Here is a 56,738-nt window from a genome sequence, read left to right as displayed (position 1 = left end):
AAACTTCAATCATTTTTTTTGTTCGAAAGGTAAAAAGAAAGGTAATATCTATCCTTAAATATTAATCTATATTGATCATGAATCTCAATGACCGAGAATTGTAAATTGACATAGTAAGGAACTATAGAATATCTTATCCTCAAATTTACAATAAATTTCCAAATTACAAATCAAATAAGTCGTATTTTACTCAGACCAATAAAAAGAGCTAAAGTTATAATTAAAACCGCTAGTAAAAAACCGAAATAACTAGTTATAGTGGACATATAGAAGCTAAATGAAATATGTTCTTTTTATACATATGTTTCTAAAGCACTTCCCTAAATTTCCATTTTTTTTTTTTGAGAAAAAAAAGATAAGCAAAAATACTACTTGAAAGATACAATTGAAAATGGAAGATTCATCAATAAATTATTAAAGACGACTAAAAAGAAGAAATAGAGTGACATAATTAAGAAAAAAATTCATCATCTGTGACATCTACCCATCCTGTGATTCCAAATCAACAGACTTATTAATCACCTCATGAATTGAGTAAACAAATCGAATGAAAATATTTAGTAGAATTCTATTTCGATTAGAAAAAATATTAAAACAAAAACAAAAAATAAGAACTTTGTTGTTTCAATTTATTTAACTTTGAATTAATATTGAATAAAATAGAAAAAAATATCTATTTGAATTTTATCCCTTTCTTTTTTTATTGTATCTAATTTGTTCTATTTTCCTTTATATATATATATATATATATATATATATATATATATATATATATATCAAAATGAAAGTAAAAAGATAAATTTCAATTTTTGACTGTGTAATGATAAAATAAGTATATGATAAATTAATAATTAAAAATAATGAAATCAAAATCTAAAAATCCTAAAATATGAGCTATAAAATAGTGATGATCATAAAATTATTTTTTTTATTTTTATTTATTTATTATTTTTTTATAACGTCAAATTCATTATCAATATAGACAAATACAAAATTGTATGTATCATTCATGCATTCCATATACAATAATAATTTAATGTATTTACTGGTAGGAGATTATACATAATAAATCAATCAAAACCATTTAAAATTACAATTTATCAACCATTAAATTAGTGTTATTGTCACTCATTTCAAATAATATATAATTTTTAAAATTTATAAAAAAAAACAATTATTTAAGATTTAAATGAGTTTTTTTATATATACATTATATATATATATATATATATTAAAAAATTAATGATTATATTTTATAAGAAATATATAATTTCATTATAAGAAAAATCAATTTCCATTTGTGGCTGTTTAATGATAAAATAAGAATATGATAAATTAATAATTAAAAAATGAAAAATGAATTCAAAATCAAAAAATTAAAAATTATAACCTATAAAATGATCATGGCGATAAGACTCTTTTTTTTTTTTAATAATGTGAAATTTATTTGTTTTAATGAATATATTTATTATGGATTTAAAACTATAATAATAAATGCATTTTGATAACGATTGAATAATATATCACAATAAATAAAAAATAATATTTATGCATTAATGCTTTGCTGGAGTGGTTGTATTGAGTATGGCTTTGGTTTTTATAATGTTATTTATTACTCATTACTAATTACTATTTCTAATAATTATCAGTTATAAATATTATTATTACTATTAATAATTACTGATTATTTATTCTAAAATTATTCTTATATATTTAAATATTTCCTATCATAATCGATAGTATAATCCATTATCGATTGAAGTTTTATTTTACACAAATTCCTATTCAACTAATATATTACTATTACTATTTGATTTGATTTAAGAATGGAAAAAAAATTATAGCAGACATCATTCTATGAAAAGTCTATTGAATATTAAATATAGGTATGATTCTTATATGGAATGTATTTGACTTTCATAATAAGAATATCTTATCCTAATGAAAATTCTTCTTGATAAGAATGAAAGAAATTCTTAATATCTATATTTTTAAATATTTTTTCACTTTTATTTTTTATTTAAAAATAACTATTGAAATTTTATTTTCTTCTTTTAAAGGAAAACAAAATTTAAGCCTCTATTAAAAATCATTGATTGATAACTTTGACCAATTATTTAAAAAAAATTGTGTATATCTCATTCGAAATGTGTTGATAATCCAAAATAAAACAATAATCAAATCAACATCACAAGGGCAAGCTGAATATATATATATATATATATATATATATATATATATATATATATATATATATATATATTATTTATATTTAGTAGCAATTTATTTTATACTATTGCATAATTAAATATAAAAATTATTAATAATTATGAAAAACATATTTTTTGCCAAATTTTTTCGTTAATTATATACCATTTTTTTTATATCTTATTGGTCATATTTGCAGTTTATCATCATTATTTATATCTTATTGGTCATATTTTCAGCTTTTGAGATATGTTTAATTTGACATTATCAAAATTTATTAGTTATTAGAATTAATTATTTACGTTTTTTCTAATAAATTGATTATTTTTATATTATTTTATAGCTAAAATTTATATAAAAATATTATACAATTCAATATCTTCAATTTCAATTTCAACAGTTGTCCGTTATTAATTAAGGATTTTATATAAAATTGGTAACAATTGTATAAAAAAATTGTAGGAATTTATAGTCTAATTTTTTAAATTTTGATCTAGTCTAACTTAGGTCAAGTTTGCGCTTTTAAATATTTTATTTATATGAAAATATTAGACTTAGACATATAAAAAAAATCTGTTAGGTTTGATATATCAACTTATTTATTTATATAATATAATAAAAAAAAATTAATATACATATATTATTAAAAATATAAATAAAAAATAAATTTATAAAAGAAAAATAAATTATCAATATTTAAAATATATTTTTTTACAATTATCTTTTTTCATTATACGTTTATAAGGATGAAAATAAGTCAGATCTTAAACAGGGGTTTATGACCCTTTTAAAGTCTGATTTGACCTTTGTAACACCATGAGATTTTTCTAATAATAATAATAATAATAATTAATTAGGGAGATGATAATGATTTGCTTTTATTTTGTGATTAATATTTTTTATTTTATACATTTTAATTAAGATAAGAAGGGATTTAGAGAAAAACAAGAAGGAGTCATCAGAGAGGAGTTAAGGACATAGATCTGATACCTTGTATCACTCCCGATAAGGGGGAGTGAGAACACTCATTTCTGGAGATTGCGGGTATGCATGAAGGGTAAATGGATTGACCCAAGTTTTTTGTTTGATGAAATGTTATGTGCATTTGATGGGATTTGTTGAGTAGATTCTGAATATGTATTTTATTTGATGATCATTAGATGTTTTAGAGTAATTAATTAGGTACTCAAAGGGGTTAGAACCCTAAAGGAGAAGAATTTGAAGAATTTTACGGGTAAAGGTTGTAGAAGCTAAAATTTGTGAATTTTCTAGATGTAAAATTGATTATAACTTGTATGATTGTTTTTGGGTGATGTTTGTTTCAAGATTTTGTTACGTTGTTGATGTGTTTGCGTCCTGGTTCGCACGTGGTGCTAGGGTCAAGTGCTCGATGTCGGGCGTGGTTTGCACGTGGCGTTGAGGTCAGGTGTTCGACGCCAAGCGTGCCTTCATCTGTATGAAACATTGTCTGTGCTAGCATTGGCGGGAAAATGTCCATGTCAGACTCTGAGGATTGTGTTGCTCTCTATTATGGCTTAACATCGGGTGTGAGGTGTGACGCAACGTGCAAGAGGTTTTGGTTGCTCTTTGTTGTGGCTTAAAGTCGGTTATGGCTTGGCGAAGCCGGGAGAGAGAGTGGGTGCTCTCTGCCTTGACTTAAAGTCGGGTGTGGGTTTTCAAGCCTGACGTGGATTATCAAGAGGCTCGCTTTGATGTTTAAAATATGTTATTATGATGTTTATGATTGATTACATGATGAGGAATGTATACACACACACACACACACACACACACACACACACACACACACATATATATATATATATATATATATATATATGTGTGTGTGTGTGTGTGTGTGTGTCTAATGAATGATGATTTTTATCTTGATGGGTGACATTTGACATGGATGAATCATAAGATGTTCATGATGTATTGATATGAAAGCATTTGCATGATGGTGACATACATCCTATTTGCATGATTATGTGATTCTAGTGGGAACCTGTTGATGTTCTGGTGGGAACACTTCTGTTTGGTGGCCTATGGTTAACTCAGGAATTAGGTGCCAATTGTATATTCTTGGTGATGATGGTCGAGTACTCGATGCATTTAGATGTAAGTGCACATCGCATTGCATTTATGTATATGTGATTGTGATGGAATGGTTGATGTTTACAAGAGGAATTGAAGTATGAATGGTTGATATTATAGTTGAAGTATGAATTGTTATTATTATATTTCAAATTATTAATTGTTGTTATTATATTTTTTTTATCATGAAGGGGTGGGACATCGAGGGTTGCAACCCATTTCCTATAGAGTGAGATTTTTCTCACTCCTTGGTTGTTGTTGGTATGTCCTTTGTATGTTTTACAGACAAGGATCTTTAGTCTTGGGAGGAACATGATGAGATCTAGGTGTGTGTGGAACTCTGATGCCATTGTGATACTGGGATTAGAGTAGTTAAAAATTATGTTAACTTTTTTGATTTTAGTTCAAGTACATTAAAGATGTAATTGTTATTTAATCTTCAGATGACCTGTTTACTTTCTTTATGACTTTAAATGAGGATGATTTCATATTTTACGAGTTACATATATATATATTTAATTGGTGTCATTCTTGGGGTAGATGGGTGTAACAGCCCGATTTTCACAGATTGTACGAAGGCCTAAAAGCCCAATATGGGTAATTTAGTAGCCCAGAATAGTCGTTCCCAAACTAGAACGGGTCGTTCTAAACTACTAAAAATACCTATTTTTGGTAGCCCAGAACGGGCCATTTCCCAAATTGGAACGAGCCATTCTAAACCACCAAAATGGCCTATAACCCTAGTTGGGAACGGGTCGTTCTAAAGTTGAGAACGGGTCGTTCCAAACATGATCGTTATGGGTTATAATGTAACCCCAAAATGGGTCGTTCTGGTTTTAGAACGGGTCGTTCTGGATGTGAAATTTTACACATGACAAAGAGTTCAGAACGGGCCGTTCCGGGTTTGAAACGGGTCGTTCCGGCCACTCTTGATGCCTATAAATAGAGCGCTCTGACACTCCCAAAAAGCACACTTTTCAGTTCTGACTTCTTTCATTTCTGACTTCTTTTCCTTCTACATCCTCTAAAGACCGAGGGAAACCCAGAGGAAGAGACCAACCAGATCCTGCTCTAGTTTCAGCTACTGCTTCTTGAGGTACGGGGAAAAATAGGAGATTTATGTGTAGAGTCACATGAGAAAATGGGTGGAGAAGAGTTCTTGTGAAATTTTTAATAATTTTCTAATTATTTCTGTTTGAAGAATTATTGGTATTATGAGATTCCGTATGTGTTTAGGATTATGAATATATGATTAATTTGTAAAAATGATGCTCTGGAAGAGAGAACGAAATCGTAGAAAAGTGTCTGTGAGTTAGGTTTTGGAAAATTGGGGGTTTTACTATTTGAGTTAAGATTTTGCTAAATTGATGATTCTATTAGGTTTTATATTAATTTATAAATATTATTGTTACATTATTTGGTAAAATTGATGATCTAGATATGAAATGTGGTGTTCTGCCTTCGTACAAATGTATACATTATATCTACTATTTTAATATTGAATTGATAAAATGATGTGAGTATGTTGACATGAAATGACATGTTGATGTGATGTGATTGTGGTTCCTCACACATATTACCAGGGATGAGACGACATTGGGTAAGTGATGCTACAGGGATGGCGTGCCCCTGACATAGTGTGAGATGAGTGAGAAAATTAACACGTATCACTTATGTCTAGAGTGACACGACCTTGAGGTGGCGTGACCGTTGGCATAGTGTTAATTGCAAGATTTGTGATAGATTGGTGTGATTGTGAAATTGTGATGTGAATATGATGCATGATTGATAGAATTAGAATGTATGGATATGCTTGTAAAGACTTCATTAATTAATGAGTTATAATGAGATTACATTGTGGTGTGTTTGTATGTGCTTTGCATATAGATGTTTTCTTTTCTCACCGTATAATTTGTGGATGTTTTAGGTGAGGAAGATCCGGCTTTGAGTGACACATCTAGAATGCCAACAATTGAATTGTGAGTGTGCTCTGGTATTGTGACATCAGGGCAGAGGATTCTAGGATATAAATTTTTATATGGATTTGAAATTGTATTTATTATTTTGAAAACAATTTGTAAACTCTTAAGTTTTACTTTCCAAGTTTTATTTTCAATTATTTTAGATATTGAAGAACTATTATGAAGGTTTTATGTGAACCTTTTTACCAACGTTGAAAATTTTATTCTTTAGTTTATTTACATTGTTACAATATATATGTGTTGGAGTAGTAAGGGTGTCACAATCTCTTTAATTAAAATGTCAAGTTTAGGTTTTTTTTTATTTTAAAAATTATTTATTTAAAAAGTTACGTTTAGGCTTATAAAAAAATTTGTTAGGTCTAATAGGTCAATTTATTTATCTATATAATATAATAAAAAAACTAAAATACATATATTATTAATAATATAAATAAACAAATAATCTTTACAAAAAAAATTGTATTAGTATTAAACTAATTGTATTGAATAACCGTGTTGTAACAGCCCAAGCAACCCGCATGTAGATATTGTCCGCTTTGGCCGCAGCCCTCACGGATTTGTTCTTGGCGATGGCACGCATGCCACCCCAAAACGCGTCTACACAAGGAAGGTATCCACACCCATATATATGGCATGCTTCGTTCCCCTTCCTAACCGATGTGGGACTATATCCACCCCCCCTCAAGGGAGTCCAGCGCCCTCGCTGGCACACCGATCCGGGCCCCGGCTCTGATACCAATGTAACAGCCCAAGCAACCCGCATGTAGATATTGTCCGCTTTGGCCGCAGCCCTCACGGATTTGTTCTTGGCGATGGCACGCATGCCACCCCAAAACGCGTCTACACAAGGAAGGTATCCACACCCATATATATGGCATGCCATATATATGGGTGTGGATACCTTCCTTGTGAGGAGGCCTTTTGGGGTGGCATGCGTGTCATCGCCAAGAGCAAAACCGTGCGGCCGTGGGCCAAAGCGGACAATATCCTCATGCGGGTTGCTTGGGCTGTTACATTGGTATCAGAGCCGGGACCCGGGCAGGTGTGCCAGCGAGGGCGCTGGACTCCCTTGAGGGGGGGTGGATATAGTCCCACATCGGTTAGGAAGGCGAACGAAGCATGCCATATATATGGGTGTGGATACCTTCCTTGTGAGGAGGCCTTTTGGGGTGGCATGCGTGTCATCGCCAAGAGCAAAACCGTGCGGCCGTGGGCCAAAGCGGACAATATCCTCATGCGGGTTGCTTGGGCTGTTACACGTGTAATCTTTCTAAATTACTAAATTTTGTTATAGTTAAACTCATAATCTAACCGAGTATTATCATAACTATTTTAACTTTTTAAAATAGGAGTCAATTATTGAAAGTATGTAAAATGAGATAATTAAAATAATTAGAAAGTTTTTCGTTTTAATAAGATTAATCTCTTTTATGATAGCCTTTGTATGAGTGTATGTAAGTGTACATAGATGTACATGTCCCTTTAATAGAAAATAATTTAATCTATTCTCTTTTTATGACATTGTATATGTATTTGATACCTCTAAGATCACCTCATGTACAATAGTTTTTTTTTAGTTTGTAAATTGTTATCATAACTATTTTAGATTGTTAAAATATGAGTCGATTATTTAGAATATACCAAAATAAATATCGGAAACATTTAAAATAGTTTTTTTTTATATGATCATTCATTTTTCTTTAAAGAGTGTATATTAACATACGTGACTGCACATAAATTGTCCCTTTAATAAAAAATGATTCACTTTTTTTTTTCTCTTTATGACATTGTATATACTTAAAATTTTAAATTTTAATAATATTGAGTAAATTATATTTTATCACGTAAATTAAAAAATAACTTGCAATGAAATATTTAAAAATAAATTTGTTTACTTTTAAAAATTAAGTTCATTAGTCTAATTAATTAATATTGTTAATATGAAATAAATTAATAAGTCAGGTCAGACTTTAAAAAGATCAAGTCAAACTTATAATAAAAATCTATGATACTTTGGCTTTAATTTTGTAAAATAGACCTGAACTATATATTCAAAGTCTGACCTGACTTAACTTGTATATTCAAAGTCTGTTTTATTTTTATCTCTATAGGTTTATAAGTTTATAACTTATGTGTGAGTGTGCGTCAACATACATGGTTAAACATGAATTATCTTTTTAATAGAAAATAATTCATTTTTTCTCTTATATTTCTTTTGAAATTTAAATTTTATTAATATTGAGTGAACTATATTTTAAAAATAAATTTATTTATATAATATAATAAAAAAAATTAATATACATAGATTTCTAAAAATATAAATTAAAAATATTTATAAAAAAAATAAATTATCAATATTTAAAATATTAGTTTTACACATTATTATTTTTTTCTTTATAAATTTATAAGTTTACATTTTATACGTGAATATACATCAACATACATAGTTATGTATGAATTGTCTCATAAATAGAAAATGATTCACTCTTTCTCTATATTTCTTTTAGAATTTTAATTTTAATAATATTGAGCAAACTATATTTTAAAATAAATGTTAGATTTTTAAAAATTAAGATTATTGGTGTAATTAACATTATTTATATAAATAGACTAATAAATTATGTCAGACTTTAAAAATGTTAGATCAAACTTATAAAAAAAGTTTATGATAAATCATAGGTCGAATTTTAACTTTAATTTTGTATAACAGGTCAAACCTATATATTTAAAGTCTAATATAACTTTATCTATTTTCATCCTTAATAATATGCATATCATAATTAAATTAAACAAATATTAATAATTTTATATCAAAATTATTTCATAACTGTGGTTAAAAATTACTACTAATAATAAATGAATAACTTAAATAGATGCATGAATAATGAATATTTTTTTACCATTTACAAATGAGACAAGTGTGATAAAAATGATTAAATATTTATATTTTTATCTTGTATTTTTTATATTATTTTTAATATTTAAAAAAATAACATTAATTATAAATTTAAAAGTTAATGTCAAATTTTTATTTTTAATATTTTAATATTAAATACAAATTTAATGTTATTTGTAATATTTATTTATTTATTTTTAAAAAACTCACAAATATCCGAGAGGCATCAGATACCCCTAAAAAAATAATATTTCAATATTATTTCTTGTTGTGCATTTGTTACGTTCAGAAAATGTAAATAACAGATTACATTGTAGTTTTTTGAAGTTATAAATAGCTCTTCTTTTGACTTGAAAAAAAACACACTATAATTCATGGAAAAATCATCCCTTCCTCTTTTAGATTTTTTTTCTTGTACTACTAAATAATATTTTGAAGGGGGCGTTCTTAATTTACTAAAAATGTTTTGCAGATAGTAATACCTAAAAATAATTACTACAAAGTATCATACACAAATATATTATATACCAGTGTGTTATCTTATAAAATGCATTAATTATAATTTTAACATTACAAGAAAATAGGCTTTTAGACCATAATATTTAGCATTATAAATTTAAAAAATCATCCTAGAATAATTTAGCGATGATATTTTGATTTATATCGTCATGATATGTGAGTTATTATTAAATTAGTAATAATATTTTAGATGTCATAAAATGTTATGTTTATTGTGATAAAAATATTGTCATTGACATTTATATATAATAGTGATAAAAATCAAATTATCACAAATATATAGGATTAGTGACTATTTATTCATCATTATTAAGATTTTTTTAATAACAATGATTATCATTATTAGTGTAAAATAATGTTTTTGTCACAACTAAAATTTATTTTTAATTATTAACATTTTATTATTATATTTTCTCAAATAAATATTGTTTATTTATTATTGAATTATTTTTAAATGTCATAATGATGCACCGTGCAATAATTTTTTAAGATTTTAAATTAAATGTCAAATAAAGTGCAATTAAATAATTTAAATATAATCAAAATTTAAGTATAATATTGAATATAAATTAATATTACATCCTTTATGACAAAAACTAAAACATAATAATACACTATGATGTTATATATAAATTTAAAACATAAGACATTTAGTAATTAGTATGTCACTATAAAATCGATGACATTACATAATTCTTGAGTTAAACAAAAAATAATTCTAAAATAACAGTAAAAAGTAGGCATGACAATCTAATTCGTCCCTGTAGGTACTTGCCCGAACCCGTCCCGATTTGGATAGAGAAAACCTGTGTTTATCGGGTTCAAATTTTCCCCGATTGATAAAATTGGGGGCGAGGGCAGGGACGAGGATGTTAATACCCACCTCGTGCCCGCGCCCGCCCCGGCCCTGTCCCGCTTAATAATATAATTAAAAAGTTATTTTTATATATATAAACCAAAATTAGAAATATTTATATGTAAAAATTTATATTATTTTTCTTTTCTTTTATTTTTTTTAAAATTGTTCATATTTATTTAAAAGAAAAAAGAAAAAAAAATAGGAGCGGGGGCGGGGGGCAGGGGGCGGGGAAACCCGAACCTTGCCGAGGGCAGGGATGGAGACCTAGATTTTACTCCTGACGGGTATCGGGGGCGGGAAACATAAAACTCGCCCCAGCTCTCCCCATTGCCATGCCTAGTAAAAAGTAGCATTTGATAGTAATAGCTTTTCTTGGTGAATTTTGGTCTTAAAAAAAACCAAAATTAGTATGTTAATAAAATAAAGTAATTTAAAGTCCATCCATTTCTTTGTCTTAAAATTTAACAATCTTAATACCGTTAACAATTTTGTAAAACTAATGCAATATGAATATAAAGGTTTCTGTGTATCATTATACAAATTACCATAAAATGTGTGCGTTTAAAAGAATTAGTTTCAACATCACGGATCATGTTCTTCAATTGATTCTCCATCTCTAAATTAACTTGTGTTCTTGTGTTTGAAACATTTATACATATGACATGTCTAACAATTCATCATGTTATGTTCATATTGTGCAAATTTTTAGGAACTCATCACACAAAACATGTTATTGTATTGTCTTTATTGAATGCTTTTGCAAATTGAAACAATTCACACAAGAACAATAAGACATCCCATTACTATCTGTAACATTAAAATGAAGCAATTAATTCATAAGGATAGTAGAGTCTTCCTTTACTATCTATAACATTCTTTTGTGCAAACAAAAGAAACTCTTCCAATTTATTATCATATTTGACAATTGAGAGTAAACAATTGATCCAACTCTGATCCATCATTATGTTCATCTGACATAATTCATGTAAACCTCATGTTTTAATACAAGGTGTGATCCAACCCATTTAGGGTGATAATTCTTTATACTTAAAAAGGTCAAGTATCCTATACATTGAATTTGACAAAATTTCGACAACATTTAACATTGGTCTTTAAATATACAAAATGAAAGTGACGTCATCGAATCCACCACAATCAAGTATCTACCGAAAGAATAACAAGAAATACAATAAACTAAAATCTTATCAAATTTAAAATGAAACTCAACATCTACATATATATTAATGAACTATAAAAATATATATTTTCTTAAACTATCCAAATGGGCAATTCAAGACCTAATATAATGATTATACATTAAATGGGTAAACATTATATTAAATCTCAACTGGGAACTAAGGTTCACCTACAATTGATCAATCCTAACAACTATAATACAATTAAAACATATTTATAAATAAACACACCAATTAATTTAAATTTGTTTTTAAATATATTATTGTATAATTAAGAGTACCTAAAATAATATTAGTTTATAGGTGTCTAAAACAAACACTTTAAAGTAAATTTTAAATAAACTCAAATTATCTTATGAATTTATTTAACTATCTACATTATAGATGTAAATCTATGTTAAGTCAGACGAAGCAATTCCAAGAGAAGTTTTGAATATGAAAAATATAATATATACTGTTATTACTAAACTGGGTAACAGTGTTTTAGATATGTATAAGAGCAGGATCAAGCAAAACAAGGATCTGACAAAACAAGCCAAATACAACAAGAATCATGGCGTACGTATTAGTCGATAATGAACACCAAACGAAGATACGCCAAGAATAATCCAGAGCAAAATAGAAGAATTCAAAAACAAGAACAAAATAAAAACCAAGACAAAGTTGGCTTAAGCACCAAATAAACATAAGACGAAGTTCAAGGATCAATCATATATACTTAAGTCAACAAGACAATCATCAATCGCTGGATAACACAAGACGAAGAAACTTCCAGACGGAATAAAAATTATTCACCCTCAAGACTAATCAGACGAGATGAAAAGGTCAAAGTCTAATTCTTAGACGGAGACTCAATCTTCCAGGCGCAAACGAAGCATGATGAAAAGCGTCTAGAGTCCACTAGTCACAACGAGGAAGATCATACATCATCTCCATTTATAAGAAAAGCGCACGAAGTTATCAAAGTTATGAATCGAAAGAAGAAAAATATAAGAGGGTGAATCCGCAAACCAAAGCTATGTGTGTCAGGACAAGTACAACTGCTTTTCAGAAAAAGGTAACCCCTCCGCAGCTACAATGACAGAAAAAGGACAAAAATACCTAGGTCATGATTGAAGTCAGAAAAATAAAAGGAACAATTTATGCAAAAGACTTCACACGAAATACAGATTGAGCAAGCAAAACATTTAACAGAAAATCAAACGCATTAAATGAACAAGATATGAGTAGCCATAAACAAATGTTCATCTGCATCAACGGAAAGCCCCGCCTTAACGGACATATTCAAATTCAAATAATGGGCAGATCCATCACAAGGCTATAAAGAGCAAGCTCCGAGAAGAAAATAAGCAGAAGAGAAAAGCAACAGGCAATAAGCCAAAAACAAGCATAAAAAACAACCTTACTTCTCTTCTTGTGAAAAAGTTGAATATCCGAGTAAAACTAAGATAGCTTATCTTAGGGAGTATAGAAATCAGTTTATCCTCTCTGTGAGAGTTACATACACACTCTAAACACATTCTTGTAAAACTAAGGTTGAAAATCTTAGTGAGTGTAGAAACCAGTTTATCCTCTCTACGAGAGTCATATACACACTCAAAACATCTATCATCTGTAAAGCCTGAAGAGGCTAGCAAAAGAATACTTGTGGAACTAGAAGTGGTTTAAGAATACTAGCATCAACAAGTGAAGTTGACGAACCAGGAGTGGTTAAGAATGCTTGGGCAACCAGAAGTGGTTTAAGAATACTAGCGTCAGCAAATGAGGTTGACGAACCAGAAGTGGTCGAGAATACTTGTAACCCGTTGTGATTAGTGGAACCCTTCAGTTGAAGGAGACTGGATGTATCTCAGAATGAGTGAACCAATATAAAAACTCTTTGCACTTTTGTTTAACTTAGAAATGCAGTTTCACTCATATTGACTCGTCACTTTGAAAAACTTTGTCTTTTACTATCTATCTTCAAAATAATATTTAGACGAACTCATATTTGTTTGACTAAGAAAATATTTTTTGAACAGACGATAGAACTTCGGACGAATAGTTCCTTTTAATCAACCTTGCACTTTCCTTATGCAGCTGAAACATTATTTTCTAACGGAAAGTAGCACCCTTGCGAAAATGTTTGTAAAAATCCTTCGTAAACACATATTCAAGCCCCTTTTCTATGTGTGTTTCACTAAACTTCAATTGGTATTAGAGCTTGACCCCTAGGGTTGAGCATCTAACACTATAGGGGAATGATCATGGAAAACGAAGGACAGACAGTAAATCGCCCACCTCTCTTCAGAGGAACCAACTACGACTACTGCAGACAAAGAATAATCGCATTCTTGGACGCTTGTCATATAGACATGTGGGAGGCAGTAGAACATGGAGACTACACTCCACATGATGATGCTGGCAGGGAGATACCCAAGGGACGTTGGAATGAAAATAAAAAGCAAAGGTTTATGCTAAACTCCAAAGCCAGAAACACACTCATGTGTGCTCTAACCGAGGAAGAATATACCAAAGAACACAAATTCAGGAGCGCCAAACAAATGTGGGATACCCTTGCCATAACCTATGTGGGATCTCTAGAGGTAAAATGCAACAAGTTAAGCTTGTTGGTCCTTAAGTATGAACTCTTCGAGATGGAGGAAAACGAATCTATCCAAGCTATGTTTGGAAGATTTCAAACTATTGTTAATGAACTCTCTTTTCTAGGTAGGACTTATGATAATTTTGATCATATTGACAAATTACTTCGTAGTCTACCCAGGAAATGGAGACCTCAGGTCATGGTTCTGAGAGCATCCAAGGATCTTGAAAAGCTCTCATTGGAAGAACTAGTTGGACTACTCAAAGTCCATAAGATGGAGCTACAATAAGATGAAGCAGGACGAAAATAGAAGTCCATTGCACTAAGTGTACAAAAGAAAAAACCAACTTCATCATCATCTAAAGCATTGAAGGAAAATGAAGCATCTGACAAAAGCTGTGATGAGGAGATGTGTGATTTAGACGATGAGATATCCCTTTTGTCTAGAAAAATATACTCCATGATGAAGAAAAAGGGAGGATTGCTCTGGAAAAAAATACAACAAAAACCCAAGAGAGAAAACACAACCATTGTGTTATGAATGCAAGAAACCTGGACACTACAAAATAGAATGTCCAGAGTTAGAAAAAGAAAGAGAGAAAGAAAAAAAAGAAATCAACCCATCACAAGAAGAAAGCCATGATGGCCAACTGGGAAGATCTGGACATGACATCATTTGAGGATGATGAATAGGTGAACATATGTCTAATGGCAAACATAGACTCATCATCTGAATCTGATGATGAAGAAGTTAGTAAGTATGATTTTGTAGAACTCCAGCATGCTTACAATCAACTTTTAACTGATTCTGCTAAAATCTCTACTGCATATAAAGAACAAAAGAAAAGAATTTCTAAACTGGCTGAAGAAAATCTTTTACTTAAGAATGAGATTACTAAATTATCGAAAGAATCAGAGAAAAGACTTGAAGAAATTAATATACTAAAATCTTATCTATCAAAGTTTACTTGAGGAGCTAAGAATCTTGAAGATCTTTTGAAATATTCTAAGAGTAAAAATGACAAGTCTAGGTTAGGGTATGTTAATTCTGAATCTGAAAAAACAAGTAAATTTGCATATGCTATATACAATGGGCATTTCACGCCTAAGTGTAGTCACATGCACAAGAAGGGGTATTCCAAAACCTCAAACACTAACATTTATGGACCCAAATCCATTTGGGTACCAAAGACTGAGATAATACCTGTTGTAGATTTGTTCAACAAGAAAAAGAAGTGTCCAGTCATGGTACCTGGATAGTGGCTACTCGTGACACATGACGGGCGAAATGTTTATGTTCTTAGACCTCAGGTCTAAGAAAGGAGGCCTAGTCACATTCGGAGGAGGACAGAAAGGAAAAATCATAGGAATAGGTAAAATAGGTATAAATTCCTCTATCATCATTAATAACGTCCTATACGTTAAAGGATTAACACATAACCTACTGAGTATAAGTCAATTATGCGACAATGGTTACAAAATTTCCTTCAACAAAAATAAATGTACTGTTAGTCAAACTGATTCTTCTATTTTGTTTACTGCTAACATATGCAATAACTTATACAAAATAATGCCTAATGAACTAGAAGATCAAAATATTGATTGTCTAGTATCTTATGAAAACTAGTGGTTGTGGCACAAGAAGCTTGGTCATGCAAGCCTGAGATTAATCTCAAAGATGAAAAAGCATAACCTCGTAAGAGGTCTGCTGAGTCTTGTGTACCAATCAAATAGCATATGTGAAGCATGTCAAAAGGGGAAAAAAGTTAAAAGTTTGTTTGAAAGTAAAAATCATGTTTCAACCTCAAGACCTCTAGAACTACTCCACATAGATCTATTTGATCCCACTAGAACTGCATCCGTTAGTGGTAAAAGATACGGACTAGTCATTGTTGATGACTATACTAAATGGACATGGGTGCTGTTTATAACCCATAAGGATGATTCCTTCAAAGTATTCCATGTATTCTGTAAAAGAGTTCAAAATAAAAAAGGAATATCAATTGCGTCTATAAGAAGTGATCATGGAGGAGAATTTGAAAATGAGCAATTTCAAAATTTTTGTGAAGAAAATGGAATTAAACACAATTTTTCAACTCCTAAAACTCCCCAACAAAATGGAGTTGTAGAAAGAAAGAATCGCTCTTTACAAGAAATTGCAAGAACCTAACTAAACGATTTTTCAACTCCCAATCATTTCTGGGCAGAAGTAGTTAATACTTCCTGCTATATACAAAACAGAATATATCTTAGACCCATTTTGAAGAAAACTCCATATGAATTGTGGAAGGGACGAGAACCCAACATATCATACTTTCATCCATTCGGATGCAAATGCTTTATTTTAAATACTAAAGATAACTTAGGAAAATTTGACTCAAAAACCGATGAAGGTATCCTACTTGGATACTCTGAAAGGTCAAGAGCCTATAGAGTCTTCAACAATAGAACCAAAACTGTTGAAGAAGCCATTCACGTTAAGTTTGAAGAAAATAAGCCTAATAAAGAAATATCAGAGCTAGGAACCTTCTTTGAAAATATGCAAGTAAATAAAAATCAGTCAAAGGAAGATGAGTCTGGAAGAATTGAAGCTCAACAGGACGATAAAGAGGAAATAGAGCCCGTAAATAGAAACTGGAAGGTGAAGGCACATCATCCTCAAGAGCAAATCATTGGCGAAGAAAAAGATGTAGTAAGGACGAGAAGCTCATTCAAAACCCAAGCACAAATCGCTCTACTGTCTCAAATTGAACCAAAAACCACGGATGAAGCCCTATCAGACGAAAGCTGGGTCCAAGCCATGCAGGAAGAACTTACTCAGTTCCAAAAGAATGACGTCTAGAAGCTTGTGCAAGCACCAAAAGACAGGTCAATCATCGAAACAAAATGGGTATACAGAAACAAGCTAGACGAATCCGGAAATGTGGTAAGAAACAAAGTAAGGTTAGTTGCAAAAGGATATTCACAACAGGAAGGTATAGACTTCACTAAAACTTTTGCACCTGTTGCTAGAATAGAAGCTATTAGAATATTGCTTGCCTTTGCTGCTTGCACTAGTATGAAATTGTATCAAATGGATGTTAAAAGCATTTTAAATGGAACAATTTCAGAAAAAGTGTACGTAAACAAGCCCTTTGGTTTTGAAAACGACCTGCTTCTGTTTCATGTCTTCAAATTAAACAAAGCTCTGTATGGACTTAAACAAGCACCACGTGCGTGGTACGATAAATTGAGCTCTTTTCTAACAAGCAATAATTTCATAAGGGGAAATATTGGCAACACACTTTTTAGGAAAGAAACAAAAGAAGATTCCATAATAGTTCAAATTTATGTAGATGACATAATATTTGGAGCTACTAATGATAACCTCTGTCAAGAGTTTTCTAAGCTGATGAAGGATGAATTTGAGATGAGCATGATGGGAGAACTGAAGTTCTTTCTAGGACTTCAAATCGTTTAGTCAGACAAAGGAATCAAGATTCATCAAACGAAGTATACAAAAAAACTACTAAAGAAATATAAGATGGATGATGCAAAACCAATGAAGACACCAATGCATCCATCCTCAACTCTGGGTCTGGACGAAGACTCACCAGATGTAGATAGAACCATGTACCGAGGAATGGTAGGCTAACTCCTATTCCTAACAACATCCAGACCTGACATTATATTTAGCATCTACGTCTGTGCCAGATTTCAAGTAAAACTTAAGGAGGTGCATTTACAAGTTGTTAAACATATTTTGAGATATCTTAAAGGAATAGCCAACCTAGGAATTAACTTCTATAGAAGCCAGAATTTTTCCCTGTTAGGTTATTGTGATGCAGATTACGTAGGGGACAAATGGGAGAGAAAAAGAACTAATGGAGGGTGTCATTTTCTTGGTCACTGCTTGGTCTCATGGACTCGTAAAGGCAAAGCACGATTACCTTATCAACTTGCGAAGCAGAGTATGTAGCCGCAGGACACTGCCTCATGCAGCTGTTTTGGATCAAACATCTACTGGAAGACTACGACATCTATGAAAGTAGTATCCCTGTACTTTGTGATAACACTGCTGCTATTAACATTTCTAAAAATCCTGTTTTGCATTCTAGGACTAAACATATTAAGATTAAACATCATTTCATTAGAGATCATGTGCAAAAAGGAACCTTCGATCTAGTATATGTTAAAACAGAGGAACAACTAGCTGATATCTTACCAAACCTCTTCAATAAGATAGATATATTTGGCTAAGAGATAGGCTAGGCATGGAGCTGATAGGCGAGTAACAACTTACTGCTAATCAACCCTATTTTTTTTATGATTACAAAGGGGGAGAAATCGAAATAAATTTATCAACCCTATCTATATTGGAGTAATCTAGTAAGGGGGAGAGCACATACTAAGGGGGAGAAGCCTTAGGTATTAGCACCTTAATCATGAATATTTAGAAATCAAACTGATGTATGAATTGCATGAACTGATTGAAACCATTTTATATCTAAAATGATCTGATAGATTATATTGGTCATCATCTGATAGATTATATTTGTCATCATCAAAAAGAGGGAGATTGTTAAGTCAGACGAAGCAATTCCCAGAAAAGTTTTGAATATGACAAATATAATACATATTGTTATTACTAATCTGGGTAGTAGTGTTTCAGATATGTATAAGAGTAGGATCAAGCAAAACAAGGATCCGACAAAACAAGCCAAATATAACAAGACTCATGGCATACGTATCAGTCGATAATGAACACCAAACGAAGATACGCCAAGAATAATCCAGAGCAAAATAGAAGAATTCAAAAACAAGAGCAAAATAAGAACCAAGATAAAGTTGGCTCAAGCACCAAATAAACATCAGACAAAGGTCATGGATCAATCATATATACTTAAGTCAAGAAGACAATCATCAGTCGCTGAATAACACAAGACGAAGAAACATTCAAGACGAAATAAAAATTATTCATCCTCAAGACTGATCAGACGAGATGAAAAGGTCAAAGTCTAATTCTTAGACAGAGACTCAATCTTCCAAACGCAAATGAAGCATGATGAAAAGCGTCTAGAGTCTACTAGTCACAACGAGGAAGATTATACATCATCTCTCATCTCCATTTATAAGAAAAGCGCACGAAGTTATCAATGTTATGAATTGAAAGAAGAAAAATACAAGAGGGTGAGTCCGCAAGTCAAAGCTGTGTGTATCAGGAGAAGTACAACTGCTTTCCAAAAAAAGGCAACCCCTCCGTAGCTACAATGACAGAAAAAGGACAAACATACCTAGGTCATGATTGAAGTCAGAAACAAAAGGGAACAATTTATGCAAAAGACTTCACATGAAATACAGATTGAGCAAGCAAAGCATTTAATGCAAAATCAAACGCATTAAATGAACAAGATATGAGTAGCCATAAACGAATGTTCATCTGCACCAACGGAAAGCCCCGCCTCAACGGACATATTCAAATTCAAATAACAGGCAAATCCATCACAAGGCTATAAAGAGCAAGCTCCGATAAGAAAAGAAGCAGAAGAGAACAACAAGCAATAAGCCAAAAACAAGCATAAAAAACAACCTTACCTCTCTTCTTGTGAAAAAGTTGAATATCCGAGTAAAACTAAGATAGCTTATCTTAGGGAGTGTAGAAATCAGTTTATCCTCTCTGTGAGAGTTACATACACACTCTAAACACATTCTTGTAAAACTAAGGTTGAAAACCTTAGTGAGTGTAGAAACCAGTTTATCCTCTCTGCAAGAGTCATATACACACTCAAAACATTTATCGTCTGTAAAGCCTGAAGAGACTACCAAAAGAATACTCACTACTACAATAACAACATTTTACATCAGTTCTTTTGACTATTCTACATCGGTTTTGAAACCAATGTAGCTATAGATGACATAGAATGTGTAAGATATTCTACATCGATTCTTGAACCGTTGTAGAAAGTGAACAAAACTACTTCAGGTCTTTTATCACCCGATGTAAAATGTTGAGAAATAGTACATAAGCATTAACGTGGTTGAAGTAATTTTTTATTTATCAAAACTAATTTTTAGCATTTAACGTGGTTGAAGTAATTTTTTATTTATCAAAACTAATTTTTAGCATGCTTTTAATCCCTGTGATAGCAGGCTTTTTATCCTTTTTTATTATATAAAACCATTTTCCATTATTATTAATTAATTCATCTTATATATCATTAGTTTCTTTATTTACATCGTAGAAACTATACAATTTATGCAACAATTATTACTGAATATTGAGAATTGAAATCCAAAATTAACCATAAAATGACAAGTACATGGTATTATGATTTTGATTAAGTTACGAGCTTATGAACATTCAAGTTTTGGCACACGTCAAATAAGTCCTCAAATGGGGAAAATTACAAACTAACTAGAATATAAAAAGAATGGAACCAAACATTAGAACCCCTGAAAAGTCACAAAGCATGCCACCAAGAAACCCACAAAGCATGCCTCCAAGATTTCTATTAGAAGACGATTGTTCTTGCCTTTGAAGCCAATTAAAGATCCTTTACTGCTTCTTCCCATTGACCGAGCATTGCTCATGCCATGCCACGTGACTTGTATCCTTTAGTAGAATTAGGATTAATCTGGGTAAAAAATATAAAATAAAAAAGTAGAAGTAGAGGGCTATACAATACAGTTTTATAAAGAGAGGATTCAACATTTACGAGACTGACAACCTAAAGAATTATGTAAGGAAAATATTTAGTTTAACAAATACAATTAAAAATTATATTTTGCCTTCTATTTTATCATATGTGACGATGTGAAAATTTCAACTATGCTCACCACGCAATTAGTATTTCACGTCAAGGGTATAAAACTGTAGCATTTTATCATATTAACAAAGAATACCTAAATGAAAAATAAGGGTCACATACATTCATGAAGAGTTACAAAGTACAATGAAACTTGTAATAAATGGTCAAATATAATTGCTTTCTAATTCCCACAATATAATTGCAATGTGAAAATATCTTACAAAGCATATGTTGAATAAGGAGACTTACATCATTATCATAATAGTTTGCTAGTGTTGTGAACAATTTCTCTATCTCACACCTAATGATAGACAAAAAAATTAATAGTTGCCTCGTGAAGCAATTTGTGACTAATAGATGGAGAAGTTGAAACTTACATGGTGTAGATTAGAAGAAAAAGAAATTGAGAATCTTGATTTTACATTTCTGATTAAATGTCCCCTCTCTATATAATGTCCCCACTTTGTAATGCATGAGTTGATAAGTGCATAATTTCACAGGTTCTTCAACACATATCTTCCACGGCATAGGCGTCAAAGCAGTTTGCCTATGGTAACAAACAAAACCAAATTATAAAATTCATATTCAAAGGTTTAATAAGGGCACTAACAAGATTAATTATTATACATAAGTATTACTTGCTTGAATACTAAAAAGAAAAAGGATTATCCTGTGTGTCCATGATATAAAGTGGACTTATATTTGTACCAATGCCTAATTTTGTCAGGCCATATGTAGAAGGTTAATAAGTTACATTTTATATAGTCAAGTAACAAATGGTGCATTGCTTCTGATGACTCAAGTTCTAAAAGTGCCCATTTATCTAATAATATATGCCAATTAATGATAGAAATAAGATCTCAATCCAACCATTAATAAACCAACACTATATTCTAAAAGAGTTTATGTGCCCGAAGAGTTTAGCTTTTACAAAAAGAAAACTAAAAGTAAAGACAACATAGGGTGAGGTTCCCTCACATCTTGTAGATAATAAGGTCGGCTTTAATGGGATAAAGACCATGTAATATGTATCATAAAGGTCAAAGTGTTACTCAAAAGAATAGTTAAGACAATGGCCACAACATGTCAGTAACCTACAAATACTCTGAATTTTATTGGTACTTTTCAATCCAGCCCTCATCCAGAAATATTCTAAATCTACTTCCAAGTAACCTACAAATACTCATAAACACACATGTCAGTGGAGCTTCGAGTATCCTCGCAAAAAAGAAGAAAATAAAAATAGGCAATAAAGAATCTAAATAGACAAAGAAGAAAATTTATAAGGATCTAAATAATTAAGAAAGAAGTAAATAAGGATCTAAATTCATAAGAATCTAAAAACTTTAAATCTGCAACAAAGAAGAAAATAAAATAGACAACAAATAATCTAAATAATTCATAAGGATATAAGGCCTATCAATGGAGATTTGAGTATCTTCACAAAGAATCTAAATACAAATCTAGTCAAATGTAGAGCTGAAAAAATTAAATAAACAAATGAGGGGAAAATGGAATCAATTCTTTCTAGTAGAAATTGAACATCCAACTTGATTACAGAAGAAATAAGCCAGTGAAGTTACCTTGCACAACCTCACCATCGCATTTGATGTAAGACAAGTCAAGATCCTCCGTTGGCGTCATTGCACACCTTTTCCCCATCATTGGAGATCTCAAAACATGGATGATCCTTCTCTTTCAACTTCTTAATTGAATTCAAATTCCAATTACAGAGAAAAAAATAAGTGAATCCATACCGTAGCAAGAAAAAAGCACAAAAACAAGAAACTAGAGTTGCAATTACTGAATGCAAACCTAATAAAGTGCGACGTGACTTATGAACTAAGTAGAGGGATGGACGAGCTTTTAGCGATGGAATAGAAGTTGGAGCGTCTCGAGAAGCCATGGAAACGTGTAACCCCTCTGACATCTCCAATTGGCTCAAAACCATGCTCTCCAATTTTGACACCCTCCCTTTGGAGGATCCAGAAACGGAATCTACCTCCTTTGACTCTGACCTAAAGGTTATTTCAAGAAATAAATCTATGGCTCTATAGTGACGTGAACAAAACAAAGATAAAAATAAAACCATCTGATTGGTTAACTCTGGCTGGTTTGAAGTATCAGGGGCACAAATTAGCATTTCCAGACATCCTAAAGGAGATGCAGTTCGACCGTCACATAGCACTGACATCTATGATTAGACCAGAGCTGCAGGGCTGAAATGTCAGAAATGTAGGAAGTCTTAACATTAACGACAAACTCCTACATTATGTCTACGTCCATATATTGGCTCCCAGATCAAGTAAATTTTCCCAACTCTTGCAGGAAGACATTTTTCTGTTATGGGCCTTAAAGAATAACATTTTGATCAACTGGCCCCATTATATCATGCAACACATGGTCAAATGCAAGGACAATGGGATGCCTCTTCCATACCCCATTTTAATTTCACACATTTTGGTTGTTTATGGCATATACTTATCAATTGATGTTGCAGTCGAATTAGGGTGGACACATTTTTTAATAAAAATACCATGAAAAAATTAAATGTCGTGAATGTCAATGGGGTATGGATACATGGCAGGGATAATCATCATCATGGCCAAAATGTTGAAGACGAAGACCATGCAATGCCTGAGGACCATGCTGACGAGCAGCCTGCCGACATCACACAACAACCTTCAGTCCAGTATGATGGTCAAATGCTTTCCCAAATATGGACTGGCATTCAAGGGTTACAAGAAGGATTAAATAATTTGACTATCAATGTTAATCGAGTACATAACAGGCTTGATAACCTCGAAATTTTTTTTGATGACTTTCAAAGTTCATTTGAATAAACTACATTATCTTATTTTCTATTGTATTATTGTAATTTAAATATGTTTTATTTAGTTGCAACATTTTTCTTTTCTATTATTTTATGTCATATTTAATTATTGTTTACTTAATTGATGACTGAATTGTATTTTCTGTTTCATTTTACAGATATGTTATTATCCATCTACTTTGTAATGTTATAAATTTCTTAATTTTTTAATTGGTAAAAATTAACTTGTACAATTAACAAATGTATCTTCATTTCATTCTAATTTATGTTAATGATTTGCAATTTTTTTAATTTATTAATTAACTTTCAAAAATTTTATTGTACATTTTTTTTATATTAAGAAAATTCTATTATTTAAATATTGACATCAAAAAGTGGAAATATAAAAAAAATAAAGTAATACATGATTATAAAATTAAAATAATAACACTTTCATAAACATTAATAAAATAATGTTACAAAATATAATTATCATAACATATTTTGTTATTATTATTTATTATTATAAATATTATTATTTTCATTTTTATTATTATTATTATTATTATTATTTATTATAATTAGTATCATTATTATTTATCATGATTCTTATTATTTTTCTAATATTTATTATTATTCTTATCATTATTTATTATTTTTTAATAAATTATACCTATTAATATAATTTTATTGTAATTATTATTATTTACAATAAATAATATTATACTCATTTTTAATCCAAGGGTAAAAGTGTAAATTATATATTCATCTATTAAATTTTTAATTTTTATCTATCATTAAATTTAAACAAATATTTAAATTAAATTATTTTTAAATTTATATTTTATAATTTTTTTTAGTTAAAATTTATATATTTATCTTTTAATTATAATAATTATAAACTTTTTTTTAACCTAAGGGCAAAATATTAATCTTACACAATTATCAATTAAAAAATTTATTTTTATCTATCACATCAATCAATTTATTGACAAACTTTCTCTACACTTTCCACTCACTTTCCCTTAATCCAAACAACCTCACTTTCCACTCACTTTCCCTTCAAAACCCTCCTTTTCCATCCTCAAATCCAAACAAAGCCTTAAGGTTAGTAAGAGATTTTGGTGACTTTGGTTCAGATCGGATCAATTTCTCTACAAATTACAAGTACTTTTAAGAGGAGAATTCTCGAAAGTCAAAAAGCTTCTTTTTGGTTTTTTTAAAGTCATTTTTGCATCCATCCTGTTCGCTGGAAATACACACACACATGCACACATAGGTGCTACAATGTAATGATGAAAGTCATGATGCTAGTAGTTTGTAAGTGTTATACCATATGTCCTTATGAGGTGGTTCTTGTCAATCTCCTACCTGCATACCATTATCTCCAGCTAATTTCACATCTAACTTATCCTTCTTGTGAACCCTGTTTGTGAGTGCAGAAAAAAAAAACCATCTATATACCCAAAAAATCACCAAAGCATATGGAAAGAGAACAGCCTACTAAGTCAACTGCCTCCATAAAATCAAAGGTAAAGACTGACAAGATGTTTTATAAATTACAATACTTGATTTGAGAATAATATTTTGAATAATAACCTTTATTTTATCTACAAATATTACATCTGTTATAGAGTATAGACATTGAAGTTTGTTGCATCTTCCAGGGAAAAGACGCTGATGTAGCTAGGAAGTTCTTTGAGCCTTCCGAAGTGAAGAAGTGGGCCATTGAAGATTTGAATAAAAAAATTCAGTGGTTGGAAAGTCAAGAAGAAAAGGTTATCAGCTTCCATATTCTGTATAAAGTCTGCTTTTGTTCATTCTAGATGTTATGATTTTCTTATTTACATTTAGAACCTGCATAGAATCAGACTAAAGTGCAAAAAAGAGGTTTGCATTGGAACCAAATTCATTTGTTTGAAACGCATAGTATTTCATTACCTAATCACTCACAATGGCGAATGCTTGATGGCTGTAGCTATCTTTTGTTCCCGCTTAATTGTGCTTAAGGTTGAAAGTTATATCCTATATGAATCTAAATTTTACGTTACCATTTCAGCCAGATCCAAGTGAGATGACCAAAATAGCTGCAGAGGGGATTCTAACTTGTTTGCAAGATGCAATATGTTCTCTAGAGGAAAAACGGGTAATGTACACACACAAAATTGTTTATCACTTTTTTTAGTTTGAAAGCAATTTTTTTGATATTTTCTTTCCCTGGGGGATGCTGGCATAGGTAAAATTTTCTTTGTTTAAATTCTCTGTCAGAATAAATAGAGTATCATATTGATAGATAAAGAGCAAACTTTTGTTATGGATAAGTAAATTTGTAGAAGTTCTCTTATATAACGTCTCTCAAAACTTATTTTTAACTTATACATAAGATAGTTTTAGCTTATAGAAAAACTTATTTTCATGTTCCTTTTCATTTTTTTCTTCTAGACGTGTTTTTGGGGAGGTATTTCTAAACATATCCAAGGAGCATAAATTGATTTTAACTAGTGAGAGAAGCTTGATTCATTTTTCTTCTTGTACAAGTGTTTTTTAAGAAGTTTATACAAACTGGTAACTGGTAGTGGTGGATGAAAATCAAACTGTGTTGGAGACATTGATTCATCAACCATCCCCAGCAAGGTGAAGTACACTCCTCCAAAACTACCTCACTATAATCAGGACAAGACGCCGAAATTCATCATTAGGATCCTTCAGTTTCTAGTTCCCTTGTTCATCTTGGGTTTAGCCATTGGTATTCGTTTCTACACTAAATCAACATGATCATTTAACTGCAAGAGCACATGAGTATAGGCATTTGCAATAATGAGTTTGTGTTGAAAGACACCAAATCAACATGTTGTTTTATCCTTTTTGTGCTTCAATGATGAGGGGTTGCTAGTATATGTTGTATGAACTGTTCTTGTGTTTCCCTTTTCAGTGTAATTTGCTGCTAAATATCAGATTGCCTTTTCTTTGTCAATAATTTGCTAAAGGAGCAGTTTTATGAAGTTTAAGCTTCAAATGTTTTTGCTGATTCTCAATATACCAATAATCTACCTTTTGAAAGAATGTTAGTATTAAGTTTCATTTTCCATTGTGAACTTATGATCCTAATGGGAGTAAGAATCTTGCAATCTGTCTCATTTAGTTAACTAGAAAGGTGCTCACTTATATGCATGGATGACTCTCGTTTTCACAAATGTTTGAAAATATATATGTTTATATAATTAAATTTTACATTGAGATTAACATAAGTTCTCAAAAAATGAAATATTTTATTATCATAAAGTTTTCGAAAAGACACCAAAAATAAATAATAAATATATATATATATATATATATATATATATATATATATATATATATATATATATTTGTGTCTTTGATTTGGTTTTCTACATGTGTATGTATATAGGCTGCAATCATGAGACTTGGTCTTAGAGAAATGAAGGAATTTTCAAAGTTGTTGTTTCCATCTGTTAAGGACAACACCTTTTTTGAGAGTTGTGGTGTAGCTGACCTTATCACAACATGCTGTAAGGAAGCTAACTAACTTCACCTATTTTTCATAGCTTGTCATATGAAAACCATATTGTATGTGGCAGTGGGTGGAAGAAATAGGAAAGTTGTTGAGGCCTATGCAAAGAATGGAGGGAAGGGGTTGGTTTCTATTTCTTTCTCTTTTTTAGGCTGAGGAAATTTATACAAATAAATTCTTCTCCATATTATTAAGATTTAGATGTACAAGTTGAATTGTCTATTTATATATAATTTAATAATGTTTGTATTTTTAACTTATTTATATTTTAAAGTTTATTTGATGTTGATTATTTATAATCTTGTTCCATATTTAGTTATATTTAGTGCGTTAGGAGGCATGCATGTTGATAAGTTGGTGTGGATAGTGCTGACATGTTACATGTCTATTTCTTTGATATAATTTTTGTTTGAGATTTATATATATATGTATATATATATATATGTTTATTACAGGTAATCACGAAGAATCTAAAAAATAAATGAAGCTTTTTTTTATTAAAAAAAATGTAATCTACATCGGTTGTCAACAAAATCGATGTAGATTTTGCACAAATCTACATCGGTTTCAAAATTGATGTAAAAGTATATGTATTTTTAAGTCACTCTATTCTACATCAGTTTTAGAACCAATGTAGATTATCTCGCAAAATCGATGTAGATAACACATTTTGTAGTAGTGGGGCATGGCATGGGTGACGTCGAGCGTGAGTCATCCTGAGAGCTATGCGTGCTCTCTAAATGAGTTGCACCAGACACGAATGGATGTTTGTCGGACATTAACTGTATATAAAAAGATTGTTCCTTATGAGAGTTAAGAGATTTGAGGAGTAATTTGAATGCCGATGAGTGTGAAATGAATATGTATGCGTGATAGATTGCTTGAATGAGATACTTGATTCCTATAGGCAAATTGTATATATGGTAAAGTGTATGTGTCATTGATAAAAATTGTTAGCATGGTAAATCATATGTGTGGCAAATCCTTGAGTATATATATAATGATTTCATGATATAAAGAGTATGTATGACATGCATCATATGCATGCAAATCGACAAGTCAACAAATAATTTTATATGCATTGCGCGTATCTTAAGATTGGTACTACATACATGCAAATCGAGAGTTCGTGTCCATTGCATTCCATAATTGCATGTAAATTATTTATGATCGATGTGTTATAAATGAGTGATTGTGTGATGGTGATATATGAGTTATTGATAATGATAAATATTTGCTATTGTCATGTTATTGTATTAATAATGTATAGATTGTGTTTAACTGTTTATCTTTTATTCCATGCCATGAGCTAGAGTGAGAAGTTTTCTCACTCCTCTTTGTTTCCATTTCTTAGCTACATGTATTTTTTTGCAGCTAATACTCATTAAGATCTTAATGATGTTGATGATGAGACTTAATCATTGTCTTAAGAGCGCTTTGATAAGATATACGATATTGGGGATTAGATTTGGGATATTTTAATTTAATTTTTAGTACAAGAGTTATGTCTAATTTTATATTTTTGCATTAGTACGGAGTTGTTTTAAGGTGTGTTATATGAGACTCTTTACCCCAAATTGGAGGTTTCAATTGACTATTTGAACATAAATTTAGAGTAGTTTTATATATATGTTAAGTTTTCAATTATTTACATATTTGGGATAGAGAGTGCACATAAACCAACCACCACAATAACCCTAAATCAACCCCATCAGAAACTCCACAAGAAATCCATAACCAAGCCCACAACAAATATAAATTAGCCATCCAAATCAACCCAAATAAACCCCAAAATAACCTCCAAAATAATCCCAAATCCATGTCCACATTTCATTGAACACCTTATATGCATTACTTTAAAACCACTAACCATAACCCCTAAACATGTCAGCTACCCAAAATTTAAATAAGAATACAATTATATGCAACCATTTAATATCTATTTTCATTCAAATAAAAAAATAAAATGTAAAATGATGGAAAGCCCTAAATACTTACAACAATCATCCCTAGAAAGGAAACAAGGAATGTTGAGGCAAAAGATGGCAGAAAAAGGACAAAAGCATTGATGACTACTGTGACACCCTCTACCCCGCATACCATAACACATAAATAATAAAATTTGAACAGAATCTTTAATTTTTAAAATACCAAACGTAATCAGATAGAGAGCACCACATCCATGACTTAAACAAATAACATAATCAGTGGAAATTACAAAAGAAATAAGGCTAAGGTTTTCAAAATAATTTAATAGAAGCAACATCATAATCTAATCCTATTCATGCCCTGATGTCACATATCCTATCAGAGCAAAGCCCAACATTCAAGCCTAAGCTTCATCACTAACATTCTCAGTCCCATGCTGATGATCACCTGTATAACAACCAAAGGAAAATAACACAAAAGAAAAGGGAGTGAGAAACGTCTCACTCTAGCTCAAGGTGTAGGAATACGCACCGGATAGCCAAACACAAACAAGACATGTATATGTACATAGCATAGATAGATTAACAACAATATAACATCTCACTCATCTAAGACGTAAAAATCACTTTAACATATAACATTAAAATTCACATGTAATAGACACAGACTACATATTATCATGTATGTGGCGCTAGTAGCACACCACATGATGCTTTGCCGCTAGCAACACACATAGAGTAGTCTAGGAGTACATGCCGGGTCACACCCTCTACGCACTCTCACTAAAAGGACATACTACCAGGGTCTAGTCAGGATAACTAAGCCATGCAAGATACATCCCATGCACACAATGGGCGAGACTATAACTTACAAACCGAGCTATCCCCAAGCTTTTACACAAGGGGCCTTCCCTGGCGGTGTATTCCATATCGTACCTTTAAAACATTTATGCAAATGATGCATGTAATTCAAGACTCTATGAATTCTCATATCACATCATCATGTCTTATTATCACATATCGTCATATCTCATGTCTCATATTCATTTTTCATATTATCTCATCATATTCACATAGTCTCCATAGAGCATGTAACAACCCAAATTTTCACTAGGCCGTGGGCCCAATTCGTTGCCTGTAACGGGCCGTTTCGAAAGTGAAACGGGCCGTTTCGGAATAAAGAATTTGCCTAAAAAACGTAGTTGAGAACGGGCCGTTCTGGTTTGGAGAACGGGCCGTTCCGGAAGTGGTACGGGCCGTTCTGTTGGGATTGAGAACGGGTCGTTCCGGTTTTGGAACAGGCCATTCCAGTTGAGATTTTTGCTTGGTTCTGGAGAGTCCAGAACGGCCGTTCCACTTTTGGAACGGGCCGTTCCGGGTTAACTGAGGCAAATTCCTATAAATAGGAGGTCTTACCTCTCATTTTCTCACATCTCTCATTCTCTCTTCCTATTCTCTTCTATTCTTTCTTCTTCCCCTCTTCTTTTCTCTGAAGACCATGGGGCACTTAGAGGAGGAGACCAAGAGATCCCTGTTGTAGTTTCAACTGCTGTTTATCCAAGTACGGGAGAAAAGGGAAATTATTTATATGTAGAGTTACATGAGGGAACTGGGTAGAGGAAGAACCCTTAGGGTTATGAGTAATTTTATAATTATTTATGTTTGGAGAATTAATTATCTTATGTGATTCTGTATATATTTAGGACTACGAATATATGATTTGTTTGTAAAAATGATACTCTGGAAGAGAGAACGAAATTATAGAAAAGTGTATATGTAAGTTAGGTTTTGGGAAAAATTAGATTATTTCTGTTTGAGGAATTAATGACCCCATTAGATTCTGTATGTGTTGAGGATTAGAAATACATATTTAATTTGTAAGAATGATGATCTGAGAGGGAGAACGAAACTGTAGAAAAGTGTCTGTGAGTTAGGTTTTGGAATAATTGGGAGGTTTTACTGTTTATGTTAAAATTATATTAAATTGATAATTCTATTAATTATTTTATTAATTTATGAATGTTATTGTTATATTATTTTATAAGAATTGATAATCTAGATGTGAATTGCTTGAGGGATGTGTAAACCCTTATTTTGTTAGACTTATCTGTTGAGTATGTGATATGGAATCGTGATATGAGATGAGATGTTGTATGGACATGTGATTGCGATGTGTTTCCTCACACTAATGACTAGGGATGGCACGGCCCCTGGGTAAGTGGTGCTACAGGGAGGGCATGACCCTAGCATGGTGTGGGATGAGTAAGACAGTTAACACACACCACTTATGTCGATTATGGCAGCCCTGGCATAGGATTAATTGCAAGAGATTGTATGGATTGTAATGGAATTGTGGTTCCTCAAACTCATGCTTCAGGGACGAGCGTACTCCTGGATGATCAGGGATGATACGAACCCTGGTATGGTGTGGGTTGAGTGAGGCAATTAACCCGTATCACTTGTGTCAGATGTGGCGAGGTTTTGGCATAGTGTTAATTGTAAGATTGGCTTGAATTATGGATGTGAAAATGATATTGTTAATCGTAAAATTGTGTGGATTGTGATGGATTGATAAATTATGATACATGCTTGTATATATATGAATTATGATGTGGTTGTATGTACTTTGCATATAGATTCTTTTCTCACTGTATAAATTGTGGATGTTTTAGGTGAGGAAGATCCGGTTACGAGTGACATCTAGAATTCCAACAATTGAATTGTGGGTATGCTCTGATATTGTGACATCGGGGCAGAGGATTTTTAGGACATAGATTTTATATGGATTTGGAATTGTAAATATGATTTTGAAAACAATTTGTAAACTTTCAAGTTTTATTTTCAATTATTATGTTGGTTATGGATAAATGAATATGAAGGTTTTATGTGAACCCTTTTACCAACGTTAAAAATTTTATTTTTTAGTTTATTTATATGATTAATATTTATATATGTGTTGGGGTAGTAAAAGTGTCACATTTAGTCCTCCCTGTAGCACCACTTACCCAAGGGCCGTGCCATCCCTAGTCATTAGTGTGGGATGAGTAAGACAGTTAACACACACCACTTATGTCGATTATGGCAGCCCTGACATAGGGTTAATTGCAAGAGATTGTATGGATTGTAATGTGATTGTGGTTCCTCACACTCATGCTTCAGGGACGAGCGTACTCCTGGATGATCAGGGATGATACGAACCCTGGGTAGGTGATGCTTCAGCGACGAGCGTACTCCTAAATGATCGAGGATGATACGAACCCTGGTATGGTGTGGATTGAGTGAGGCAATTAACCTGTATCACTTGTGTCAGATGTGGCGAGTTCTTGGCATAGTGTTAATTGTAAGATTGGCTTGAATTATGGATGTGGAAATGATATTGTTAATCGTAAGATTTATGTGGATTGTGATGGATTGATTGTGATGTGATTGTGGTCCCTCGCACTAATGACCAGGGATGATACGAACCTTGGGTAAAGGACGAGCGTATCCCTGGCATGGTGTGGGATGTGTGAGGCAATTAATACTTATGTCGGGGGTGGCACGACCTTGGGCAAGTGATGTTATAGGCATGACCTTGGCATAAGGTTGATTGCAAGATTTGTGATGATTGTTGTGATTGCGAATTGTGACGTGATGATGATGCACGATTGATAAAGTTATGATACATTGAAATGTTTATGAATATTTTGTTAAGTATCGAGTTATAATACTGATATTGTGACATCGGGGCAGAGGACTTTTAGGATGAAATTTTTATATGAATTTGGAATTGTAAATATCATTTTGAAAATAATTTGTAAACTCTTGTGTTTCATTTTTTAAATCTTTATTATTGTGGTTATTGAAGAACGATTTTTGAAGTTTCTCATGTGAACCCTTTTATCGAAATTTAAACATTTATTTGTAAAGTTACAGTATATGTGTTGGGGTAGTAAGGGTGTCACAGAGCACTCTAATTCCTATCATAAAATATTCAAACTCAAAATTAAATATACATTCATGCTCAGTAATCATCAAGAGACACAACAGAAAACTTAGAAGGTAAAACAGAAAGCATTCAAAATTTGCATGTTTCTCATAGGATTCTTACAAGAACCCACAAAGCACTCTAATTCATATTAAAAATTGTTTATTTTCAAAATTAAACACATATTTACACCCAGCAAACATCAAGGAATACAACAGAAAACTCAGAAGGTAAAGCAGAAAACATTAAAAAATTGTCTGTTACTCATAGGGTTCCTACAGGAACCCACATAGAACTCTAATTCATATTAAAACTTGTTTATTTTCAAAATTAAACACATATTTACACTCAACAAACATCAAGGAACACAATAGAAAACTCAGAAGGTAAAATAAAAAATATTAGAAATTTGTCTGTTTCTCCTAGGGTTTCCTGTAGGAACCCACAGAAATCTCAAATCATACAATTACAATTTTAAAACTGAAATTAGCCATTCATTCAAGCAATTCATACAATTAGTTACATACAAGAAGAACAATAGATGAAATAGACACAATTGGGGAGAATCTCGCATACACGAGCATACAACAAACACAGGATTGGGGGTCAATTCCACTACCCACCACACATTCCCACACCCAGAGCGAGGTTTCTCACTCTCCCCTTGTCTTGTTGAGTAGAAAAGATGAATGATTAAGTCTGGGGTGATTTCCTCCTCCTTCCGATTCTCTAAGCTCTGAAGCGTAAACGCATACGTGAGAAAATGTAAAATGTAAAATTAATCAGCTTTTTTTTTTCTCTTTTTAAAACCTAACCTCCCTTTAACCCTTTAGTAAAAATGTGAATAATGGTTATCAAAAATAATTTCTCTTACCTTATTATAAATAATTAAAATAAAATATATAAATAATTACAATAAAATACATACTTTTCTCAAAATACTCATTATAACAAAATATCATAAGAATACATAGTTCTCTAATAAATACTACACAAAATAATTTTCATAAATATTTATTATTTAATTAAAATACTCATAATTATTAAAAACCTCTAAAATATTCTATAAGATCCATTTAATTAATTAAAACAATTATAAGAAAATAATCTCAATAAATATAAAAATAAATAATAATTAAACTATTATAGTAAATTCAGGATGTTACAACTACAACGGAGGAAGTTTGAAAGTGGTTGTGAAGCTTGGGAGCAGCATTGAAACATGGAAGCAGTAAAGAAGACGAAGAATAGTGAAGTGTGAATGAGTGTTTGTCCCTTGTTGCCTCATGTAAAAGGTTTTCTATGTTGGATGTTGTTTTACTTGACATAATTTTTAACACATTTTATGATGAATGTTGACTCAATTGATGTAAAAAAAAAGTTTTCAATAATGGGTAATCACTTACCTATCGTTGAAAGTTTTGTTATATTTACAACTTGGTCACTATATCACATTTTATGTCGTATAGATTACAGCTGACATAAAATTTCATTCATAAAAACCATTTTTACCACTACTAGAATTTGTCTTGTTATATGTGACATTTCATGCGAATTTTACATAAAAATTCGCAAGAAATGTGATTCTTACGAATTGTTTTGCAAAATTTTATCTCTAGGTAATATCTTCGTGAATAATATATGTTTGCAAATTTTAAAATTCGCAAGAGATTTTCCTGCGAAATTTCTTGTGAAAAGATTCGCAAAAAATTAAAAAAAAATTGTTGCATAAAGTTTCTTGTAAATTTATAATTCAAAAGTAATTTTTGTGCAATTTCTTTTGCTAAATTTCTTACAAATTTTAAATTTACAAGAAATTATGTCATAATTGTGAGTATCAAATCACTATTAATTCTCTAATTATTATCTTTCAAAGACTCACAATGAATTCATAATATGAATTTCACACCTCCAACATGTGATTGATGACACCTTTTGAAATTTTAGAATGTAGGTTATATTAGATGTAGGTTATAGGTCTAACTTAACTTATAAGATTAACTTGCAAGGTGAGTGTTGTCTCTAATTATATACTCTTTAATTGTTTTATTTCTAATCAATGTGGGACTTAAGATTTTCTTTAAAAATTAATTAGATCATGTCCTTAGAAATAAAATTAATTCAATCATATTAAACTACAAAATTATATTATTATAAATTATATTAACTTTAAAATATTCAATATTCTAAGAAAATAATTTTTTATTCAATAATTTTATTTTCAAAATTATCATTAAATTAAAATTCAGTATCATTAATTTATATATTTAATTAAAATAATTTTTTAGTTAATTAATATTTTAAATTAAAATTAATTTTTATGAAATATTTATTAATAATTTAGTAAAATAATATTTTTTAAGTAAATAATTTAAAATTTAAAATTTTATGAAATATCTTTGGATTAAAACTCATTGTCATTAGTTTATCATATTTACAAAATTTTATATATATTAATTTTATTTAATTTAAAAATAAAATTAATTATAATGATATATTTATAAATAATTTAGTAAAATAATATCTTTATTAAAATTTTTAATTATTAAACTTATAAATTAAATTTTTTTTCTTGTGAATAAAAAATTGACAGGAAAATCCACAGAAAAAAATTATCTACGAAATTTTTTTACCATTTATTATAATACTAATAAATGTTACTTGTGAATTTATTTTCCTAAGAAAATCCGCAAGAAACAAAAGAAAATCCTTACCACATTTTTTGCGAATTTTTACCTTGAAAAAAATTCTATAATCATCAAAATTATAGTAAAATTTACAAAAATTTATTGTAGATTATTTTCCATAAAAAAATTGTAACAAATTTCTGCAACTTATTTTTCACAAATAAATTTGAAAAAAGTTCCTATAAATTTATTATTGCGAAAAAATCTACAAAAATTTCTTGCAAATATTTTTTATGAAAAAATTTGCATAAAAATAATATTTTTCTAGTAGTGTACACCTTTGCTACTTAGGAGCATATACGACATACAAATATATTTGGATATATGTTCAAAATATTTGTCCAAATATATTTGTTTGATTTTCGAACAACGTCTGTTTTCATTTTTGAATAAATCTCGTTCTCAAGGGCATAATCAGTAATGTTTATGCAATAGCTCTTATTTAAAAAGATTATCTTTAAGAAAAACGTCATATGCTTATATCATATTTGGAAAACGTAAATTTTCGGATGATGATGAATATTTAATATTAAAAAGGCAAACAATTGTAAATATGTACTCTAATAATAAAAATATTCTTATATTATGAATAGAATAAATACATTAACTTAATTCAATAAAATATTCTTTAAATTATACAAACTTTTTCTAGGTGTACAATTTTGACGATCGAGCAAAGCATGATTTAGTCCGAAAACATTACACTTATATAGATTAGCTATTTTTTGTCTTTAGCTAAATCTCAAGGTTTACAAGGATCACAATAATTTCCTCGAGCACCACTCAAATGAATAAAGTATATTATAAAATGTGAACTTACATTGTTAGGGTAATAGTTAACCGTCCCCAAGGAATAGGGAAGGAATCCTAACAACTAAACTATTTGGAATGCAATAATAAATTGATAAAAAAAAAATAACTTCTTTCATAATGTCAATGGTGAATACAAATTCTTCATATAGAACTAATTAGGCTGCATCCTAGTCATACACGTGTACCACAAAAGGATGAATTTTTAGAGAAAACAAAACAGAATTCATTTAACTATTTTTTTATAAAGTCCTTCAGCCATGCAGGCTCGTGTTTTTCTAGCTGGTCTCTTGGCTATTTGGGCTTGAGGCCCATCAATAACCGTTGGTTCCACGAGAATCTTGTCCTCAAGGTTAAAATTATTAGTTGGGCCAGTTGGATTGTCTTGCACGGGTCCACTTGATAAGGAATCTGAAGTGGAATAGTCAATCGAAGGCTCTGGAATGTTGATATTTTGATGAGTGGATGGGTTCTTTACCACGTGGGGAAGACATGCATTTGAAGTAGAAGTGGTTGGTGGGTTTGGTGGAATTAACCCCATAGGTGGGGATAGAGTCTCTTGAGATTTTATGAGTATTAGATGTAACAGCCCAATTTTTCGCTGGGCCAAGGGCCCAATTCGTTGCCCGGAACGGGCCGTTTCAAAAGTGAAACGGGCCGTTCCGGAATAAGGAAATACTTAGAATATGAAGTGGGAGAACGGGCCATTCCAATTGGAGAACGGGCCGTTCTGGTTTGGAGAACGGGCCGTTCTGGAGGGAGAACGGACCGTTTTGGAGGGAGAACGGGCCGTTCCGGAGGGAGTACGGGCCGTTCTGCTGAGTTTGAGAACGGGCCGTTCCGGTTTTAGAACGGGCCGTTCCAGTTGAGAAATTTGCGAGGTTTGAAGGGTCCAGAACGGGCGTTCCAATTTTGGAACGGGCCGTTCCGGTAGGTGAGCCTGAAATCCTATAAATAGCGCCCCTCACCTCTCATTTTCACACATCTCTCATTCTCTCTTCCTATTCTCTTCTGTTCTCTCTTCTTTCCCTCTTCTTCTCTCTGAAGACCATGGGGCACTTAGAGGAGGAGGCCAAGATATTCCTGTTGTAGTTTCAACTCCTATTTATCCAGGTACGGGGGAAAAAGGGAATTATTTATATGTAGAGTTACATGAGGGAACTGGGTAAAGGAAGAACCCTTAGGGTTATGAGTAATTTTATAATTATTTCTGTTTGGAGAATTAATTGTCTTATGTGATTCTGTATACGAATATATGATTTGTTTGTAAAAATGATGCTCTGGGAGAGAGAACGAAATTATAGAAAAGTGCTTGTAAGGTTTTAGGAAAAATTAGATTATTTCTGTTTGAGGAATTAATGACCCCATTAGATTCTGTATATGTTGAGGATTAGAAATACATATTTAGTTTGTAAGAATGATGATCTGAGAGGGAGAACGAAACGGTAGAAAAGTGCCTGTGAGCTAGGTTTTGAAATAATTAAGGGTTTTATCGTTTATGTTGATAATTCCATTGATTATTATTACATTTATGAATATTGTATTAAATTGGGGAATTAATTGAGTTGTATATTATTGTTATAATGAGTACTCATGGTGAATTGCTTGATGAGTATGTGAATTGTTGTATGGATGTGAATTGCTTGAGGGGTGTGTAAACCCTTGTTTTGTTAGACTTATCTGTTGTGTGTATGGAATTGTGTATGTGATATGAAATTGAGCTATGTGATGAGATGTTGTATGAATGTGATTATGATTGTGATTGTGGTTCCTCACATTAATGACTAGGGATGGCACGGCCCCTGGGTAAGTGGTGCTACAGGGAAGGCGTGACCCTAGCATGGTGTGGGATGAGTAAGACAGTTAACACACACCACTTATGTCAATTATGGCAGCCCTGGCATAGGGTTAATTGCAAGAGATTGTGTGGATTGTAATGTGATTGTGGTTCCTCACACTAAAGGATCAAGGATGATACGAACCCTGGGTAGTTGATGCTTCAGGGACGAGCGTACTCTCGGATGATCAGGGATGATACAAACCCTGAGTAGGTGATGCTTCAGGGACGAGCGTACTCCTTAATGACTAGGGATGGCACGACCTCTGGGTAAGTGATGCTACAGGGAGGGCGTGACCCTGGTTTGGTGTGGGAGGCAATTAACCCGTATCACTTGTGTCAGATGTGGCGAGGTCTTGGCATAGTGTTAAATTGTAAGATTGGTGTGAATTATGGATGTGGATATGATATTGTTAATTGTAAGATTGACATGAATTATGGATATGGAAATGATGTTGTAAATTGTATAATTGGTGTGGATTATGATGGATTGAGATATGTATGTGAAATGAGATATGTTAAATGTGAACTGAGATGTGAAGATGATGAATGATTGATATATATATATATATATATATATATATATATATATATATATATATATTATCAAATAATGAATTATGATGAGATTATATTGTGATGTGTTTGTATGTACTTTGCATAGATATTTTCTTTTCTCACCGTATAAACTGTGGATATTTTAGGTGAAGAAGATCCGGCTACGAGTGGCATCTAGAATGCCAACAGTTAAATTATGGGAATGCTCTGATAGTGTGACATCGGGACAGAGGATTTCTAGGACAGAATATTTATATGGATTTGGTATTGTAGTAAATGATTTTAAAATTGTAAACTCTTAAATTTTACCTTTCAAGTTTTAATTTTCAGTCATTTTCTTATATTGAAGAAAGAACAGTTTTGAAGTTTTATGTGAACCCTTTTACGAACCCTTTGAAAGTTTATTCTTCTTAATTAAATTATATTATATATGTGTTGGGGTAGTAAGGGTGTCACATTAAAAGCGTGGGGCTGAGGAAAACCGAGTAAAGGAGAGTGTGATATCTCAGTCGGATCTAATGGGTTGGTGAACGAAACAGACGGAGGCGAATCAAAGTAGTCTAGAGGCGAGGAACTATGAAATTGTCAAAGGAGGGAAACATGGAATACAAGATGCAACTTGGAAGATGGAGGAAGGTCCAGCTTGTAGGCCACCAACCCGACGCGATGCTTGATTTGGTAAGGGCCATAGTAGCGTGGAGCGAGCTTGGGCGAGGTTCGACGTTGTAGGGATTGTTGCCGATATTGTTGAAAACAAAGAAGAACCCAATCATGTTCTTTGAATGTAAGATCTCGTCGTCCTTTGTTTGCTTGGTCTTGCATGCTTTGTCTGGTGCTTGCCAAGGTTTGCTTGAGAACTTGATGTTTCTATAGAAAGGAAGCATCCACAATAAGATAAGGGGATCCACACGGAACATAGTCACGAAGGATAGGAAGGTGCCTTCCATACAAAGCCTCGAATAGGGACATGTGAATGGCAGAATGGATTGTGGTGTTGAACTAGTATTTCGCCAGATGGAGAAACCGGAACCACGACTTCAGATGGGTACTTGCAAAACAACGAAGAAAGCACTCAATAGAATGTTTAGTTATTTCTATTTGTCCATCACTTTGTGGATGATAGGTTGTGGAATAGTGTAGTTTGGTTCCCTAGTGACAAAAAACTTCCTTCCAAAATGTGCTCAAGAACAGGGGATCACGGTCAGAAAAGATGACTCTAGGGTTTCCATGTGGGCGAAATATCTCAACATTAAAACGTTGAGCGAGTTGAGCAATGGTGAAGTGGGAGGGCAAAGCCATAAGGTGAATGTATTTGGTCAACTGGTCGTAAATGACCCAGATTACTGTATGGCCAAAACAATAAGGTAATTTTGTGATAAAATACATTGAGAGTTCCTCCCATACACGTTATGGGGTGGGGATGGGTTGTAGAAGACTTGCGAGATTTTGGGGAAGATATTTATTTTTCTGGAAAATCTCACAATTTCTGGTGAATTCTTTGACAACAGCAGGTAGCAAGGGCCAATAAAAGGATGCAACAATGCAGGCTAGAGTAGGACGATAACCAGAGTGACTTGAAGTGGGGGAAGCATGGTATTCCTTCAGTATGGCAACATGAAAATGGTGTGCATCAGGGACAAAGATCTGACCCCTATAAAGTAGAATACCTTGGGTAACTTGAAATTGGTTATGGTTAGATTTCAGATGAGTCTAAATAAGTGTTTGTCCTTCTAGGTGATGGAATCATGCCTAGGAAGGTAAGAGGTGACATATTGAAGGAGCCAAGAGGAGTTGGCTAGACATGAAGGTTTGGGCCAGTCAGGGCCAGAAGTCATCTACCACTCCTCCTAACCTTTTCCATCACTAGGGTTGAATAATAATCTTTGATCTGTGTTAATAGGGAGGGCAAAGGTGAAGAGATGGAGAAGAATAAGTTGTCCTCCTCCTTCTCAAGCCAGGAGAGGGCATCGGTTACTTGATTATGGCGACCAGATCGATACATAATAGCAAAGCTAAATCCCAACAATTTGGTGTCCCGTTTATGTTATTCTAGAGTCTGCAATGGGTGAGTAAGTAAGTTTTTCAAACTTTGTTGATCCGTGATGATTTGGAAATGGTGTCCAATAAGATACTAACACCATTTTTTGACAGTTGCAGTCACGACAAACATTTCTTGCACATACATTGAAGAAGATTACATTCGAGGACACAAATGCTTGCTAAAAAAATGCGATCGGATGGACCTCTTGAGTGATCACCGCTCCAATAGAAAGCATGGAGGCAACGGTTTCAATCACAAATGGCACAGAGAAGTTTGGCAACGTCAGAACAGGAATTGAAGTGGTTTTCTCTTTTAGAATTGTAAAGGCAACTTCTTCCTCAGGATTCCATGTAAAAAATTTTAAACGCAAAATGTTAGTGGGAGGAGTAGTGAGAGTGGCATAGTTACAGATAAATCTATGATAAAATCTAGATAACCCCAAAAAACCACAAAGAGTCGTGTGAAATCGTGGAGTCGGCCAATCCACAATAGCTTGAATCTTTGATGGGTCGGGGGCCACAGTCCCCTTGGTAATCTCATGTCCAAGATAATGAACAGAATCAACACCAAATACACATTTAGGTAACTTAGCATAAAATTGGTGAGCATGCAATAATTCTAGTATCATATGCAAATGGTTAACATGATCCTCCAAAGAATGATTATAAATGAGTATATGATCAAAGAAATCCAGAACAAACCATCGTAAGTAGGGCCTAAGTAAGTTGTTCATTGCTACCTGAAAGGTGGCTGGGGCGTTAGATAACCAAAACAACATGACTAAGAATTCATAGTGTCCATCAAATGTACGAAACATTTTTTTATGGGTGTTTTTTGGAACAACACGGGTTTGATGATAGCCAGATCGTAAGTCAATTTTAGAAAAATGTGTAGTTGGGCCAATTTCATCCAAAAGCTCATGAATAGTGGGTAAGGGAAACTTGTCTTTAATCGTTACTACATTGAGTGCCCTGTAATCAACACAAAAATGCCATGATCCATTTTTTTTACCAAATAAAACTGGAGAAGAAAATGGGCTAGTGCTGGGTGTAATGATGCCCTCATTCAACATATCTTGGATAAGATTAGTCATAATATCCTTTTGAGAGTGTGGGTAACGATATGGTTTAACATTAACGGGTTGGGCTGAAGGAAGAAGGTTGATGTGGTGGTCATGAGGGCGAGAAGGCGGAAGGCCATGGGGAATGTCGAAAACATAGGGAAAGGTATAAAGGACTTGACTAATGTTGGGGTGGATTGGGGAAGGTAAGTCGTCTAATGAGGGGGTGGCTGAGAAGGGTTCCGGGTTAATTGAAAGTAATAAGGCTGAAGCAATGGAGTCAGTATCGAGGTCATGGCATATTTGGTGAAAAGTGGAAAGTTAGGGATAAGAGGCCTTAGAACCATGTAAACTAACTGTTTTGCCATTGGTGGTAAAGGTAAGGGAGGGTATGGTAGAATCAGTATGTACCGGTCCAAGTGTTTGCAACCAGTCCAAGCCTAAAACGGCATCAGCACCCTCAATAGGTAACAAGTAAAAAAGAATGTGAAAGGAATGGTGTTGAAAAGTAATAGGCACATCCGGGCAAAGTCTTGAGCAAATAAGGCGATCTCCATTACCAACAAGAACAGAGAAGGGTGTGGTAGTTTGGGACAAAAGTTTTAGGTGAGGTAAGGCGAGGTTGACAGATATTATGGGAACTACTAGTATCCACCAAAATGGTGATCGGAAGGCCAAAAATATATCCTATAAATTTAAAAGTGTAAGGTGAAGGGTGACCCTGAACTGGTTGAGGGGAAAGTTAGAGGTGGATAAATTCATCAGGTTCTGGATCAGATTGTAAGTCTGTATTAGAGTAGGTCAAATCCTCAATAAGCAATAGTAAAAAATGGGAAGAAGCACATTTATGTCCTGGAACAAATTTCTCATCACAATTATAACACAACCCTACAGTACGACGTTCCTATAGTTGTGATGGTGAAAGGAAAAAAATAGGTAAGGAGGGAGAAGGGGAATTAGAAGTAATGGGTGAAGTTGGGGTGGTTTTGTTGGTCGGGGTAGGAAAACGAGAAGTTTTGGATCTAGAATCAGTGAGCTTAGACTCCACCAACTTAGCAAGCCCAATAGCTTGAGAAACAGAAGTCGATTTCAAGATGGCTAATTCTCCTTTAATATCTGCATGAAGCCCAAAAATAAAACAATTGAGAATATTATCTGGAGACAATCCAACAATACGATTGCATAGTTTTTAAATTGGGATTGGTAATCAGAAACCGAGCCAAGTTTCTGAAGATTAAACAACTCTCCCTGGTAATTTTTGAAAGAGGAAGGCCCAAACCGAAGTTCTAGTGTGCGAAGGAAAGAAAACCAATAAGTGAGTTGTTGATTGTGGGACATCCATTTAAACCAACTCAAGGTTGCACCCCTCATATAGAACTCAACCATAGGAACACATTGATCAAACAAAATTTGGTAAAATTAAAAAAATTTATCAGCTTGAAAAATTCAGTCCAAAGGGTTCAGTACCATCAAACGTACTGAGCTGCTACTTAGGACCACGAGGGGGTGGAAGAGGTTGATTGGAGGGTGGGTATACGAGTTGTGTGGCAATAGGAACGAAGGGGTTGTGTGTGAGAAAAAAGAGACGTGAAAAATGGTTGGGAAAATAGGTGTGATTGGGCCTGAGATGTATAAGGAAGTTGGTGTGTAGACGACACTACAAGAAAATGACAATTTTGCAACGGTTATATGGCCTACATAGCGACAGTTAGAACTGCCGCAAAGACAACATTGCGACGGTTTGGGAACCGTCGCAGAATTGTCCGTCACCAGGCAATTTTGCGACAGTTATCAGAACTATTGCACAAACCGTCACAAAATTGGAATTGCGACCCCTGAAGCACCCGACGCACTAATTGCCTCTATATTAACATTGCGACCCTTTCATCAATTGTTGCAACAACTGCCTCTAAATTAATATTACAACCCTTTTTTTACCCGTCGGAAATTATAATTTTTTTTAATTTTAATAAATTTATTAATGAAACAATCCTCATATTTGGCCTCTCAAGAGTTCAATTTCACGATATTTCACTGTTTAACGTGTTTTATCCTTAGTTGTGCAATTTCTGGGAAACTTCCCAGAAGGTCACCCATCCCTGTACTATTCCAAGTCAAGCACGCTTAACTATGAAGTTCTGATGAGTAAGCTACCGAAATGTATATGTATGTTGTTAGTATAACTTGTACAAATTAATTCATTTAAGTCATTCTCAAATATACAACCTCATATTTGTACTATAATAATAATATATAATAATTTTATATTACGAATAATAATAATAATAATAATAATAATATATTTAGTTATTCTTTATTTATATGTACTTACTTTTATAATTAACATCTACTTATTTTTATTTAAAATTATACTTTAAATTATTTAATTTTATAATTTATAATGATAATATAATTTATAAAATTATAAATATTTATTTATTACATACTTATAAATTAAATTTTAATATTTTAAATAAATTATTAATTAATTTAGTATATTTATTTACCTTAAATCAAGCATATAAAATTTAAAAAAATGTATTTATCCTTGTTTTATTTTCTAATTATCAACTATTAATAAAATACTAACTTAAAATCTTATCTAATTATATATAATATTCTCATATCAAATTTAAAACCAGATATTAGTTATACAAAAATAATAAGATCATATAGTAAATTGTCAATAAGATTTTAGTTAAATAATTTAAAATAATTAATGTTTCAATTATATTGTTAATTAAAAAATAATTTATTCCAAAACTAATTTTTTTATATATTAATTATTAGTAAAATTTAATAACTTTTAAATTAACAATTAATTGGATCGATGAAATTCAACACACAGCATGAGTTATTGAGCGGAATAACTTTACCAAGAGTTATTTTGTAAGTTATCTTAAATCAAACATATAAAATTTAAAAAATGTATTTATCCTTTTTTTATTTTTTAATTATCAACCATTAATAAAATACTAACTTAAAATCTTATCTAATTATATCATAATATTTTCATATCAAATTTAAAACCAGTTCTTACATTTTCGATAAATATAAATTTTTCTGAAATATTTCATCAATAATATAGCTTTTTCTACAAAAATTTTCTCATCGAAAATATAAATTTTCTGACAGATTTAATTTTGTTTTATAAGAAATCATCTTCAATTAATATAACATTTTGTATATATGATTTAAGAGTAAAAGATTTTCAATTTAACGGTTGAATTTACAAAAATCACATATAATATAAAGTTATTGAGCGATGTAACACTTAGTAAAATTTACACCGATGTAATTATAACCCCCCTCGTATATATATATATATATATATATATATATATATATATTAAATGTGACTTTTACTAAGTATTACACCGCTCAATAACTTTTTATTAAATGTGAATTTGGTAAATCCAACTGTTAGATTGAAAGTTCATATCTCTCATAAATTATATATACAAAACTTTATATTAATCCAAGATGATTTGACACTTCATTTTTTATAAAACAAAATTGATGTAATATATTCATTCCAAAATACACTAAAATATAAACACTTTGATTACCTCCCTGTTGTTGTTCAATTTTAACAAAATTTGATATACTATAAAGTGATATGAACTTTTAATTTAACGGTTGGATTTACAAAATTCACATTTAATATAAAGTTATTGAGCGGCATAATACTTAGTAAAAGTTACACTGGTATAATTATAACCCCCTATATTATATATATATATATATATATATATATATATATATATATATAGGGACGGATGCACGTTTGGAATAGTGGGGCACTTGCCCCCATTACTATTTGACATATACATAATTTTTTATCTAAAAAATTAATATATTTTAAAAAATAAAAATTATATTCTAATAAAATAAAAATATAGATTCAGAAAAAATGTTTATTTATTTGATATCTATCAAATTTTTGAAAGAAATTAATTCTCATGTGATAAAAAAAAATTCTTAATAATGAATTAATTTTTAAAAAAGTTTAATTTAATATATATATATATATATGTATATATATATATGTTTTAATATTCACATATATAATGTAATATATTAAAATAAATAATTTTTTGATAAAATAAAATTTGTACCAGACATGTTTATCTTTTGTGTTTGTTATTTATTGTATACGTCGATTGAAAAAATCAAAATAGTAAAATTGTATATATTGATTAAAAAAATCAAAATAAGAAAAATCAGAAGATTTATATTCCATTTAGAATTTTTATTATAAGATATATTTTAAAATAAATTATCATCTAAAAATATATATTAGATATTAAAAACATATTTATATCATAAATAAATTAAACTGAATTTTTATAAAATTTAACATATTTATTTTTATATTTTTAATAGTGTTAAAAAGATGGACATTTAAAATAAAATTTATAAAATTTAACATTGTAAATTATTCAATAATATGTGATTTGATAACTCAAAAATTAAGTTATAAAATGATAATTATATTTATTTATATACTCAAACACATCTTACATACAAGATAAATTCATAAGTTTGTTGAAAGATAAATTTATATTCTACTCACAATTTTGAAATTATATATAAAAAAAAATCGTGTACCTCATGTTAAAGGAAGTATATATAAAATTTTTATAAAATTGTTAATAAAATATAAGTTCATTAAGATAATATACATAATATTTCATAAAAAAAAACTTTAAATTCTAATAAAAAAAATTGTCTTGAGGATTGCGACGGTTTATAGTAAACCATCACAATGCTGAAAATTTTGCGACGGTTTATGACTAACTGTCGCAATGTTAAAAAAAAATTGCGACGGTTTATAATTAACTGTCGTAATGTTAAACAAATTTTGCGAAGGTTTACGATAAACCGTCGCAATGTTGAACAATTTGCGACGGTTTATGATAAACCGTCGCAATGTTAAACAAATTTTGCGATGGTTTATGATAAACCGTCGCAATGTTAAACAAATTTTACGACGGTTTACGATAAACCGTCGCAATGTTGAACAATTTTGCGACGGTTTTAAAAAACTATCGTATGAAGGGTCGCAATATCAAAGCGATGACGATTTCTAGATAATCGTCGCAATTTATCTGTCGCAATTTATCATTTTCCTTATAGTGCGAGGAGTCATGGAAAGGGAAATGGTGGAGATGAATAGGTTTGGATGTGGGCGAGGAAGATAGACGAGGAGCAAGTGATATAGTGGAAGGGGATAAATGAGCTAATTGTTCAACTACCCCTGCAGCCAAGATGGAAGTAGTGGATTCGTGACGGGAATCCATCATGGTCTACAAGAGGGAATGACGAGAGTCCAATAGGGCACGCTGATTATCCAATTGGGTTTGAAGAATCCCCAATTTTTCCATGATGATTTGGAGCGCATCCTCAACTTCTTTAAATGTCGGCTTGGGAGGCATGGAGTAAGATCCGTGAAAGCACCAACTTGTTAGGGTAATAGTTAACCGTCACTAGGGAATAGGGAAGGAATCCTGACAACTAAGCTATTTGAAATGCAATAATAAAATGATAAAAATAACTTCTTTTATAATGCCAATGGTGAATACAAATCCTTCATATAAAACTAATTAGGCTGCATCCTAGTCATACACGTGTACCACAAAGGATGAATTTTTAGAGAAAGCAAAACAGAATTCATTTAACTATTTTTTTATAAAGTCCTTTAGCCATGCGAGCTCTTGTGTTTTTCTAGCTAGTCTCTTGGCTATTTGGACTTGAGGCCCATCATACATGCTCCCATAGATGGCTCCAGGTGCTGTTGTTTCATAAATAAATAAAAACTTTCTTTTTATGTGCGCAATAATGATGAGAGATATTTTTAGACATAATTTGAAAACTTTCAACACAAATTTTATGGTACAACTTGATAAACCTTCCTCTGATTCACTCTCTGGCGATGATCTATTTAAAAGTCGGATGATTCTTCTTATTTAGAAAACCTCTATTTATTAACCTAATATTTAATATTAAAAATAGAAAATAAATTTCTAAAGTAAATATAATATTTTTAATTCTAAATGATATTGATAAAGACAAATAACATTTTTTTTTATATTTGGACAATATCTTATAGATTAAAAATTAAAAAAATAAATTATTTTTTTAACACATCTTAAAAAGTATTTAACATTTCCAAAGTCATATGTATTCAAATATTTGTCTTTTTTTAATAAATCATTTTAGTAGTAGCAAAGAATGTTAAGAATATAAATTTGGGAAAGCATTTCTTATAACTAGCACGTGTTATAAAAAATGGCCTCTAGATCCGGCATTCCATGTGGTATACCAGATCGGTTTTAAATTTTATTGGTACAATTAATATTGACAGATAGAATAACATTGTTTATTCTCGTTTACAGTCACAGATTAGCCAAATCACAATACTTAACAAAGCCCCAGGAAAACTTGAAAGCCTTCCCTCTACCTATAGAGGTTTGGAAACTAGTATCGATATTCAATAAATTGCAGTGTATCGCATGAGAGAAGTTGCTTCCACTACTAACCGATGAAGCAAAAAAGATTTGGAACATTCCCAAAGAATTTTTAGACATACAAAAGGAAATAAAATACATTCAAGGCTCCCTAGAGAAGGCAAATAGAATATGGATACAGAAGAAGGAGACAACACAAACTAAGGAAACAAAAAATGGGTGGAGTTGAGAGAAACATCTTTTGGTATAGAAGATGTTATTGATGAATACATGCTCCTTGTGGAACAACACCCTCATCATGATCCTGGATGTGCAACTTTATTATTCAATCAGATTATTCGCTTTATCCAAACTTTGATGCCTCGTCTTCGAATAACATAAGAGATTCAGCAGATCAATAAAGTCATTTTTTCAGAGAATCGAGCAAAGAGGTATAGATTATTGTTGAAAACAAAGTATGAAAAATACAGGTGGATGACTAAAAAACATATAGAGATTCAGATTAGAAAATCACTACTACAGGATGCATATTCTACATCAGTTCTGTGAAGTTATCTACATCGGTTCTAAAACTGATGTAGAATAGAGCGGCTTAGAAAATGTGTACATTTTTAAACCGATGTAAATTTATGCATAAATTCATAATTTTATATTCTTTCTAATTACCTATAATATATATATATATATATATATATATATATATATATATATATCAGAAAAAATACAATAATCTACACAAACAAATTATAATATACATGCTTATGTATAAATTTTAATGAAACAAATAAATATTTATGACACCTAGCAGCAACATAACTAAAAATGAAATGGAAATCCAAATGTGAGAAAAATTAATGCCAAATATGATAATCCGTACAAATATGTCTTGGCTCCAAATACATTGGCTTACTACTCAAGTGCTCACAACAAGTCCCATCAAAATTGGAAGGAAAATTAATTAATATAATTTAAAAACGGTAGTAATATGTACTAATATATGTGGTGTAGACTTCAAATCTTCTCGTGCTTCATGTGTTAGCTAGAAGTGTCCAGTATGTAAGAATATATATATGCATGGACTTATTTGAAGGTTTTTTTTTAAAAGAATGTTTGTGTGTTGGGTTTAATAGAATGGCTTCTGCCTTTTTTTTTTCAAACCCGTATAATGCTTTCAACTACGAAAATCCACATTCAATGGTTAAAACTTTTACGTACGTATAACTCATCCTATTTTCATTTGTGAAGTGTTTATCATGGGTGACTAATACACCAACATTAAATGAAATGTGCAGTATGTTTGTGCCAATAGCCATGTGGTAGATATACAAAATTACAATTCACCATAAAAAAAATGACAATTTGATTTGGCAGCACTATGAGTTGATGGAGGGAAATACAAGATAAAGTTCTAGTCAATTCTCTATAAACGTACCCTTTTAGGGGCTAGCTCAAGAGCAATTCTCGCTCTTGCTATAACTCCAAATTGTCCTAAGCCTCCAGGAATGCTGTCATAACAAATGATGCCCTGTTCAGAAAAAAAATATGTAAGAGTAGAAAAACATTAGAATAATTTACTAACTTCCATGAGATAAAACATGGAGTGTATTAAATAATTGTAAATTTTGTTTAGGGGAAACAGATATGAGTGATTTTAATTTTTACCCAATATGGAATTCCATAGAGCTTGAGCAAAATTTGAATCATACTGTAAAGTAGTAAAATAAATTTGAATCATAAATACTTCAATTGAATAATGTAGTAAAGTTAGTGCTAGGTAATTGAATCATATTAGTTATGGTATTTGAATCATACTGTAAAGTAGTAAAATAAATTCCGGCTGCAAGATGCTGTTACACAGAGCAGATGGAAGCTATTGCACAAAATTTGCCACAAATAACGATGGTAATTTTAGTAGTGGTGCTATTTCAATCTTTTCCACAATTATAAACATGAATGGAGCAGATGAAAATCATGGGACTGAAAAGGCCTACAAGTAAATTTCTCTAACATCTATATATTAGGAATATTGCACTGCATTTTGGAATCCACAGAAGATTGTTAGTCAGAGTGGTTATAGCAGTAGCAAGGGAATTTAGGAGGCCAGGGAGAGTGTTCCACTCAGGAATTAGAAACACAAAACACTGATTATATTACAGAAACAATCCAGTTTAGTAATCAGATTTGCAGCACAAGCGCTCAACACGCAAGGGTTTCCCCTTATAAGGAGTGATCTCCTTCAATCCGCAGGGAAAAAAAAACTACTCTAATAATCAACCCCCATCCGAACATAATGTACACACAAACATGACACAACTGTCCAACACAATTAATACAAATAACTGCCAAATAAATCACATTAATTAATGTCAGATAAACCACACGTAGCTGTTCAGCACATATATAAATAACTGATGGAGACTATTTCTTATAACTCATATCATATACTTGAGGCCTTCCATTGGTCTATCCAGTTTGAAACTTTAAGCCATGATTGAGGATTTAAAATGAATTATTAAATTTAAACAAAAGGATCAATGTATGAAAAGCTCAGCCAATGTTAAGTAACCAAATATCACTTCTTGTTACTTACTAATCCTCTGGAGGCTAACAAAAAAAAAGTATAGTTATTTGCCTACATGATTTTAGCATTCCTTTATATATTTCATCAAACTTCAAGTTCCAGCATACATCCAAGAAAAATATTTGTTAAATCCATACATAATGATTGATAAAAAAATCAATATACATTTTAGCGCCTGAAAGTGACAACTTGAGTTACTTGGTTCCAGACAAATTATTTCTTTGAGGGATGAAACTAAATACAGATGGACAATTGGGTAGGCTAAACATGTTAGTTGATAAATTATATCAATTCAGAAAAAAAAAATTGCTACATGGTTGCATGATTGCGTGATTATGAAAATTAAATACTTAAACCAAATTTTGCACACCACTATTACGTATGAATCAGCATTCAATTCACTGTCTAACAAAGTATATAAACTGATATTTGCCCACTAATCACCATAGTAATAGTAGTGGTCTGCAAATTATTGGTGTATAAGCACAATACACAACACATTTGTTAGGGCCAAGGAGATAAGAAAAATTTATTTCCTAGTAAGTTGTAAATCATTCTCAGCCAGCCAATACACAACCAATGGAGGGGTTCCCTCTTAAGCCCTCTATCATCATTTTGGACACACCCATGTAGCACTCCATCAGCCATTTGAGACAGCCACATACTTATAAAGACAGATACATGCCACTGATATTATTTCACTAACTCCTCTGAAACAGGAGATTTAACCATACCAACACTAACTCACAACTTATTAAATGAAACAACAGTTGATAGCTGAAAGCCTCAAACCAAGGACTTATTAGTAAAAATGAATTTGAATTCTAGTTTGCACTTTGCAAGTGCTCGGGATATCTCTTGTTTGCACTTTGGAACATTTTGCCCCACCAAATTAAGTAATGCAGAACGCTAGTGTACCTCACCATGGTAGTAAGTATTGCACGATTCGCGATTCGTATCGTACGATACGATACGATTCCAAGGCTCTGCGATTCGAATCGCATGTTGACTCGTTTTTTATTACGAATTGTATTCGGATCGTTTGTATCGTGTTCGGAATCGGAAAATCGCGATTCTAAGGAGAAATCGCACGATTCTGGACGTTGCGGGTCACCCTCGAAACCGGGTCGGGTCATGCATGACCCGGTTCTAAAAACCCTAAAAAAATGATTTTTTAAAAAAAAAACGAAAGTGAGACAGAAAGTGCCGCTTATACTCCCTGTACATGACCCACTTAGTGGGTTTCACTTTTTGTGGTCCATTTGCGTGGTTCAACTTCTCTGCTTCGTTTGTTTGGGTTGCTGTTCATCGTGGTCCAAGGTAAGGGCTTCCTTCTTGTTGTGTGGTCCATTCCTTCACTTGTTCTCTCTTTTTTTCTTTGTTATTCCCTCTACAACTTCCCTCTCTTGCTGCTGTCTAAGTTTCTATTTATTGGTACTTGGTAGGCCATTAAAAAATGGGTCATTCAAAAAGAGAGAACAACAATGGTATTTATTGGAGACTATTATTATTTGTATAATTGTATCTTTGTTTGTATTGAAGTTTATATGTTACTAATTACTATATATTTATGTATGACTTCATTTTTATATGTTTTGTATGCATATATATACACTATGTTTTTATTGATCATGAATCTTACGATTCACGATACGATTCGATTCACGATTCAAAAAATAAGCCTTCCGATACATTATTTGTATCTCGATTCAACTACCATGTACCTCACTTTCAAAGCAGTCCAAAAAATTTAAACTAAACATCATCCAAGCCATGAACATAACTAAACTGAATCCACGTTTTACAAATTCTAAACTAGCAACACACATCCAAACGCAAATATTTCATAAAACAACCAAAATCCAGCTAGCATAATAGTTTTACCTTCTCCTAAGACTGAAAAACAAGTTGCTCGACTTCAACCGGAACCACAGAACCATGCACGAGCACATGGAAAGACACGTAATTCCCCCAGCAGCAGCGACAACAACTTCAACCAAAGCCTTCATCTCTAGAGTGGTAGTAAAGTACTCCGAAGACATAATCTTATTCAACTTCTCCCCAATGCAACATCTAAAAATAGAAACCAGAAAAAGAAAACATAAATAACAAGTTAACAAACAACAACGAAACACAAGCAAAACTCAACAAGAGCATACAAGTGACATTAGCATCAGGCCCAATGGGCTGCTTGGATTTGGCGAGCCACGGCCTGGCGTGTTCCACGCAATGCTAGAGCGCGTTCTTGTGCGAGAAGTTGGAATCGAAAGGGCGTGAAACGAGAAGGGCACGGAAGGTGGAGATCGAATCGAGGTTCTTCTCACTGAGTAGATCAGTGGCATCATCGGTGACATAGTCGTAGGTCAAGCAGCAACCGCGCTCATGCGTTCGGGTGAGCATCGTGGAGGAGAAGTTGCTCTTGACGTCGAAGAGTGAGCCGAAGTAGAGCAGGTTCAAGAGGTCCTCGAGAACGGCGTCATTCAAGTGCGATGGCGGCTCATTAGAGCTAGAGTTCTCGGCTAGGGTTTCGGTGCCACGGCGAGTGTGTGCGGCGAAGGCTTCACCACAATGCTAGGTCTAACCAAAATTGAACAAGATGAACAGAATGTTCTTCTTGGAGAAAGGGCTCCAACGCGAGCCAACGTCTCAGTACTACATCGATTACTAGGTGAACCGATGTAAATGTATTTATAATTATTTATAAAATTGCCACCGTGCATTCAAAACGACATCGGTTCCACAAAAAATGATGTAAAACGCTCAATATTTACATCGGTCTCAGCCATAACCGATGTAAATATGCTTTACATTATACTCTTATTTACAAAAATGCCATCACATTTGATTTTTACATCGTTTCTACCTAAACAGATGTGAAATTGACGATGTTAAATAGTCACTTTCTAGTAGTGAATCTACAGCATTATACATACAAAAAAAGCAAAACCTAACATGATATATTGGAATTATGAACTCAATTTTACATATATTTGAAGTATTTACAACAAGTATTTAAATACTAAAACTGATCAACTTTTTATTGAATAAAGCAAACAGTAGAATATGATAAGTTGGCAAAGCATTGATGTTATCAGCATACATATAGTATTTAAAGCAATCATTTTCCATTTCCTCACAAGTCTGATTAACTGCACAATCAAAATTATTTGATGCAACACTAGCATTATCACTTTCAAGTGCATTTTTTCGCATTCTTTAAAGTTAGGATAAGATTGATATAAAGATTAAGGAGAACGGAAGAGGTAAGAGGTGAAAGATGAGTGAATGCATTTTTGAGATTAAGGAGAAAGGAAAGGGTAAGAGATGAAAGAAGAATGAATGCATTTTATTTAATATTTAAAAGGAAATACTTGAGCCCTTATTCAAATAAATAAATCTTAAAGCCTTGGGCAGAGCAATAAGACTAACATTACAAGAAAATTACTTAAAATTTGAATTAAAAATCACAGGCAGCTTGACAATCTCCTAATTATTAAGTTCCATGTTCAGTGGACAAGCGTGAACCAGACTAGCATGTTTGTCCTCACGAGAGTCTTGCTCAACAACAGCCATTGAGTTTGGAAACTCAAACCCTGCACTTCAAAAGATTTCTCGCAGATCACTGATAGGGACCCCATCTATTTCCCTCAACAGAATTAATTGTTGACCCTCCATGACCTAGTAGAGGGTTGTTCCCAATATTAGGATTATCCTCTTTAAAGTTTAACCACCCAGCCTTAGTCAAACTTTGTACCTTAATTTTTAGTGCTCTGCAATTTTCAAGGGAGTGACCAATAGCTTCCGCATGATAATCACATTTGGCATTAATGTCGTATCCCCTAGGATATGGTGGTTCTACGGGCTTCATCAGACAAGGTACTACTAGTGAATTTTGTAGTAGGAGAGGGAACAACTCAGTATAGGACATAGGGATAGGGTCAAACTCAATTGGTTTCCGATCTCGTGTATTTTGTGACCTCACATGGCTAGAATTTTGGTTCCATGGCTGGGTAGATTGAGGTGGTCGTGCGGTAGGTGTTGCGAGTGAAGCTTGTAGAGCTTGATGGATAGGTTGGTGAGGATATGGTGAGATGGCAGTGATATTTGGGTAGGCCTTGTGAGGGGTATAGAAATAAGGAGGTTGGTTGTTAGGTAACCTAGGGGAGTTGAATGTCACTGTATTTGTATCTCCTTCCTTTTTCTTTCCTACACCATTTGAAAATTTTCTTGAACTAGCTATTTCACTAGAGTCAACCACAATCTTTCCACTCCTCATGCCATTCTCAATTCTTTCCTCGATGATGACTATATTAGAGAAATTTGATGAAATATTCCCAATCATCTTATCATAGAACAATGCTTGTAAAGTATCAATGAACAGGGCTACCACTTCTCTATCAGACAAAGGAGGTTCCACTTCTTGCCACTTCTCTCCACCTTTAAGCATATTCCTTAAACGTTTCACCATCTTTTTTAGACATGTTGTGTAGTTCAAACCTATATGGAACCATGTCAAGATTATATTTATATTGTTTATGGAAAACATCAGCTAAATCCTTCCAAGAGCGGATATAGGCCCGTTCAAGATGCATATACCAATTCAAAGCTGCCCCAGTTAACGAATCCTGAAAGCAATGAATAAGAAACTTATCGTTGCGAGCATATGCTGCCATCTTTCTGCAATATATAGTTATGTGATTCTTTGGACAACTTGTTCCTTTATATTTATCAAATTCAGGTACTTTGAATTTTGGGGAAACTCTATATTTGGAACCAAACAAAGATCGACAACTTCACCGACATCATAACTACCTCTTTCCACAACCTTTAGCCTCTCTTCTAGCATTTGTAACTTCTCACTAGACTGAACATGCTCAATTCCAGAGGTTAGTTGATATCCCCCAGAAGTTTGGTGAGGATTCCCTTGGTTGATAAAATTAGAATTTTGGAGTTGGTAGGGAACTTGATGTTTATAAGAGGTTATATTCATGGAAGAAACCTCAGGTTGGGTAGGCTGCATTTGTGTAGGTGGCTGATTCACCAATGGTTGGTGCTTATCTGGAGGATCCATGAGTGTTGGAGGTGTGTAGTTGAGCGGAAGGCCATATGGTGGCCATTGGACCTCTGGAGGATCAACTTGTTGACTAGATTTGTTAAGATGTAGGGTTAATGGTTGTGTTGGGGTTGGGGTAAAGCCAGGTGGATACGCAGGAGAAGTTGACGATTCTCCTCTAGCTACTGGAGGGGCCCCTTCTACATTTTTCACTTGTATAGACTGCAACATCTCTAGAATTTGGGCCATTTGTTCCTTCAATTGATTGATATCATT

General features: G+C 32.1%; 2 protein-coding genes and 1 long non-coding RNA gene across 4 annotated transcripts; 2 read left to right on the top strand and 1 right to left on the bottom strand.

The window, feature by feature from the left end:
• Positions 1–14,000: 14,000 nt before the first annotated feature.
• On the top strand, positions 14,001–14,627 carry LOC145954957 (uncharacterized). Its single transcript, XM_083069651.1, has one exon. The coding sequence runs from the start codon at positions 14,001–14,003 to the stop codon at positions 14,625–14,627; it is 627 nt and encodes a 208-aa protein (XP_082925777.1).
• A 5,230-nt stretch (positions 14,628–19,857) lies between these two features.
• LOC114915325 (uncharacterized) lies at positions 19,858–23,113 on the bottom strand. 2 transcript variants are annotated; one of them, XR_014431914.1, is made up of 5 exons: positions 22,942–23,113; positions 22,710–22,831; positions 21,504–21,673; positions 21,376–21,427; positions 19,858–20,952 (listed from the first exon to the last, which is right to left on the bottom strand). It is a non-coding gene; the product is annotated as an uncharacterized LOC114915325 (long non-coding RNA). The 2 variants fall into 2 exon arrangements; XR_014431913.1 differs by having other exon boundaries at positions 19,861–20,952; positions 22,710–22,828.
• Positions 23,114–24,836: 1,723 nt separating this feature from the next.
• Positions 24,837–33,059, top strand: LOC145955287 (DNA-repair protein XRCC1-like). The gene is made up of 5 exons (XM_083069969.1): positions 24,837–25,258; positions 25,381–25,470; positions 25,606–25,716; positions 25,998–26,084; positions 32,071–33,059. The coding sequence occupies exons 2-5, from the start codon at positions 25,423–25,425 to the stop codon at positions 32,170–32,172; spliced, it is 348 nt and encodes a 115-aa protein (XP_082926095.1). The 5' UTR covers positions 24,837–25,258; positions 25,381–25,422; the 3' UTR covers positions 32,173–33,059.
• Positions 33,060–56,738: the final 23,679 nt, after the last annotated feature.

This window comes from Cajanus cajan, chromosome 2 (assembly GCF_000230855.2).
Source record: "Cajanus cajan strain Asha chromosome 2, NIPB_CcT2T_4, whole genome shotgun sequence".
NCBI classification, from domain to species: domain Eukaryota; kingdom Viridiplantae; phylum Streptophyta; class Magnoliopsida; order Fabales; family Fabaceae; genus Cajanus; species Cajanus cajan.
The sequence above is the reverse complement of the archived record's forward strand: the minus strand, read 5'-3'. Positions and strand labels throughout refer to the sequence as shown.

What these genes read in the sequence shown, in the direction of transcription:
- LOC145954957 (XM_083069651.1), top strand. Translation starts at nt 14,001, where the DNA reads ATGGAAAACGAAGGACAGACAGTAAATCGCCCACCTCTCTTCAGAGGA.
- LOC145955287 (XM_083069969.1), top strand. Translation starts at nt 25,423, where the DNA reads ATGGAAAGAGAACAGCCTACTAAGTCAACTGCCTCCATAAAATCAAAG. An exon ending in CTGCCTCCATAAAATCAAAG is followed by an intron (nt 25,471 to 25,605) that starts GTAAAGACTGAC and finishes TGCATCTTCCAG; the next exon opens with GGAAAAGACGCTGATGTAGC. An exon ending in TGGAAAGTCAAGAAGAAAAG is followed by an intron (nt 25,717 to 25,997) that starts GTTATCAGCTTC and finishes TTACCATTTCAG; the next exon opens with CCAGATCCAAGTGAGATGAC.